Consider the following 60,948-nt stretch of genomic DNA (forward strand, 5'->3'; position numbering starts at 1 on the left):
CCCTCCATATTTCCCCTCCTCCTCCCCTACCGCTCCTTCCCTCTCCCCTCCTAATCCAACAATGGCCGCTCCCCAGACCTAAACTATCCAACACGCTCTGTTCCTCTTCATCTCGCGCCATAGCTTTACCGCCTTAGTCCCGCAATAAACATCATAGAAACCTGCCCCCACCCTACACAAAACGCTGCAACAATACACCACAAATACTGGCACAGTCAACCTCCAAACTCTCAGAAAACGTATTCCTTAATACCAATTTTATACTCTTGTCGAGCTGAATACCGGACCTGTGAAGATTACAAGATTATTTTGTGCATCTACAGAATGGTGGTGTTAATGAAGCTATGTAATATAGAGAGAGACTTTCAAAAGGTGGTTAAATGAAGAAGTTATATCATGTTCAAGATCATGCTTTCACGTCTCTGCACAGTATTTAAAATACAATTTACCGTTGGTCTTTATAGCTATTGTTGAGAGTGAAGGAGAATTTCCTCTTGTGTATGTTTATCAGGAACTCAAGGGAGACTTCATTATTTAGTCGGAACATAGAAAAAATGATGAACTCTTCTCAGAAGAACTCTTAAGGTTTCACCTTACTTTTTCCTGCCTGCTGGCTCTTCAGAAGTGTGTGCGCGTGCGTTTTGTATTCAGGAATCATTCAAGGCAAATATTTTCGCACTGCAAGATGTGTGGTTAAGGTTATTTTTAATATGTATAACTTTTGCTTTCTCAACGATTCATTTGTTTCTATATTCGTCCCTGTTTTTATCTCCTCGTAAGATGTGTATTGTTTAATGTAACGCCTTGTGTAATATAAATGTCTACATGCTAGCCTATTTCCCACATTTTGGCTGAAGATGACGCCAAACAGCGTCGAAACTAGTTCCAAGTGTAAATATATGTTGTAAATAAACTATAACATTTTTGTATTGAAAAGGTGGACCCTTTTAAGTTTCCTATCTTCCATTAGGAAACTTCTCGCAGAGATACTTGAAGCATCGCCCATCTTTGGGTAAGGTTTTCACAAACTGTTTCATTAGGCCTAATTTGATGTGCAGAGGTGGCAGAAGAACGTTTTCCAGATCCACGAGGTTCTTGTGCACAATGTTCTTATCTCCAGTCTTTAAAACGTTTCTTGCAGGCTAGTGTTTTCTGGACCAATGTTGATCTCTTGCCCTACTGTCCCATTCATATAAGAAACACGAGAATTTGGTAAAGCCACTTTGCTGCTCCCTTATTGAAAAAATGGTCAATTCGCTTCCACTGTCAAACCGTAGAAGCTCGTGACCATCACTGTTGAATTTAATCCCCCTGAGGGTGGGGGCGGTAGAATAACATCCACGGTATCCCCTGCCTGTCGTAAGAGGCGACTAAAAGGGGCTCTGGAGCGTGGGTTGGTGACCACTGGGCCCCTAGCTGAGTCCTGGCATTGCTTCCACTTACTTGTGCCAGGCTCCTCACTTTCATCTATCCTATCCGACCTCTCTTGGTCAGCTCTTGTTCTTTTCCGACCCCGACGCTATTAGGTTTACGAGGGCTAGGGAGTCTTTCATTTTCACGCCCTTCGTGGCCCTCGACTTTCTTTGACCGATACCTTCATTTTTCGAAGTGTCGGATCCCTTCCAGTTTTCCCCTCTGATTAGTGTTATATAGAGGATGGTTGCTTAGTTGTACTTCCTCTTAAAACAATAATCACCACCTGATCCCTAGGCTATTAGGGGATTCGAGGACTATTGAGTCTCTCACTTCCATGACCTTTGTGGCCCTTGCCTTTCTTTGGCTGATACCTCCTTTCTTCAAAGTGTTGGATCCCTTCCATTTTTTCTCTGTGATTAGTGTTATACAGAGGATGGTTGCCTAACTGCACTTCCTCTTAAAACAATAATCACCAGCATCACCATTAACATCTGCTTACCTATGTTTGGTGTATAAGAATCTTTTGTAAAGTTTTGGTAGTAGTCAGCCTTGGTCTGTCCATTTACAGATACTCATAATTTGATAGTTCTTAAACTCTGAATTTATAAACCTATTGATTTGTATCACTATAGCAATGAAAATTCGCCTGTGGGTGCGGCGATTTAATAACACCCACGGTACCCGGCCTCAGGGGCTCTGAACTTCGGAGCGTGGATTGGCGACCACGGGGCCCATAGCTGAGTCTTGGCATTGTTTCCACTTACTTGTGCCAGGCTCCTCACTTTCATCTATCCTATCCGACCTCCCTTGGTCAACTCTTGTTCTTTTCCGACCCCGACGCTATTAGGTTTGCGAGGGCTAGGGAGTCTTTGATTTTCACGCCCTTCGTGGCCCTTCTCTTCCTTTGGCCGATATCTTCATTTTTTGAAGTGTCGGATCCCTTCCATTTTTCTCTCTGATTAGTGTTATATAGAGGATGGTTGCCTAGTTGTACTTCCTCTTAAAACAATAATCACCACCACCACCACCACCACGGTACCCCCTGTCTGTTGTAAGAGGCAACTAAAATGGGCCCCAGGGGCTCCCAACTTGGGAGCGACCATGGGGCCCTTAGCTGAGTCCTGGAATTACTTCCAATTACTTGTGTCAGGTTCCTCAATTTTATCTATCCTATCCCACCTCCCGAGGTCAACTCTTGTTCTTTTCAACCCCGATGGTATTAGGTTGCGAATCCTACAGAGTGTTTCATTTTCATGCCCTTCGTGGCCCTTGTCTTTCCCCCCCTGTGGGTGGGGACGGTAGAATAACACCCACGGTATCCTCTGCCTGTCGTAAGAGGCGACTAAAGGGGCCCCGGGGACTCTGTTCTTTGGAGCGTGGTTTGGCGACTACGCGGCCCTTAACTGAGTCCTGGCATTGCTTCCACTTACTTGTGCCAGGCTCCTCACTTTCATCTATCCTATCCGACCTCTCTTGGTCAACTCTTGTTCTTTTCCGACCCCGACGCTATTAGGTTTGCGAGGGCTAGGGAGTCTTTCATTTTCACGCTCTTTGTGGCCCTTGTCTTCCTTTGGCCGATAACTTCATCCCTTCCATTTTTTCCCTCTGATTAGTGTTATATAGAGGATGGTTGCCTAGTTGTACTTCCTCTTAAAACAATAATCTCCACCACCACCAAAGTGTTTCACTTTGTTTTGTGGGTCAAACATTAATTGAGTATGAAAACTGTGACAAAATATTTTCTGGTATGAAAGGGATGTGGGATGGAAAGAGCCGATACCCACAAGCAAACCAAGTGAGCTGAAATCTGTGATATCAATTCTCTAGTCTGACAATGGCAGGAAAAATACTCAGAATGGAAAGATAAATGCTACGTTGCGAAAAAACCGTATTGGCGAATCTGTACATATACTTTGGCATTAGTGGAGGGATCACGTGAGGCGAAGAGAGGATAGGTTACCTTGGAAAATAATAGTCTCGGCTAATGTACGCGCAGACAAAGATGGTGATGGTTAGACTCAATTTTCTAAATTACTTAATGATACGAGGCAAGGCCACAGAGTTAGCTGCAAGTAAAGGATTGTGGAAGCATGTATTTAATTCACAGAGGCTTGCAGACTGAATACTGAAGGCATAATGGTCTTTAATATAGATGTCTGTATACACGTTTTGTATATTTTGAGACTTAGGCCTACTAAAGGTATGGATGGCAATGATGTGTACATAAAGCGGGTCTGTTAACATTGATTCCAAGAGTTCATTCCTGGCTTTTTAGTCACACGAGAGAAACCTCCCAGTAGGGTGTATTTGCATGCGATATTGTTATACATCCGGGTGTCTCCTGGGCAACGGACTAGGACTCTTCCTAGACGGCTGATTCTCTCACACCAGAAGTAACAGAGCTATTTAATATGAGATCCAACAAACGGTTCTTTTCAGAACCAACCTTAACAGTCATTTCTGTTAACATTGAAGGCATAACATCTTGTAAAGAACAACTTTTGTATGAACTTTGTCGCGACAAGCAGTGTGATGTTCTATGTGTTCAGGAAATACACAGAGATATGAAGCAGAAACGCCCATTTGTTCCTGGCATGAAACTGATCGCTGAAAGACCACACGCTCTGTATGGAAGTGCCGTTTTTGTGAAGCCGAACTTAGAAGTCAGAAGTGCCTGCCAGTCAGATGAAAACAATATTGAAATTATCACCGTTGAACTAAGTAACTGTGTAATCACCTCAGTTTATAAACCACCTGCAGCAGAATTTTCCTTCATTCCACCCCACAATTTTGATAAAAGTAAAGCCTCCATTGTTATAGGTGATTTCAACAGTCACAGTCATGTATGGGGTTATGCACATGAGGACAAGAATGGTGAGACAGTTCTGTCGTGGGCTGAACATTTTCAACTCGCCCTCATCCATGATAGCAAACTCTCTCCTTCTTTTAACAGTGGAAGATGGGGACGAGGCTATAATCCAGACCTCCTTTTTGTTAGTGAAAGCATTATGCATACATGCACAAAAGCAGTATGTCCACCAATTCCAAACACACAACATAGGCCCATCATGTGCCAAATTTTGCCACCAATAAGACCTCAAGAAGTCCGTTTTAGGCGAAGATACAACTTTAAGAAGGCTGACTGGGCAAGATTTTCCAGCATATTGGATGAGAAGATTCTGAGCATCGCTCCTGTTCCTGAAGAGTACGACAAGTTTGTTGACATCGTCCAATTTTCTTCAAGGGCATCAATTCCAAGAGGTTGCAGAACCAGTTTTATCAAAGGCATTAAACCTGAAACGGCCACTTTGCTAGAAGAATATTACAAGAAATATGAACTTGATCCTTTTAGCGAAGAAACATCAATCCTTGCACAAAGCGTTCTTTCCTCAGTATCACTGGCTAAAAGGGATGAGTGGATAAAATTAATGACAGATTGTGACATGAGCAGGAGCAGTCAGAAGGCCTGGAGACTTTTACGTCGTCTCAATAATGACAATACCCAAGCCAGCACATATGCTAATATAAAGGCAGATCAAATTGCCCATCAGTTGCTAGTAAATGGAAAATCAACCCGATCTAGAAAGCTAGATAAGAAACCAATAACACGGAAGCCAAACCAAGAGAACAACATACTATCTCCACCATTTACTGAAGCTGAACTGGAATCAGCACTGAGGAAGTGCAAATTGGGAAAAGCAGCTGGACTAGACGACATTCGAGTAGAGCAGATCAAAAATTTTGGTCCTGTTACGAGGCGATGGCTACTGGAATTAATGAATATCTGTGTCCAAGAATGCAAGATTCCCAAAATCTGGCGGAAGGCTCGAGTCATTGCTATTCCTAAACCAGGCAAAGATCGGCTGGATCCCAAAAGCTATAGGCCTATTTCCTTGCTCTGTCACCTGTACAAGGTCCTGGAGAGGCTCATTCTTGAGCGACTGATAGGAAGGGTGGAGTCGTCTCTTATTCCACAGCAAGCTGGATTCCGAGAAGGAAAAAGTTGCACATCACAGGTATTAAACTTGACACAGCATATTGAGGATGGCTTTGAGAATCGGCTCATTACAGGCGCTGTCTTCATTGATCTTTCTGCAGCTTATGACACAGTCAACCATCGGCTTCTTCTAACAAAATTGTATGACATCACCAAAGACTTCCATCTAATGTGCAACATTAAAAATATTCTCCAAAACCGAAGATTCTTTGTGGAATTTCAGGGAAAAAGAAGCAGATGGAGAACACAGAAGAATGGGTTACCGCAAGGCAGTGTGCTCGCACCACTGTTATTCAACATCTATACTAACGATCAGCCTCTACCTGAAGGTACCCAGAGTTTTATCTATGCTGATGATTGTGCAGTCACTGCTCAGGCCAACTGTTTTGAAAAGGTAGAACAGACTTTATCCAAAGCTCTGAAAGAATTTACGAACTACTACAATGAAAATGACTTGAAGCCAAATCCTGCCAAAACTCATAGCTGTGTATTTCATCTCAATAACAAAAAAGCAGCTAAAACCTTACAAATCACCTGGGAAGGAATCCCTCTTCAACACTGTTCGACTCCAAAATATCTGGGAGTGATTCTGGACCGTACGCTTACGTATAAGAAACATTGCCTAAACGTGAAACAAAAAGTGTCTGCCAGAAACAACATAGTGCGGAAACTTCGAGGCACCACCTGGGGAGCTCACCCTTGCACTGTGAGAGCAAGCGCGTTAGCACTGTGCTACTCCACTGCTGAGTATGCATGCTCCGTGTGGCATAAGTCCAGCCATGCCAAAAACATAGATGTAGCACTAAATGACACCTGCCGTATTATCACAGGTTGTTTAAGACCTACTCCCATAGATAAACTCCACTGTCTCGCTGGTATAGCACCACCCGAAATCCGACGTGAGATTGCTGCTAGGCATGAGAAAAGCAAGGCTATGACTATGGAAGCCCATCCTTTGTATGCCTGTCAACCAGCACATCCTAGGTTGAAATCAAGAAAAAGCTTCTTGACAACCACTGAAGCTCTTAAAGGAACACCACAACAAGCAAGAATCTCAATGTGGCGGGAAAAATGTCAACATTTGAGAGAATGGATGGTTCCAAAGGAAGAACTTCCTCCTGGACATTCTGAACAGTGGACAACATGGAAGGCTCTCAATCGATTACGCTCCAGCACCACGAGATGCAAGACCAACCTACAGAAATGGGGCCTTCCTGTGGAGACAGTTTACTGCAAGTGTGGTACTAAGCAGACTAACGAGCATCTTCTACTGTGTCCATCTTCTCCAGCCACTTGTACCATTAAAGATCTAATGAGGGCAAGTCCAAATGCGCTTGTCGTGGCCAATTTTTGGTCAACCAATATTTAAAATTACCTTTTTTATTTTTTGTCTCTCTTACTTTGTACTTCTGACACGATAAATAAATAAATAGTCACACTTAAGTCATTCATCAAGCTCAACTGTTTTCACTTGGGCTTCTAAAGATTACAGTTTCCCAACTGTTCCCTCTTCTAAACAAAAATTCTCACACCATCCCCTGTGGACGCGGGCAGTACAATAACATCCACGGTATCCCCTGCCGCTGGGGCTCAACTTGGGAGCGTGGGTTGGTAAGCTCGAGGCCCTTAGCCAAGTCCTGGCATTGCTTCCACTTACTTGTGCCATGCTCCTCACCTTCATCTATCCTACCCGACTTAACTAGATCAACTCTTGTTCTTTTCCAACCCTGACGGTACAATGTTCGCGAATCTTAGAGAGTCTTTTATTTTCATGACCTTCGTGGCCCTTGTCTTTCTTTAGCTGATACCTTTGTTTTTCAAAGTGTCGGACCCATTCCATTTTTCCCCTCTGATTAGTGTCAACAGAGGATGTTTGCCCAGATATACTTCCTCTTAAAACAATAATCACCACCACTGCCACCTTACATGGGGGTAGTGCAAATCTCTCAAGCCTAACTCACCTCATTTCATATCTTGCATAGGTATAGGGTTGCGAGATCTCCTGTATTTCCTAGGTTCTCCCAATTTTATCATAATTTCTCTTCAATTTTCCCACCTCCCAATATTTAAATGAAATCTACTGTAAATTGTTGTGCATTTTTAAAAACAACATGCAGAATAGCCAAACTATTAAAGGAATGAAATATTATACTATGTCAATAATAGCTAGCAAATTCCATACTTCTGATGCCTTCCCATTAAACTTTGATGTTCTACTGTTGTGTTTGCTAACTTCTGATTGCAATTAAGACATTGGTGAGTAGCTTTCTCCGCTTTTACATGCTATTTTAACACAGTAATTAATCTGAAAACATTTTGGGTGGAGAAACTAGCAAAGGTGATAACAAGCAGAATTTTCAATAGAGGATCAAAAATGTATTCCAAAATAAATTATGAATTAAATTAAAATGAATGAGTCACAAAAGAACAGATGCAAGAAATAAGAGTTCTACTGAACTCATAAAAGCAGAGTTACAACTTGCTGTAAATTTCAGTTCTAGTTATTCTTATTAGGATTTTTATTTTTATAGGTATTATTTGGAAATCCAATCCGGACTTTGTTAATGCAGCCACTTCAAGTTCAAAACATGTCTGTCTTTTTAAATCTCCATTACTTTCAGCTTTAAAATCTGGCAACACTCCCCCCTGTGGTTGGAGTGGTAAAATGACACCCACGGTATCCCCTGTCATAAGAGGCGACTAAAAGGGGCCTCAGGGGCTCTGAACTTTCGAGCGAGGGTTGGCGACCACGGGGCCCTCAGCTGAGTCATGGCATTACTTCCACTTACTTGTGCCAGGCTCCTCACTTTCATCTATCCTAGCCAACCTCCCTTGGTCAACTCTTGTTCTTTTCAGACCCCGACGGTTGTTTTCCTAGCCTTTTCTTAAATGACTGCAAAGAATTTGGAAATTTATTGAACCTTGGCCTATCCCTTGGAGTAAATTATTCCAACCCCTAACTTTTCTTCCTATAAACAAACTACATCCTTTCTACAACCCCTAAATTAGTTAAATAATTCACTGAATACTGGTACCAGTACTAATTCCAAATATTCTGCTTATTTTATATGATTACGAAAAGCTTCGGATACAATTCTGTTCTGTGTTGTATCCAGCTACATTCCTATGGGGGGAGGGGGGGGGGGAATATCAAGCTTAACAGAGGGGCAGGAGGAAGGAGGAATGCAAAGGTCATAGGCACTAGGCACAAATAGTTATACTGGTACCGGTACTGATATTTCAAAGTCTTCCCTTACTGTGGATTCATACTAAATCAGAGTTTCCACACTGGCTATTTTCTTCACTACATTGAGGAAAATTAAAAAAAAATCGAGCTGAATTACCAACATTTTGGCACAAATGCATCATCTGAACCAGAGAGGTGGAGGGGGACAGATTATATATTATGTAGCGCTGGCTACTACCATATGCAATGTATTATCACAGCTTTGAAATCCATGAACTGTAAGAGGTTATGGCTGAACTAAGTTATAATAAAATACCCGAAAGGAGAATCTTTATAACTATCGACATGCATAACAGTTGAATGAATGCAATGGTAAATACAAGCATGAATCTGAGATTATCCGAATAATAGCCGTAAAAGTAAATATTTTGTTGCATTACCGTATGCCTACCTCAGGAATACAATACCAACAGAGATTTAGTATCCAAGAACATATTCCAGTTTAAAGAAGGCATGGATTCTCACACTGCCTTCTTGCGTATCTTTGAAGTAATATAATTACATCACATTATGTCTATAACACTCAAAAATCTCAAGACAAGTAGAGCTTATAAACACGTAGTACCTCATAAGAGGACGAAAACCTGCTATCTAGCGGTGAAATGTATGACCCCTTTCCCATTGACCAACGCCATCTCGATTGCTCGTTTCTGACATGGCCGAATTGATGCGTCGCTCTAACTGGAGCACAGCGAGAGATCCAATCGGCCGTGTTTCAGAATACGAACTTCCATGTATATCCACCAGATAGCAGGATGTGCCGCAAATTGTTCTTAATGGCAATCAAAGCACAGTAATCAATACCGTCAACTTTTCGCTGGTTTAGTGTGAATTAAAACACTTAAAATTACACCAAGTCCGCTTCTGTGGTGTAGTGGTTAGTGTGATTAGCTGCCATCCCCGGAGGCCCGGGTTCGATTCCCGGCCCTGCCACGAAATTTGAAAAGTGGATCGAGGGCTGGAACGGGGTCCACTCAGCCTCGGGAGATCAACTGAGTAGAGGGGAATTCGATTCCCTCCTCAGCCATCCTCGAAGTGGTTTTCCGTGGTTTCCCACTTCTCCAGGTAAATGCCGGGATGGTACCTTACTTAAAGCCACGGGCGCTTCCTTGTCTATCCCTTCCAATCTTCCCATCCCCCGACAAGACCCCTGTTCAGCATAGCAGTTGAGGCCGCCTGGGCGAGGTACTGGTCATTTTCCCCAGTTGTATCCCTGACCCAACGTCTCAAGCTCCAGGACACTTCCCTTGAGGCGGCAGAGGTGGGATCCCTCGCTGAGCCCGAGGGAAAACCCAACCATGGAGGGTAAGCAGATTAAGAAGAAGAAGAAAATTACACCGAAAATACTATAGTTTGGCCTACGAGATTTGGAGTCTAACATTTGAGCGGTGAAAGCAGCATCTGGGGCATATCACCATTCCTTACAGGCTGTATTTAATATTTCTCTGTACCTAATGTTTTGAAGTTTCCTCCATAGTTGATGTTTAGTTATAGGGCCAGCGACTGGGTAGACCGCTATCAGCGAATACCATTAAATTATAAATAAGAAAAGAAGGGGAGAGTTTGGCTGGCTAGTTGCTTTACGTCGCGCCGACACAGATAGGTCTTATGGCGACGATGGGACAGGGAAGGGCAGGGAGTGGGAAGGAAGCGGCCGTGGCCTTAATTAAGGTACAGCCCCAGCATTTGCCTGGTGTGAAAATGGGAAACCACGGAAAACCATTTTCAGGGAGAGTGTTTAATAAAACATGCGGGCCTAATGCAGTTCAATAAACTTTGACCCGTTCCTAAGCTCATGCTAATAATTCCAGCATTTACAGGGTGAGTTGGCCGTGCGGTTAGGGGCGCGGAGCTGTTAGCTCGCATCCGGGAGATAGAGGGTTCGAATCCCACTGTCGGCAGCCCTGAAGACGGTTTTCCGTGGTTTCTCATTTTCACACCAGGAAAATGCCGAGGCTGTACCTTAATTAAGGCCACGGAAGCTTCCTTCCCATTCCTAGGCCTTTCCTGTCCCATTGTCGCCATAAGACCTATCTGTGTGGGTGCGACGTAAAGCAAATAGAAAGAAAAATCCAGCATTTAAGACTGAATGCGTCATTGCCGATAAATATGCGATTTCATAATCTGTAACAAATGCACATGTAAAATACGGAATTGAACTGTACAAAGAGTCACTGATTAACTTACAAAAAATAAACAAACAGCGAAAATAATATTCATAAAACATGTAAATACATAAAGCAGCAACAACTAACACAGCTAACACAGTACCATTCCGAATAATATCACAAAAGCGACTGAGGGCAAGCCAAGTACAGGCATAGGCCTACGTCTATGAAGCCAAAGCCAACCCACGTGGCGATATCTTCCTTAAATGTGGCATCGCTGTTATCGTTGCCATAGCAACAGACCATTTTCAAGCAGCGTTAGCCACCTTTTTCTCGCCGGTGGCGCCAAACATCAAACTCCAACTCTCGTTTGCCTTAGCACATATATTTAGAATATTCCATTTGTGAAGACATACCGTAATCAAATCAATCATTTTACCTCATAATTTCAAGTCTTTCCTGGACAGAGGCTTGAACTGTTAGGTTACAACAAACGGAAAACCTTGTGTTTTCTTTAGGGTTAGGAACGGAAAGAAAGCTACCGTAACATGGGGCTACTTGGGACACTTGCCATTTTCATATAAATATTTTTTGTGATAAAGTAACTGTTTGAAGACTTGGTTTTAGAGTTATACTTCCTAAACGTGAGATAACGGTACCATTGCCTTAATTAAGATACATCCCCAGCAATGTCAGTAAGCAAAGGTGTTACGAACATGGTTAGTATAATGTTACTATAGTATTTTTCTACTCTGATGGCGGGCGGCCTTCATGCTGTCAGGGGAAGTGGGGTGCGGGCAGTATGTCACTGCCCAATCAGACAAAAGATCGCCTAGCGGTGGCGCTGAGAACTATTCAGTCGCCCGGAGACTTTGCCGCGCTCACTTCACTCCACGAACTGCTGTGTTGCCGAGTAGTCTTACAGTGTGCGTTGGGTATTACAAAGAGCTTGTTTGACGAGTTTGTTTTATGAGTAATTCTTGCCGCGTCCTTTACTGCATTCTTCGATTAACGTTTTCGTGGCATGTGATATGACGTTAGTTTTTTCTATTGTTTCTATTTGTGTTGCTCTGTGTTGTTTTTTTATATAATAATTGCACTATACGTATATCGTACAATGGCGAAGAGGAAGGAGATAAGGAGCCAGGGTAGAAAACTGATCAGCAATGTTCATGAATATTTTCAAAAGGAAGCAGAAAATAATGGCCCTTTAGTGAGTGTGTATAAAGTGCAGCAGAGAGTGTCGGAAGCTTGTCAAGTTAATACGCGAACCGTTCAGCGTATAGTAAAGGAAGGTAAAGACAGTACCCAGTCATCTGGTTCCATCTCATTTCAATCACCGCGCAAACGAATCAAAAGGAACTGTATAACAAAAGCAATCGACGGATTCCATAAAGATGTAATTAGAAGAACTCTCCTCAGTTATTACGTAGAGGGTGAATACCCGACACTGAACAAATTACGTGATGATTTAGAAAGAGATATCAAATTTAAATGGGGAGTTACTTCATTGTGGAGGATACTAAAGTCTATGGGGTTCAAGTATAAAAAAAGCAACGACGGGAGAAGATTTTTAATGGAGAGAGCTGATATAGTAACAGCCAGAGTAACGTTTTTGAGAAAAATACATCTCGTGAGGAATAAGGACCCATCGCCCCATATATTTTATTTAGATGAGACATACATTCATCAGAATTACGCTCCAACGAAAATCTGGCAAGATAAAGAGGGTACAGGAGGTTTAAAAGTTCCTGTAGGGAAAGGTGGACGAATTATAGTTTGTCACGTAGGTTCCAGTCGCACTGGTTTTCTACAGGAATGTAAATTGGTTTTCAGGCCAAAGGTGAAATCGACCAGTGATGACTACCACACTGATATGAACGCTATGGTTTCTAAAGAGTGGTTTTTGAAGTTTTTAGACACTCTTGACGAAAGGAACATCAAAGACGCAGTGATTGTAATGGACAATGCCAGCTACCATTCAGTACAGCTAGAACGAATTCCTACAACGAACACACGAAAAGCTGATATTATATCGTGGTTATCTGCTAGGAACATTCCTCATGACAGCAATCACACCAGACTCGAACTGTTGTCTCTTGTGAAACAATTCAAGCCAAAGGCAAAAATGTACGAAATTGATACACTTGCTGACAGAAAGGGTCATACCGTTGTTCGCCTGCCACCCTATCACTGTCAATATAACCCCATAGAGCTGGTTTGGGTAAACGTTAAAACTGCTGTAGGGAAAAGGAACAAAACGTTCAAACTAACTGACGTCCAATATTTAATGGAAGAGGAGCTGGATAAAGTAACCGAACAGGAGTGGAAGGCTTGTGTGTCACATGCTGAAAAATTTCAAGAGGACGATTACAAAAGGGACGTGGTATTGGACACAGTCATGGATGATATCATCATAAATTTGCGAGACGACAGCCACAGTGAGGAGTCGAGTGACGAGGATATTTCCGGTGACAGCTCTGGTGACGATGGCGAGTGTCGGGGTGCTGTAACACGGATCCTTCAGCTAGAATAAGGTAAGATAAAGTAAGAAAATGTGTTGTGTAACTCTGTACTTTTGAACGAATTGTTTTTCGGTCTGTTGTCAATGCACTTGTTATATGCATTACTAACTAACTCGTATCATACTACATCGAAGATATAAGAAAATAATAAAAATAAATACATAAATAAATAAAAATAATAAAACTCATCCACGGGCCATAATCGAACTGTAACATACGAAGCTCTGTATTTTATTGTTATGTGGATTTCAACACAACTTTAAAGCGCGCGGGCGTTCCTGGCAACGTTGTAGTAGTGGCCTCTGTCTCTCTCTCCCATAACGGCCTCTCACGTCGTGCTGGATTGGTCGGCCCCATGCTCCCCGCTTCCCCTGACAGCATGTAAGCCGCCCGCCATCAGAGTAGAAAAATACTATAACAGTTTGTTGATGTTCTTGGCTAATAAAACAATACCGTAGTTTATGTTTTCCATCAAATATTTCTCATTCAAAAACACCTAAAACTGCATTTTCATGAGGGTTAACTTTAGGCATTTCAATAAAACACAGTCTGATAGGAAATATTGTGAGAGTCCTAATATTATGTTTATAAGTTTCTAGGACTTCCGACAGTAGGCCTACGGCACAACAGCTTCAACAGTCTCATGGAGATGATTAATTAGAACAACAAAACGAAGTTTTGGATATTTAACTCCTCTATCCCGGTGCATAATAAACAATTAATTAAGGGCCACACTACAAGCTACGCAAGTAACGCAACATATAACGTAGACACGCTTTGACGTCCACGGTTTCCACTGAAAGATATGTTAACCAGCAGATTCCACACTCCACAGTTCGTGCTGGTTACCGGTGGTGAGTGGACGTGTGTTCCGAGGCACTAGCGGTTTACTGTGCGTGTTGTGCAAGTAGTGTTCGGTTTTTGTGTTGTGTATTATTCCTACTCTCTCTTCATTGGGAGTGGTGAGAGAGTCTCGTAATTGTTATGTGTGTTGATTTTCTTCCTCACTCCTGGCCTCGTGGCGGAGTCGAGTGGGGGTAATAGTATGGAGGAGGAGTCTGTTGTAGTTGACAGTCGAGAACTACCTATGGAGGAAAATATTGTGCTTCCTGATACTTCCCTATCTGAACGTAATTCTGCTCTACCTACTAATATCGGTCCTTCTGTTATAAAAACCTAACGTCCAGTCATACGATGCCCACTATAGCGGCCCATATATAGTCTTTGTGGAAGCCCTTGACGAAAGTAAAAAATTGGGTAGTATGCATCCAATGGCCCTTGGAAAAAAAAATATGAACGGAAATTTGTTGGTGTTACCCAAATCTCTCGTACAGGTAGACATCGGCAACAAACTGAATTTCAAACCCGAACCAAGGCCAATCTTTTCCTGTCAAATCCTATTTTACAGGAAAAGCATCTTAAAGCTTTTATTCCTTCAGCTTCTATCTATAAGGTTGGGGTGATCACAGGGGTTGATAGGGATTTGACTGAAGAGGAAATTTGCAAATACGCTGAAACGTCCGTACCTATAGTCGGAGCTCAGCGGATGAAGAGACGTTCCATGCAGGATGGCAAGGTCACATATGTTCCCACAGGAATCATTAAGATAACTTCCCGTAGCCAGACGCTACCTTCATTCGTTTCTATTTATAGGGTTCGAACCCCGGTTGAACCCTTTGTTTTTCAACCTACAATCTGCCGTAAGGGTCAATGTTATGGACATACTAGAAAAAATTTTGAGCTCAAAGCCCTAGATGTGCCAATTGCGCACAAAATCACGAGACCCAAGAGTGTACGGATTCTCGTAGACAATGTATCAACTGTTCTGGAGAACATCCAGTAGGATCCCTTCACTGCCCCGAGCATAAACGCCAACAGGAATTGAAGAAAAAGCTGGTTATGGAAGTTACTACTTCAAATCGTGAGGTTTTTTCCACCCCTGTAGAAAATCCATTCGGCCCACTCATATCTCTCCAACACTTTCCCCCTCTCCCGCGAACTGCTTCTCAAGTTCCACAATCTCCTCCGTTCAGGAAAAGAAAATTCACGGCGGTTGTTACATCGCCTCCGCCTAAACACGATCATTCACCAGGATACTATGTACGGGAACACCATGCAATTCTCCAAATGCCTTCCTCCTCCAGGAGTGTAATTACTCCTATGCCTTCTGTATCTGGGAATCGCATACCGGTTCCTCCTAGGCCGGTTGATATTGCTGATACCACGTCCAAAGAACGCCTCCCGGATTCGTCCCCGGTTACTGCCACAATTACCCCAATTTCCGATAAAATATCTGCCTATGCTCGGGCAGCAGAAAATGATTCTATATGGTCTAAGATGCTTCTAACCATCCAGGAGGAAGTCCTGACACTTCTCAATTCTTTAGGACTGTCTTTCACCAATCATGATTATTCTACAGTGGAATGCATATAGTGTCGTACATAAGAGACACGAACTATTTTCACTGATTGATTCCTATCATCCTCACATTATTTTGATCAGTGAAACTTGGCTGGCTCCAGCCAAACAATTTCATATCCCAAACTATACCTGTATTCGACGTGATAACTGTGGTTATGATGGGGCTTGTATTTTGGTGTCTAACCAACTACAGTTCCATTCGACGCCTTTGCATTACAGAATACCTGGTACACAGATGGTCGCCATACCTGTCGCAAACGTACATTTTATTTCTCTATATTGCCCACCGAAAATCCAAGGCTCATATTCTAATTGGACACATTTTTTCTCGCAACTTCCGCACCCTTTTATCCTCGGGGGCGATCTCAACTGTCACCATCAGAGCTGGGGATGCGAGGTCTCTTGTCCTCTAACCGGCACCACCCTCTAGGATCCCGGTTATATCCTAGTGGTGATGAGGTTAATAACCTTACCCACCAGCTGAGGTAAAAAAAGGAAGAAGAGAGAGAAAGAGAGAGAGAGAGATAGAGAGAGGCACAGCCTGGTGTGAAGGTTGCTATTGTGCCCGCCCCCAATGGGTAGATAAAGCGAACACAAGAGAGATCAAGGGGCAAAAGTAAAACAAGTCACAGTACATCAAAAATAAAGGATAAAAACAACACCAGCCAACAACATGATACTAAAATTACCCAAAAGGAAAAATAGAGACACTTACCCAAAACGTAGAGGAAAAGCGGCTTAAGGCCCGTGGGCACCCAAACAAAGTAATAGTTGCAGTGAAATATGGTAAATGAAAACCAACTTTTAGTGATATGAAAGAAAACTTTAATAGAAATTAAAATGAGAGGTAACAATTCAAAGATAATATCTGGAGGAAACCTAGGTTCATCATTAAGGGAGAAGATTAAAGTCAGATAATAACTTGAACCAGGTGTTAAAGAAAGTAAATACTCGTTTAACAGTAATTGGATTAACTTGCAAGAACTTGATATGTTTTGTTAATAAATAGCCAACAAGGCACCTTTAAATAAGAAAATGTAGACTTCATTTAACAAATAATAAAGGAACTAATCCGTAAATATCAACAAGGAAAAACAACAGTGACCTCCATACTTCAAACAAGATAAGTAAAATATTGATTTAATTGTGATCGATCACGCGTTAAAGAGAAAAACAAATACCATACTTAGTAAACAATCAGTAGTTCCATGACCTTTAGGCCGGTTGCATTTTAACTTTACCACAATTCATTCCAATTTCTACCAAGGGCAATTTCCAAGGTCACACGAAAATAAAGGTAGAAGCTACACATTTCGCCCAGACAAAGTACGAGGCGAAACCACAAAGAGGTTGGCCGAAATTAATAACTTTATATGAAAGAAAAGCCAACGATACCAGGCAACAAAAATATTTCATCCAAGAAGCACACACGAACCAACAACAATCCCCATTAAAAACAAAACCGCCCACAACAATAACCCAAACACACGTTGCCATGGTAACGGAAAAAGGAAGCACAGTCTACAAATAAGAAGGAAAACAAACGGTTTTAAAATAAAAATCACAGAAATCCCAGAAACAACGCAATAAAACAAAGCAAAGAGAAATAAATCTCAGAAGGCAAGGAACCCGAAGGAAAGCTAACCCCGCTACCTTGGAAACAGCGCCTTGGTTCACACCTTAAGGTACAATCAAAGTGCAAAAAAAAAAACTTCTACTTAATTTTAAGATAAACATACTAATTTCTTTCACCGTGCGAACTGCATTCTAAAATGATTAATTGCCGAAACCGTTTCCTATGGTTCACAGACGCACACGATATCCAGCACAAATTTCGAAGAGTAAGTCTTAATCCCAATTATTATTATTATTATTATTATTATTATTATTACTATTATCTTGAAGTGCGTCGAAACACATTAATCTTCTTGCTTTCCCAGAATTACTTTAATCCAAAACAGTTACATACCTTTGAGTCCAGAAAAATTGAGAAGCTCAAACCTGGCCATTGTTATTGAAGAGCGGCCACCACGAGGCCGTGAACTAAAGTTGTTCACCAAGGATCCTGGAGAATTATCGTAGCAAAAACATAGTCCAATTAAACAGTAGGAGGCCAGCAACTAATGCAATAAGGGATTATCCCTCTTAAGTATGTCCTCACGGGGGTTTTAGCACAGTCCTAAAGGGAATAAAACAGCTAAAATTGCTGCATTATATAATTTACGCATTTTGAATGGCGGATCGCAACGACATTAAAAATATAGACTGCTAATCTGATGGCCATCTTTGAATCTACTTGAACCACTGGCAGCCATGACACTTGTAGGCAAAACATATGCTTATTTCCTCTGAATCTGCCATAGAAAGGATCTGCAGAAGTTGTTGTGTGATGGAGTACGGTCTTTGAGAAGGTGTGCAAGGTTAAACTAAATGAATGAATGGATAAATAAATAAATAAATAAATGTAGGCTATGAATTCAGTAGAATGAAGTCAGGCGAGGTTTGACCAAGAGAGGTCCGGTAGAAATATTAAAGTGGTAAAGCTGGTAGGATACCGTATGTGGAAGGAATGCTACACTCAAGCAGGGGTCAGGTGTTCTCAACTTTAGAATCTGGTGTTACCCCATTTAGTGGCCCCTTACGACAGGCAGAGAATGCCGTAGATATATTCTATACGACAACCAACGGACGTATGTGCTGCATGTCGCGCAGCAGTTCTTAGAAAGTAGCCATAAGTAGCAAAAATCATAACACATAACAAACCAGACAAATAAGCAAAATTAAAAAATGATACCAAAATGACACCGAAGGTATGTCATGAAAAGGCAGTGTTATCTTTCTCTACGCATGTGAATTCCTCCATGAACTGCTGTACGTATAACATGTCTTTCTGTAGTGAATTACTTTATTGTTAGTGCATGACGCCGAATTATCCATTCTTCTACATACGTAACTTAATTCTCGTTTTAACCAAGCAAATGCTCACCATATTCACTGCGCTTATTTCATTATAACATCAATGCAACATTAAGCATGTTTGAAAATGTCGTGTTTATTCTTAAATATACCTTTAATTTGCAATAACGTATAATCTCATCAATTCATTGAACTGATAAGGGCTAACCGTCAAGACCAAGAAGTGGCAGCCGCCATGACAGTTGTAGGCAAAAGTTAGTTCGCTGTGCTTCAACCAGGGGCGCTGTAACGAGTATGTTTAGCAGTCTATAATCTTTCATGTCGTTGGCGGATCGCCTACTCGAGTGACGTCACCTTTTGAAAAGAAGAGTGCTGTCGATTTAACAATATGTACTAGCGATCTGGCATATAGGGTCGAATGGGAGGTAGTAAAGGACACTAATCCGAGTGATCATTTCCCCATCTTTATTGTCTTTGCTGACAGTCAACCTGCCGATATGCCCCTGCTTCAAGTGAGTAGGCGCATGTTTCCCTTCAATACAACCCAGTTTCAACAGTTTTTGGTTAACAAGTTACCTGATTTTGACGGTCAACAGATGCCCTATAATTCTTTTACATCAATTCTCACTCAGTATTTAGATCTATACCGTCCTAAAAGGCCACATTTCCGACCCAAAACTATACAATGTGCACGCTGGTGGGATGCCGAGTGTGCTGCTTTAATTTCACAACGGGGGGCAGCACTTCGCTCCTTTCGACGTTTTGGAACTTTCCAAGTATACTTACATTATAAAGTACTGGTCGCCCAAATTAAAAAGGTATTTAACGAAAAACGCCGTCTGGCCTGGAAAGCCTCTATTTCCTCTCTTAATAAGACAATCATCGTCAAAATATATATGGCGAACGATTGCCGGCCTGTCCAATCGCTTTATTCGTACTCTATCTACAGTCCACTTCAATATGGAGGATCTTTTACGTTTCTTTCATCAACTAACCCCGGATTTTGTATCCCCACACTATAGTTTCCATATTCCTCCTATCTCAAATAAATTTTCTTCTTTCTTTAGTCCAGATCCCCCTGTGGGTGGGGGTGGTAGAATGACACCCACGTTATCCCCAGTCGTAAGAGGCGACTAAAAGGGGCCTCAGGGGCTCTGAACTTTGGAGCGTGGGTTGGCGACCACGGGGCCCTCAGCTGAGTCCTGGCATTGCTTCCACTTACTTGTGCCAGGCTCCTCGCTTTCATCTATCCTATCCGACCTCCCTTGGTCAACTTTTCAGACCCCGACGGTATTACGTATGGAGGCCTAGGGGGTCTTTCATTTTCACGCCCTTCGTGGCCCTTGTCTTCCTTTGGCCGATACTTTCATTTTTCGAAGTGTCGGAACCCTTCATTTCTTTCTCTCTGATTAGTGTTATATAGAGAATGATTGCCTAGTTGTACTTCCTCTTAAGACAATAATCACCACCACCATCATTCCTTAGTCCATTTGATATCAACGAATTAAATCTGGCTGTCCAAACATCACATACTTCGGCCCCTGGACGAGATGATATATCATATTCAGTATTAAAACAACTTCCACCCTTGGCGCGCCAAACCTTACTGCAGATTTTCAATCGTTGCCTCGAGTCTGCTCAGGTTCCTTCAACCTGGAACGAATTTTATTTGGTTCCCATCTTGAAACCAGGGAAAAACCCTTTACTTCCCGACAGTTATAGGGACATATACTGTACCAGGAAAAGTTGTGGGCAAAGGGCATGAGTAGGACCTCAGGGAGTGGAACTGGGTTTTGGAGCCGATACAGAGAAGGATAGTCTCGCAGAGCGAATAATAGATGGTAAATAAATTCTTTTTTTAAAACAATTTATTAATTTCTCACCCTGCGGTATGATTGTTGACTCAAAATTTATATTGAAATTAAATGTTGAAAATAATCTTCTTGAAAAAAAAAAGGCATAAATATCATTGGTTTCAAAGTCTTTCATATGTGTGAATTTCCACCTAAAGTCTTTTTAAACCTAAGCACACTTTTATAATGGTAAATGGATATGAGAAATTATTAAAAGTTTTCAGTTCTCAGTTCGTCAATCTCGTTATACAGCACACTTGAAATCCTACAGTCTTTCTACGAGAAATGAAATTGAAATTAAATTTATCACTTTTGAGAAATTATGGAAATTGTTCACACGCGACACTGAAGTTTCACTGTTCAAAATAAATGAAAAAGTTTAGTCAGTTTGTTACTCACTTATGACAAGAACTGTTGTTACCAAATGTCGAAAGATGGACATCTGGAATGTTCCATGTAGAATCAGGATCGGCGATGTTGACGTTCCCGATGAGGTGATGACAGCAGGAATTGTTGAGTTTCGCACACGAAAATTCATTTAGTGCGACTGGTTATCACTTACACTGTTGAACACTATTTATGGCGTATGAAGAATCACAGTCCTTTCTGTACTAAATACTATTTACAGTCGTTATTGAAACGTTCTTAATCACACAGTTCACACTTGAAGAAAAAAAAAAAAAAAGAAAGCAAGTCGATAAGCACAGTCTGTGAACACAGTCATTAAGTTAGATTTTCTGCTAATCCTGTTATATTAACTCAGAAAAGTTCTTACTTTTTCATTCAAAATATTGATGTGACGTGAATAAAGAAATATAATGCAATACTCGAGAAAAAAAAATAAGTTCTGGTGATTCTTAAGTATTAGGCTCTGTAGAAGTTTAATGTTACTTGACGTTGCCTAAGTCCACACGTAATGAAATAGTTAATATTTGTACTCCAATAAGTTCACTCGTGTTACAGTCTTAAATGTCTTTTTAGGATTATATTGTAATCGCGACGCGACATACTAACTGCAGTACGACGTCCTTTATCGGCGATAGAATTTCGCGTTCTGGAGATACGACGAAAGTACTTCTACGTGACTGCGCGAACATACTGTACGCGGGCCGGTCTCTTCACTATCTCACTCACACAGTTGTCTGCTTGTCCTTGTACGGTACTGTACTGTACTGCACTGGTTTGCGGGCTATCTGGCCTTGACATATATAGATACCAGCGCAGGGAGGGGTGGCAGCTCTCTCTCGGCCATGTGACCGTAATTACGTAATTTCGTTGAGACTTTAAATTGTTATAACTCAACAACCGTTTGATGAATTAATTTGAAATTTACAGGGATTAACTTTTATGATGTTTGCTATAATTCAGCGTTTGTCCCGTTGAAATTGGTTAAGGTGTTAAAAAGCTGTTAAAAGAAAAATTCTTTCGAGAAATATCTCTAGGGGAGGTGAGCTTCGAGCGACAGGTGACGTCACTTGACTCCGCCTAGCGTACTCGTAGGGTCTGGCACATACTGGAACATTCTTTACATGGATGTTCGTACGTCGGTCGGATCTTTAATGCTGGAAATAACATTTCTTTCAATTAATATGGACCAGGACCTAGGCCTTCCTGGTACAATACCTTGGACAATGCCTTCGGAAAATATTCCAAAAAATCTTCTTGAACGCCTCAAACGGTCTCTAGACTATTACAATTTACTTTCCAAATACCAATTTGCCTTTCTACCAGGTCGTTCTGTCACTGATGATATTTACCTTTTGTTAATCGATATTAGCCTACTCTAGCACGCGGTCGGAAAGAACCCTTGATGGCTATATTTGTTTTTACTTACGTGGGGCTTATGATAATGTTGACCTCCAAGTGTTACTTCAAATATTGTTCCTTTATAACTTCCCGCCCCTCTTTGCTAATATTCTCTTGAACATGCTTTCGCACAGAATTCTTCAATTAAAACATTTTCCTCCTATCCAGGCACGCATGACGTCTACAGGGCTTCCTCAAGGTGACATTCTCAGTCCTATTTTATTTACGCTGTATTCGATGTCCCTAGAGAAAATTATAACACGCAGTGCTCGTATGTTACAGTTTGCTGATGACCTGGTTATATATCTCAGTCTTCCGTCCCTCGAAACTATTTACAATTCCTTACATACGACTCTTCTGGATTTTGCTACTTGGCTTCACGATCATCAATTAGAAGTGGCCTACGATAAATTTAGAGCGGTCATTTTCTCTTGGTCCCAGCGTACTGTTCACCCGCCTGTCCTCTTTCAAGGTTTCTCGATCCTGATTGTCCAGTCGACTAAATATTTATGTATTTACCTCGACAGGAAATTATTATGGCACTCTCACGTTCAATACCTTGTGGGAAAGTCCTTTCCGAAAAAAAACAATGCTTTTTTGTCTTACGGGAGAGATCTTGGGGATCGGATCCCAGTGCAATGCTGCTGTTGTATCGAAACATCATTCGTTCGACCTTTGATTATGGCTCGGGTTTCGTAGACAAGGCGGTCAATCAAAAGCTTGCTAAATTGAACTCGATTCATGTACAATTTATTAATCTCTGTATTGGGGCTCTGCAATCTTCCCCCAATAATGCAACCTTGGTCGAGGCTGCGGAATTCCCATTTCATTTGAGGAGAAAATTGCTTGCCTCCAAGTTTATTCTCAGGACTCTCTTTCTTACCTCACACCCACTCCTTCCTAAATTATCATTACTCGTACGCTACTATCAGAAACGAGGTACTCTCTTACGCCGTTACCCAGCCCTTGCCTGGTCATATAATTACTTTAACTCTCTTCGCACTTCTATTATTCGTACCCCGTCCACATCTAATTATCTTCCGTTTCAAGCAAAGTATTATGTCCCTTCCCTTATTTTACCATTATTCGGTGGTTATCTACCCTTTGGTCCTTTCTGTACACACAGTGCTAGGAAGTACGTACGTCTAGCTTTGTCCCAGGATGTTCATTATCTTTCACCAATATTCTATACTGATGGGTCCAAACTTCACAACCCTCCAGGTGTAGGGGCTGCTGTTTTCTCACCCGATTTACACATTTCAAACAATATTCACTCCCGTCGGAGACAGCTATTTTTACGGCGGAGGCTTTTGCAATCCGTCAATGCTTACTATGCATAAAGTATTCGCCACTAGACAGTGCCTACATTGCATCTGATTCCCTGAGTGTGCTCCAAGCCTTAAATAATCCCAGTTTCCGGAAAGATGGGTATATTCAAAATCTTCGCAAACTCTGTTTCGATTTACACAAATTAGGTAAAAGGGTTACCTTAATTTGGATTCCGGGTCATTCAAATATTAAAGGTAATGAACAGGCTGATGCCTTGGCTCAGGTGGTAGCTCAAGGTCAGGGCGTTGCGTACCATTTGGCGTTACCCTTCACTGATTATTGGAGTGGTTGTCGAGATATGATCAGACAATTATGTCGGAGTCACCCCTCGTGTCAAACAGGTCGTAGTTTGTTTACGCTTCTTCCGAATATTCCGAAATCTCCGTGGTTTACTCAACATTATTATACTAGACGTCACATCACTAATATTATTCGTTTGCGGCTAAATCGTATGTGCACGCCTAATCAGTTATTTCGTATGAAATTGGTCGAGTCTAACCTCTGTAAATGTCGTACTTCGGTTGCTACAGTTAACCATATCTTGTTTCAATGTCCGTTGCTCGATGTTAGTAGAGTAAAATGGTTACAGCCGTTCTTTAGGCAACAATTCGCGTTACCCACTCAATTGTCATGTTGGATACTCAATCCCACGCCCACTACGGTGGTAGCTCTATCGAATTTCCTTTCTGACACCAACACTTTACTTGCATCTCTGTTCCCCCTGTGTGTGGGGGCGGTAGAATAACACCCACGGTATCCCCTGCGTGTCGTAAGAGGCGACTAAAAGGGGCCCCAGGGGTTCTGAACTTGGGAGCGTGGGTTGCGACCACGGGGCCCTTAGCTGAGTTCTGGCATTGCTTCCAATTACTTTTGACAGGCTCCTCACTTTCATCTGTCCTATCCGACCTCTCTTGGTCAACTCTTATTCTTTTCCGACCCCGACGGTATTACGTATGGAGGCCTAGGGAGTCTTCATTTTCCCGTCCTTCGTGGCCCTTGTCTTTCTTTGGCCAATAGCTTCATTTTTCGAAGTGTCGGATCCCTTCCATGTTTTCTCTCTGATTAGTGTTATATAGAGGATGGTTGCCTAGTTGTACTTCCTCTTAAAACAATAATCACCACCACCAACACCTTTAATCTCTGTCCCTTTGTCTCTGCCTTTTATGTTGACCCGATCATGTTCGTGTGGTAGCAAGTCGCCGAGAAAGGTCACACTGACGTGACGCTTTGTACCGCGTGACCTTGTGGTACTTCTGTGTGTTGTAGATTAACTTAGTCGTATAATTCATAACCTCCTTTTCTTTAAACTTTACCTGTTGCGTTTTCGCCTCCTCCATACTTTGATTTTCATTATAGGGTCAGTGACTGGGTACACCGCTATCACACGAAGCCCATTAAATTATCAAGACAGGACAAGACAAGGCAAGATTCCACACTCCAGGGGAGGAAGCCTAATAAACTGTGTCAACAGAACGCAACCGCTCAGTAGGCTAGGGCAAGGCTGCATTATTGCCAAAGATCGTTGAAAACATTTCTTTTGTGTAGCGGTACCTGATGGTTTATGTATTCACATTGTCCTTAATTATACTAACTAATTCCATGAGTGGTGTCGAAACTTCAGGCACTGATCTGTTGCTAACGCAATATCACACGCCATCCTTCTTCCAATTTATATCTTTCACAATTCAAAGTACAATACCCATGTATGGCGTCTTCTTTTGTGATACCACATTATATTTCCCAGGTAGTATCCCGTTAGTTTGCACATAGGCAGTAGGTTGCTCAGCCTCAATCAGCTGCTCATATTGAGCGTCCCCCTTATTTATCCCTAGTTGTTCAGAATAACAGTTAATCTGCAAAAGAAAACCTATGCCACCATCATTGTAATCATGATGACACGAAAAATACCAGGCATACACATAACCACGCATAGCACAGTCCACGTGCGATTTTAAAGTACTTCTTTACACTATAATGCCAAACCACCACAGAAAACCATAAAATTCTAATTTTCCAAAGTGGGCTACAGCGTATATAAATTATGAAACTCTCGGTCGAAAATACTATAAAGGTAGGGCACCTCGAAAAGACCTCGGCTAACGTCAACACTTCACGAATCGAAAATAGAACCTTCAAACTTCAAAGTTCCTTAAAACCATTGATTAACACAAAATACTGTTGAAAATCACTGTCCTGAGGACTCCCATAGAAAATTAATAATTACCGTACAGTAAGTAAACAGTGTAAACAAATTTCACAAGCACTTATTGAAAAATTTCGCAATAGATGACCAAAAACATGTAAAATGGCACTCAGGAACAAAAAGAAATTTTGAAAACACAAGCTGAGCTATAAAACACCCATATACTGTTTATGTGCCTGAAGTAACCAAACAAATAATTGAATATCGGGACGATAAAATCTTCTGTCTTGTTTGTTCACCGCCTTCTGATCTGGTCGTGTAAAAATCCCTTTATGTAGATGTTGGAGATAGTGCGCTTTGATCTACCGCGCAGGCTCAACACCATGCCCAAATCACGTGACTCGCGGATAGCATTTACAAGTGTATCAAGCCATAACCTGCAAACCAAAACATGTAAATGAGTTATGATTTAAACAAGTGTGCAATTTAATTTTTTTGCTTAAACGAGAGAAGGAAACCCATTATTTGGAATAAAAGTAGTCCACTGCCTACTGCTTATTTCGACGTGCACTGTGAGAACTCTTCCTTCATGGTCAGTTCATAGCGAATCCTTGTGATATGTCGCGAAGATTGTATTACATTATCGCTCTTGTTTGTGTGTACCCTCCCCTCTTTCTTATATACCAATGTAAAGGGGATGGAGGGTCTTGCCGTGAAAGAAATCGGATGATTGGAACTGATAAAGCTGACTTGTACAAACTTGTGAATGTGCAATATGGCCAAAAAATTATGCTGACTTGTCACTATTGGTAAGTAACACTTGAACTAGGAATACTGTGACAATACAGCCTGTTAGTTAATTATAAACACAATACTTTATATGTTATTATTTTACAACATACCGGTACGTCTAATAGGTTTAATTAATTATCGAGTATGGATGTTATTTCTGTAGCCTATTGTTATTGTCAGGGGTAGCTTATTTTTATGGCTCGTTTGTATAAATGACAGTTAAAATTTAGGCATAGGAAGAGGCTATGAGAAAATAATAGAAAACTACAATAGTGCAACAACAGCTTATTGCATTTCTCCGACTAGTTTGAATTACATGTTTGGCTTATATAAAGAAAATGTGGGTATTTATTTATCTCTCATAGTGAAATTAACTGAACTGTAACGTCATTGCAAAACGCAGTTATCTTGGCAGGGATGAAAGCTACCCTTTGTTGTTACCATAAGAAGATGCGTACCATCTTCTTGTGGATGACGGTAGTATAATACATCCATGGTATCCCTTGTCTGTCATAAAAGGCGACTTAAAGTGGGGACCAGGGGCTCTCAGTCTCGGAGCGTGGACTGGTGGCTACAGTTCTCCTACCTGAGTCTGGCCTTGCTTCTACTTACTTGTGTCAGGCTCCTCACTTTCATTTTTCCTGTTCGGCCTTACTTGGTCAATTCATGTTATCTCCTTACCCCTACGTTATCAAGTTTGCGAGGCCTAAGGAGTCTTTCATTTTCACGCTTTTCGTGGCCCTTGTCATCCTTTGGCCGATGCCTTCATTTTTCGAAGTATCGGATCCCTTCCATTTTTTCTCTTTGATTAGTGTTATACAGAAGATGGTTGCCTAGTTGTACTTCCTCTTAAAACAATAATCACCACCACCACCTCTTTGGATGAGGGCATAAAATGTATCCTCGGTCCTCTGCCAGACGTAAGAGTGATCCCCCTGTGGGTGGGAGCGGTAGAATAACACCCACGGTATCCCCTGCCTGGCGTAAGAGGCGACTAAAAGGGGCCTCAGGGGCTCTGAACTTTGGAGCATGGGTTAGTGACCATGGGGCCCTCAGCTGAGTCCTGGCATTGCTTCTACTTACTTGTGCCAGGCTCCCCAACTTCCATCTATCCTATCCGACCTCCCTTGGACAACTCTTGTTCTTTTCAGACCCCGACGGTATTACGTATGGAGGCCTAGGGAATCTTTCATTTTCACGCCCTTCGTGGTGCTTGTCTTCCTTCGGCCGATACCTTCATTTTTAGAAGTGTCGCACCCCTGCCACTTTTTCTATCTCATTCGTGTTATACAGAGGATGATTGCCTGGTTGTACTTTCTCTTAAAACAATAATCACCACCACCACCACCACCACCGTAAGAGGTGACTGTGGGGAATCTGACAATTTGACCATACCTTCTAGGTGTTTTGTGTTCACTTTATAATAATTTTGTATGTTACTGTTAGTAGCTCGTAAATTCACCGGTACAACGTTTGTCTTTAGCAATGAGAGAGACAATGGCGCCCCCAAGGTGTGGTATCGGCGAGACTATCTACTGCGGGAGGAAGCCACTGAGGTCCAGCTGGATATGGGGACGAACATTTCTCTGAACAGAGTGCATGTCCAGCCAGATCATACTCTAGTCATACAGAACATCACCAAGAACGATACAGCAATCTACTTCTGCCATGGGATATTTGGCCAAGAGATGCAGTTCAAATACAACTACCTCATTGACCGTATGTATGGAAACACATTTCAAATAATAATAATAATAATAATAATAATAATAATAATAATAATAATAATAATAATAATAATAATAATAATGATAATAATAATAATAATAATAATAATAATGCTATTGATTTTTACGTCCTACAAACTATTTCTACGGTTTTCTGAGATGGCGAGGTGCCGGAATTGAGTCCCGCAGGAGTTAGCCTATTTTATATGCCAGTAAATCTACCGACACGAGGCTGGGCTCAGAAGGCCAGCGCTCTGCTATCAGAGCTACTCAACCTGGCACATTTAAAACAGTATTACTATCAAATACAAGTCATTCAGTAAATGATGCTGGTCCGCTTTCTTCGGGATAGTACTGAATTAAATCCTGAGGACGATCTCAAGCAATTGAAATCTCAGGGCCTCCCTCGCAAATGATCTCTAAGTACATTTGTTAAATTTTACGACAAACAATTTTAATACCGTAAATCTGTTTTATTACAAAAGCTAATAAAAACAAATTATTACTATTATTAAACCAATTTTTTAAAATTACACAGTTTACGCTCCAGGGTTGGTTTCTTCCTCGGACTCAGCGAGGAGCCCACTTCTACCGCCTCAAGGGCAGTGTCCTGGAGTGTGAGACATTTGGTCGGGGATACAACACCGGTGAAGGAGCATTACCTCTCTCAGGCAGACTCCCTGTGGGTGGCGGTGGTAGAAAGACACCCACGGTATCCTCTGCCTGTCGTAGGAGGCGACTAAACGGGGCCCCAGGGGCTCTCAACCTGGGAGCGGGGGTTGGCGATCGCGCCCTTAGCTGAGTCCTGGCATTGCTTCCACTTATTTGTGTCCGGTTCCTCACTTTCATCTATCCTTATCGACCTCCCTTGGTCAACTATTGTTCTTTTCCGACCCCGACGGTATTACGTATGGATGCCTAGGGAGTCTTACATTTTCACGCCCTTTCGTGGCCCTTGTCTTTCTTTGGCCGATATCTTCATTTTTCGAAGTGTCGGATTCCTTCCAGTTTTTCTCTCTGATTAGTGTTATATAGAGGATGGTTGCCTAATTATACTTCCTCTTAAAACAATAATCACCACCACCACCACCACCACCGCTCACTGCTCCCGTGTGGTCTTCATTCTATGAACTTCTTTCCTATGCATGTCATCCAGCTTTCAGATTTAGGTTTCTCCTTCGCATCAAGTTTCGATGTCCCCCTGTTGGTGGGGTCGGTAGAATAACACCCACGGTATACCCTGCCTGTCGTAAGAGGCGACTAAAGGAGCCTCAGTGGTATGAACTTTGGAGCGTGGGTTGGCGACCACGGGGCCCTTAGCTGAGTACTGGCATTGCTTCCACATACTTGTGGCAGGCTCCTCTGTTTCATCTATCCTATCCGACCTCTCTTGGTCAACTCTTGTTCTTTTCCGACCCCGATGCTATTAGGTTTGCGAGGGCTAGGGAGTCTTTCATTTTCACGCCCTTGGTGGCACTTGTCTTTCTTTGGCCGATACCTTCATTTTTCGAAGTGTCGGACCCCTTCCATTTTTTCTTTCTGATTAGTGTTATATAGAGGATGGTTCCCTAGTTGTACTTCCTCTTAAAACAATAATCACCACTACCACTAAGATGAAGCAGAGTGGGAGGAAACGACATTAACATATGACTTCATCAGCTGCAGCAATCGTAGCATATCTGAACTGGTGCGTGTTGCTGGCCGTAATCGACCACAACGACTTCTGCCCAAAGTCACTTCTATTTCTCACATTAACTTGAACATGATTGCTGAACCCTGTTTTTGTTACGAAGACACGGTGAACTGAAGAATATGTTTGGCATGGTAGGTGTGCGGTACCCATCTGCCACTTCCGCCTATTCTTCTTTTCATCCTGTTTTTTTAAATTTTTTATTTTTTTATCCGGCATCTGCAGGCGCTCCTTTTATGGTTTCCTAGTTGTACTTCCTCTTAAAACAACAATCACCACCACCACTCCAGCCGTTCTTCTCCCGTCGCTCAAGGTGCTCTTAACCACTTCATTTTTCGAAGTGTCGGACCCCTTCCATTTCTTCCTTCTGATTAGTGTTCAGTCCTACAGTTACCTAGTTGTACTTCCTCTTAAAGCAATAATCACCACCAGCAACACCATCACTTGTACTTGTCTCAACGAAGGGTCTCGGCGGCAGTCCGAGTGTGTAGTCGTACGGTGTATTAGTTATTTTTATTTTTATATTGTAAATAGTGTTAGAATAAACTTGCGTGTTTTAAACCAGTGTGAATTAATTTAGTTTGTGAACTAGCTGACAGGTCTTGCTTTGACCAGCAAAATCAATCAATCAATCAATCAATCAATCAATCAATCAATCAATCAATCAATCAATCAATCAATCAATCAATCAATCAATCAATCAATCAATCAATCAATCAATCAATCAATCAATCAATCAATCAATCAATCAATTTGATATGCACATATTTGTCATGTACAGAAAGATTTGTAGAATCATATGGTGGCACTTAGCTTTCATGCATTGAAACATGAAGTTTCTTTTTCCGGAAGTTGATGGATGTGATTGTTAGTTCGAGAATGAATCAAGATAATGAAGTTCTGACTTGTATTTCCTGCTGTTTTGAAGTCTATTGTACTTGTTTGTCCATAGTGATTCCTGGTGCCTAATTATAGCCTACTTTGATATACTTACTTGGATCCCTTCTTCTAGCTGTTATGAATACATCGGTATCGCCTCTGGTGGGCAATTTGAACGACTGGAAGGAGTACCATGAGAATTACTTGATGCCACTTAATGGGCTCATTCAAGTTCTGATGAGTCCAACATTTGCGGTCTTATACAATCCCATCCGAGTCCAGCTCAAGGCCCGCACCGAGTGGGAAATCTGGGGTCCGTGTGTCGCCTGCAACCGACCACAAGGAGAGCGACGTCGAGTGGGAAAATGTCGTCTCAAGGTCTCCGCTCCAAAATTTGTACGTATACTTTGTCAGTTGTTCTTTACACGAGTCCTAATAATGTAAGTGGAGTAAATATTTTGTTTTACCAAAACTTCATTTTAATCGGAGTAGTCTCCGTGGCTCAAGCGGCACCACGCCGGCCTCTCACCGCTGGGTTCCGTGGTTTAGATCCCGGTCACTCTGTGTGAGGTTTGTGCTGACCAAAGCAGAGGTGGGACAGGTTCCGGTTTTCCCTGTCATCTTTCATTCCAGCAACACTCTCTAATATAATTTCATCTTTCAGTCATCAATCATTGCCCAAGAGGAGTGCGACAGGTTTCGGCAGCCGGCGCAATTCAGATCCTCGCCGTTACATGAGGGATTTATTCATTCCATTCCTGACCCGGTCAATGACTGGAAACAGGTTGTGGATTTTCATTTCATTAATCGGAGAGGAAACACGTGACCAAACTGACAAATTCTAAGAGATATGCAACAAGTCTCCCTTGGTGGTTGATGGCACAGAATACATCCATGGTTATCCCTTGCATGCCATAAGAGGTAATTAAAAGAGAATGACTCTCCCAGGAGGTCTGAATTTGGAAGAGTGAGTTGGTGACCACGGAAACTCTAGCTGAGTCCAGCATTCCTTCATCTTACTCGTCCAGACTCCTCACTCCGTAACCTCGCCCCCTTCCCGCCAGTGTGAACGGGGGCGGTAGAATAACACCCATGGTACCCCTGCCTGTCGTAAGAGGCGACTAAACGGTGGCAAGGGACTCTCAACTTGGGAGTGTGGGTTGGTGACCACGGGGCCCTTACCTGAGTCCTGGCATTATTTGCACGTATTTGTGCTAGGGTCCTTATTTTCACCTACACTATCTGATCTCTCTTGACCAGCACTCGTTCTTTTCCGACTCCAACGGTATTAGGTTTACGAGGCCTAGAGACTACCCCCTGTGAGTAGGGGTTGTAGAATAACAACCACGGTATTCCCTGCCGGTCGTAAGAGATGAATAAAAAGGGCCTCAGGGGCTCCTAAATTGGGAGAGTGGGTTGGTGACCGCAGAGACCTTAGCTGGGTCTTGGCATTGCTTCCACTTACTTGTGTCAGGCGCCTCACTTTTCATCTATCCTATCCGACGTCTCTGGGTAAACTCTTGTTCTTTTCCGACCCCGACGGTATTAGAGCATTCGGGGCCTAGGGAGTCTTTCATTTTCACGCCCTTCGTGGTCGTTGTCTTTCTTTTGCCGATACCTTCATTTTTCGAAGTGTCGGATCCCGTCCATTTTTTTCTCTGTGATTAGTGTTATACAGAGGATGGTTGCCTAGTTGTTCTTCCTCTTAAAACAATAATTACTACCACTTTCTATGACCGATACCTTCATTTTTCGGAGTGGTGAACCCCTTTCATTTCTTCCCTCTGAATAGTGTTAATAGATGATTGTTGCCCTGCTGTACTTCTTCTCAAAACAGTCTTGAGACGTATACCTGTTACCTATTTAATGTGCTTTAATTGATTTCAGAAAAATGTGAGCATCTACAAGAGCGATAAACATACACAGGAGATACTGAGGGGGATTTCTCAGTTGTCTTGTCAGTCCTATTTAGTGGCTGAGCTGTTTCCGAAGATCAGTATGGTGACCAGGATGGTTCCTCAATTCATACATGTCGAATACTGTGTTGGATTCTGTAAACCAGGTAGGTTTATTGTAATCATATTAAAAAAAAAATCTTTTAAGCCTGACTGAGGAGTGCGGTTGAACTCATTTAGCTGATGTTTTTGCTTCTTCTCTCACTGAGTTTTTCTGCCCAGGTGTTAGTGGTTTTTATGTTGGGTTTGTGTCCAAATTGGTGATTTTTTTTCTCGGTCATTGGATTCTGGGAGACTCAGAACATCATGCGGGAATATATCGAAGCTTCCCGAATCTCTTCGCCCCAAGTGCAAACATTTCATTAGTACTCTGAGCATCAACACTCTTCTAAAAATTGGAAAGCTAAAGCAATTGTAGTTATTATTATTATTATTATTATTATTATTATTATTATTATTATTATTATTATTATTATTATTATTATTATTATTATTATTATTATTATTTATCCTTATCTTTATTTTCCTCCAGATCTACAGTATTGCTACCTTATTGATCCGTTAATGGAGAAAAATAATAATGCCCAACCTAGACAAACTTTTATACAGACAAACAAAAACATAAAATACATTCTCATAAAATAAATAAAATAACATGAAATAATCGGCAACTGCTACCAAATGGCCCACGGACAACTCCCTATTCTTCTTCTTCTTCTTCTTATTCTTCTTCTTCTTATTATTATTATTATTATCGAGCAAGGGGCCTCGCAGTTTGAGTCACGTAGTTATCAGCTTGAATTCGGGAGATAGTGGGTTCGAACCACACTGTGTGCAGCCGAGAAGACCGTTTTCCGTGATTTCCCATTTTCATACCAGGAAAATTAATTAAGGCCACGGTCGCTTCCTTCCCACTCCTAGCCCTTTCTTATCCCATCGTCACCATAAGACCTATCCGTGTTGGTGCGACTTAAAGCAAGATTGTAAGAAATAGTATGATTATTATTATTATTATTATTATTATTATTATTATTATTATTATTATTTTACTTTACATTTTATGGCCAAAATAGCACCGCTCCAGTCAATTATACAAAGAATTCGCTTTTCTATGCTTCTAAAAATTTCTTCCTCTCAGATGCCGACATCCTTTCTTCAGATTTTTATCCTTTTATTAATTCTGGTTTGTAGTCTCACATGTGAGTCGTTGAGAATCTTAATTTTGTATGTTTTGTTCTTGAGACAATTTAGTGATATTAGGAGTTAATTAATATCATCTTTAATTTATATGATCCATTTAATCCTGGTATTGCTATTCCATAATTTTTCTAGCAATGTTAGTTTCCGGTGTTCTAATAAGATGTCCAAAAAATGAGATGAGCTTCTTTCTAATTGTGCTCAATACTGGTTCGATTTCCTTATAAACTGTGTTATTTGAAGCTATTTTCCATGAACTTGTTATTACTTTTTTATACTTTCTTTCTTTCTTTCTTTCTTAATCCGTTTACCGTCCAGGGTTGGTTTTCCCTCGGTCTCAGAGAGGGATCCCACCTTTACCGCCTCAAGGGCAGTGTCCTGGAGCGTGAGATTTTGGGTTGTGGGATACAACTATGAAGGAGGACCAGTACATCACCCAGGGGGGCCTCACCTGCTATGCTGAAAAAGGGCCTTGTGAAGGGATGGGAAGATGGGAAGGGATATACAAGGAAGAGGGAAGGAAGCGGCCGTGGCATTAAGTTAGGTACAATCCCAGCACTTGCCTGGAGGAGAAGTGGGAAACCACGGAAAACCACTTCGAGGATGGCTGAGGTGGGAATCGAACCCCTCTCTGTTCAGTTGACCTCCCGATGCTGAGTGGACCCCGTTCCAGCTCTCGTACCACTTTTCAAATTTTTGTGGTAGAGCCGGGAATCAAACCCGGGCCTCCGCGGGTGGCAGCTAATCACGCTAACCACTACACTATAGAGACGGACTGTTTATACACGTTTTAATTCTTCTTTTTTATCTTAATAATTTTATCTATTTCAACTGTATTAGCAGTTCTGAAAATAGTTCTACTTTCATAAGTTATTATTATTATTTTTATTATTACTATTATTATTAAATAAAATAATACCACCGTGGTATAATAACGTAACCAAACTCACTTTCAATTAATAAATAAACAAATTTAGACGAATAATCTCACCGGCGGTTCACACATGATGAGACAGGCAGCGATTGCGGGACTTGAGCTAAATCTGGTGTTACCTTTTCTTACTTGTGCTAGACTCGTCTTTGCATCATTCCTTCCATCGTGCATAGGTCATCCTTCTGTTGTTCTTTTCCGATCCCGACGATGGTAGGTTTCTGGGGGACTTTAGAGTCTTTAGTTTTTATCCAGAGGGGCTTTCGACTTGCGACACTAGCGCCCTGTAGTATAGTTGTGCGATACATGTTAATTATGACATTGCTTCTGTTTTCTTATGTTGGAAAGTTTCTTTCCTTTTGTGGATGTGGGTGATAGAATACGGGCGATAGAATACATCCGAGCGAGTTGACCGTGCGGTTAGGGTCACACAGCTGTGAGCTGCATTCGGTAGATAGTTGGTTCGAAACCCTTTGTCGGTAGCTCTGAAGATGGTTTTCCGTGGTTTCCCATTTTCACACCAGGCAAATGCTGGGGCTGTACCTTAATTAAGACCACGGCCGCTTTCTTCTCACTCCTAACCCTTTCCTATTCCATCGTCATCATAAGATATGTATGTGTTGATACGATGTTTACAAAGCCTTCTTTTTGAGGGTTTGCAGTCTTGATTGAATTTACTTGAATTTAATGCAAAGCCCATAAAATAACTTAGTGTACATTTGTTTTAGATTGAGCATTAATGTAAAACCGGTCTAGAAAGCCAACAATAACGGCCGAGAGGATTCGTCGTGCTGACCACACCTCACCTCGTAATCTGCAGGCCTTCGGGCTGAGCAGCGGTCGCTTGGTAGGCTAAGGCCCTTCAAGGGCTGTAGTGCCATGGGGTTTGGTTTGGTTTGGATTGACGTAAAACACATCAACTGCGAACGATGAAACGTCAACAATTCACTGATATTCAAAAGGCTGAAGCCCAGGTCCATTTTCCTGTTTATGGTGTACTATGCGTGATAATATGGACAAGAACAAATGTACTGCCTCCACATCACAATAATCTTTGTCAGTCTGAAAGTGACTGATGTCATTTCTTATCTTCCTATGTGCGAGGGTGGTATCGCCTGTGTTTGTCAACTCTTGTTCTTTTCCGACCCCGACGGTATTACGTATAAACGCCTAGAGAGTCTTTCATTTTCATGCCTTCCGTGGCCCCTGTCTTACTTTGGCCGATACCTTCATTTTTCGAAGTGTCGCATCTCTTCCATTTTTTCCGTTTGACTAGTGTTAATAGAGAATGATTGCCCAGTTGTACCTTCTCTTAAATCAATAAACATCACCACCACTTTCCTAATAATAATAATAATAATAATAATAATAATAATAATAATAATAATAATAATAATAATAATAATAATAATAATAATAATGTTATTGGCTTTACGTCCCACTAAGAACTTTTTCGGTTTTCTGAGACGCCGAGCTGCCGGAATTTTGTCCCGCAGGAGTTTTTTACGTGCCCGTAAATCTACCGACACGAGGCTGACATATTTGAGCACCTTCAAATACCACCGGACTACCCCTTGTGGGTGGGGGCCGTAGAATAACACGCACGGTATCCCCTGCCTGTCGTAAGAGGCGACTAAAAGGGGCCCCAGGGGCTCTGAACTTTGGAGTGTGGGTTGGCGACCACGGGGCCCTCCGCTGAGTCCTGGCATTGCTTCCACTTACTTGTGCCAGGCTCCTCACTTTCATCTATCCTATCCGACCTCCCTTGGTCAACTCTTGTTCTTTTCTGACCCCGACGCTATTAGGTTTGCGAGGGCTAGGGAGTCTTTCATTTTCACGCCCTTCGTGGCCCTTGTCTTTCTTTGACCGTCATCTTCATTTTTCGAAGGTTCGGATCCCTTCCATTTTTCCCTCTGATTAGTGTTATATAGAGGATGGTTGCCCAGTTGTACTTCCTCTTAAAACAATAATCACCACCACCACCACTACCACCGGACTGAGCCAGGATCGAACCTGCCATGTTCCTTTTTTTCTTGGCCAGTAATTGTTCATTTCTGATTCCGTTCACGCTAGCTTGTGGTTTCGTTCGTCTTCTTATTCTCCTTCTGTTTTTACAGTCTCATTTTACCACTTCAGTCGATCATTTTCTTCGATAAGTTTTCTTTCCGAATTGTCCAGTAATTTTTCATTCGTTCTGATCTTTTCTGTCGTTCCTCGTTTGTAAATACACTTTTCATTGTATGTCGTTTGTCAATTTTTGGTTTAAATCTTATTTATTTTTATGTTCTTTAGTTTCTTTTCATTTTCTGTTTTATTTTTGCAAATCGTCCAGTTATTTCCTACTTGTCACTTCAGATTCCAGAGTTTCTCTGTAATTTTCCTTGGTAATCTAGTTTTTGGTGTCTTCATAATGTGACCAAAGAAAAAAGATCCTCTTCTTCCGTATAACATCTGTAAATAATGATAATAACATTATTGGCTTTACGTTCCACTAACTACTTTTTCGGTTTTCGGAGACGCCGAGGTGCCGGGATTTTTGTCCCGCAGAAGTTCTTGTACGTGTCAGTAAATCTACCGACACGAGGTTGATGTATTTGAGCACCTTCAAATACCACCGGACTGAGCCAGTATCGAACCTGCCAAATTGGAGTCAGAAGGCCAGTGTCTCAACCGCCTGAGCCAGTCATCCTGCCAAAAGTATCTGTGATGGGCTCCAATTCTCTGTACACCACTTCATTTGGCACTATCGACCATTGTCCACCTTTTTGTTATTTTTTATTTATGTTCTAGCTATTCTTCTCTCTATTTTTTTTTTAGGATTTTGTTCGATTCTGTTTCTCTGAGGACTTTAAAAACAGCTCCGCTTCCGTATGTCACCTCTGCTTGAACCATCTGTCATTTCGGTTATTTCTCGTCCAGGTTGGATGTTATAATTTCTCGTAGGTATTTAAATTGTTTCACTGTTTTCACATTTCTGTTATTTACTGGTATGTATTTATTACTAGTGGATCTGTTACCGTTATCTCGTCTTTTCAAATTATATCTGGAGTCCTTTTTTTGTGGTATATTTTGTAGATTTGTTATTTGATTTCTGGCTTCTTGAATGTTATTTCTTAGTAAACCGGGTGAGTTGGCCGTGCGGTCAGGGGCACGCAGCTGTGAGCTCGCATCCCGGAGATAGTTGATTCGAACTCCACTGTCGGCAGCCCTGAAGATAGTTTTCCGTGGTTTCCCATTTTCACACCAGGTAAATGCCGGGGCTGTACCTTAATTAAGACCACGGCCACTTCCTTCCCATTCCTAGGCCCTTCCTGTCCCATCGTCGCCATAAGACCTATCTGTGCCGGTGCGACGTAAAGCAAAATAGCAAAATAGCAAAAAAAAAAAAAAAAAAAAATTCTTAGTAACATTAAGTCGTCCGCGAATCCCAAGCAATTTAAGTTTATTTGAGCTTTCTTGTTTCATTTTGTTATGTTCTTGAGATTTTCCTCGTACCATTCCCTCATCACGTATTCTAGAGCACTGTTGAAAAGTAATGGCGATAAACCCTGTCTTAATAGTAAACGGCTCACATATTTCTCCTCTGAATTTTACTTTAGATTTAATATTCATTTGGTTTTGTTAATTTTCATATTTCTTCTTTTTCTTTATTTGCATTCGAGATTTTGGAACTATTTCTCTTTCTCCTTTGATTAATGTTGTAAGGGCAATTAATATTGTAGATTTTAATGCTTAAGATAAAATTCACCACTACTACCAGTGTTCTTTTTCAGGTGCACTACATGATACTTCAGAAGAAGTACTACCGCTGATGAAAAGAGAGAACTTGGTGTTGATCAAAGGCTCTCAGACAACCCTCGTCTGTCCAAAGTAAGGTATTATATCATTTTACTCTTTTCTCCCTCACCACTATCATTACATACCTCCTAGAACTATGATGTATCCAATTAGATAACCATAAATGTATTAAAATATACTTCATTCGTGTGTGTCTATTATTATAACTTCTTATCATTATAAACATACTGACACACGTAATAATAAAAATATTTTTTATATTTATTTATTTATTTATTTATTTATTTATGGCCTACAATGGACCACCGTAGTCAATTATACAAAAGGATTTTTTTTTAATTTCTTACCTACCAAATATTTCTTCATTCTGACAGATGCTGCCTTCCTCTCTTCAATTGAAAATACCCTCCAATTAGATCTTTTATTGATCTTGTCTGTAGCTTGCTGTGTGTGTCTTGAAGTATTTTAATGTTATCTGTTCTATTTTTTAAGCTCATCTCTTGTTATTTGTAGTTTTTTAATATCATCCTTAATTTCCGTAATCCATTTAACTTTGGTCTTGCTATTCCATAATTGTGCAATTCTTCTTTTTCGTCTTCTTCTTCTTCTAATAATAATAATAAGAAGAAGAAGAAGAAAAAGAAGAAGAAGAAGAAGAAGAAGAAGAAGAAAAAGAATGACGTGTGGCCTACGGAGAGGCCTGATGCAGGTCTTTGGAGTGACGTGTGGCCTACGGAGAGGCCTGGTGCAGGTCTTTGGTGTTGACGCCGTATAGGCTACCTGCGTGACTGTGTGGATGGGGCCCTACCTGAGATGAACTGTAATGCCGAAAACGGCACACATACCCAGCCCACGAGCCATTGGAATTCCAATGAAGGTTAAAATCTCCGACCCGGCCGGGAATCGAACCCGGGCCTTTCTGGACCAAAGGCCAGCACGTTAACCATTTAGGCATGGAACCGGACACTGGCGTCTCCCTGTGGGTGGGGGCTGTAGAATAATACCCACGGTATTCCCTGCCTGTTGTAATAGGAGACTAAAGGGGGGCCGAGGGGTTCTCAAGTAGGGAACTTGGGTTGGCGACCACGGGGCCCTGAGCCGAGTCCTGGCATTGCTTCCACTTACTTATGCCAGGCTCCTAACTTTCATCTATTTTATCCGACCTCCCTTAGTCAGCTCTTGTTCTCGAGGCCTATGGACTCCTCCATTTTCACGCCCTTCGTGCCCCTTCCTTTTCTTTTGCCGATACCTTAATTTTTAGACGTGTCCGACCCCTTTCACTGTTTCCCTCTGACTAGTGTTAATACATGGTTATCCAGCTGCACTTCCTCTTAAAACAATAATCACTACCACCACCACATCTATAGACATTATATATATATTTATTTATTTATTTATTTATTTATTTATTTATTTATTTATTTATTTATTTATTTATTTATTTATTTATTTATTTATTTATTTATTTGTATTTCATGGCCTTCATTGAACCATTTAGTCAATTTTATAAAAAGGGCTCTTCAGGTTTCTGTCAGCCCAGCACTTCTTTATTCTCTCATTCTTAACTTTCTTTCTCTCTCTGAAATAACCCGTCGCATTGTCCGACTTTTGATCTTGGTTGATAGTCTGGTTTGTTTGTCTGTGAATTTCTTGATTTTGTCTATTTTATTATTTAAATATTCTATTCTAATTTGTAGTTCCCTCAAATCTTCCTTGATTTCTGTAATCCACCTAATATTGCTCCTATTGTTCTCTTATTTCTCAATAATTCTCCTGATGATCCAATTTTCTGGTGTCCTGAGTAGATGTCCAAAAAATGAGATTCTTTTCTTCCTGTTTGTGCTCAGTTTTGGTTCCATTTCCTTCAAGACGTGCCCATTTTCTTGATAGTTTTTTTTAATGCACGTTCCGATTCTTCTTTCAGTTTGGAGTAATATGTCTATTTGGGCAGTGTTCGTTGTTTTGAAAATGGTTTGACTTGTGTATGTTATTTCCGGTTGTGTAACTGTTTTATAGTGTTTTAAATTCGTGGCTATTTAGAGGCCCTTTTTTAAAACTGTATGTATTCTTAGTGATATGTTGTGCTCTGGTCAGTTTATTCTATTATGCTGTGCCTGCTTTCCGTTGAGGTTATGTGCTATTACTTTTGCTAAATATTTCTTCTTCTTCGCTTAGGCCTACGATGGACCACGTGGTTCTTAACTCTAGTGAGCTCTTTTCTTCCTCTTAGCCCAGTATTCCTTCATTCTAGCGCTATGGATGTCTTTTCTTTCTTGAGTCCATTTCACTCCCACTCCTGGACGCAGTGATTTACTTGTTAGTGACTGGAGAGAGTCAGATGTCTTGACTAACTTTCTGAATTTATCTCGGTTGTAAATGTCAATGTGATCAATGTTTAGGTATTGTAGGTCTTTCCGTACTAAATTCGTCCATTTGGCATTTGTTGCTTTCCCTCTAGATACAGTGTTGAAGATTCTTGAAGTGAGCCTCTGGCTGTCCATCCTGACTACGTGACAATAGAAGATTAGTCTTCTCTTTCTCATAGCTGTTGTAATGCTCTCTATTTTACTGTACAGTTCCTTGTTGTGCCTGATTCTGTAGCCATCTCCTTCTTTAATGGGACCCATAATCCTTCTGAGGATCTTTCGCTCTTTCAGTTCTAGTTTTCTGAGTTGTCCTTTCCGGGTCATGTTTAGGCATTCTGAGGCGTACAGTACAGATGGTCTTACTACGGTATTGTAGTGTCTAAGTTTAAGATTCAAGGAGAGGGATTTAGACTTGTATATGTTCTTACAAAGATGATAAGCTCTTTCTAATTTAGTGCATCTACTCTTCATTGCAAGATCCTCATTAACATTGCTAAATATTTCAATTTATCAACTAATTTATTTTCCTGTTCGTCCATTGCGATTTTATTTTCGAGTGGTGTAACACGATTTCTGTCTTTTGGAAGGATGTTCTGTGTCCGATTTTCTGCGCTATTTCCTGTAGTGATTTCACTTGTTGTCGGGCTTCCCGAACGTTGTTAGGCAGGGGGGCAAGGTTATTAGGGAATCCCAGGCAGTTTAAACTTATGTTGTCTTTGGATCGTTCAGTTCTGATGTTCTTCGGGTTACCCTTGTACCCCTCTCTTTTTATACGTATTCCAAGGCACAGCAGGAGGTGACAGGCCAATCTGCCTGTCGTAAACCTGTTTTTATGAAGAATGGCTCAGAAAATTCCCCTCCGAAATTGACTTTAGATTTTGTGTTGGTTAAGGTGAAGTCTTAATATCATAAAACGTTCATTATATCCAGTGGGAAGCTCTGAAAGTTCCTTGAGAAGATTGTTCTTGATAGCAAAGCCTATTCTGTGTATTCGGTGCTCATTGGTAGCTTTCCCCTTCCAGAAGAAGCTGTAACCTGCACCTTGTTCATTCAACTGACCTTCATCAGCAAGATGGGTTTCCTGGAGTGTTGTTAGGTCGATGTTGTATCTTCTTAATTTTCTACCCATCATGGCTGTTCTCCTTTCGAGTCTCTCAGTTGCGGGTTCATCATTGAGAATGTTCTTATATTCCACGTTGCAAAAGATAGTTTCTTATTTGTTCGCCGCGTAAAGATGATACCATCGGACGCGGCTATCCGATCGGAAATATTAGTGGATGACTATGTTTAGGGCACCTTTTCTAGCCTCTTCCCCATGTGAGGTGGGCACAGTGGACCCTAAATAGGACTGCTCAGACGTAGATGTAGCGAACGAAGTGCTCTACAGCTACAACGATAAGTAAGATGACCGATCGCACATCTACCGCCAAGTTATCACTAGAGGCTTCCACACATCACAATCCTGTCCTCGTCGCAACTTCTTGATCGCTGCAGGACTGTTGAAAGAAGTCATAAGTTGTTGGAAGACTGCTGTCTGTCAATTCTTCTAAAGCGAGAGTGTTGCTGCACATCAACAAACTCACCTTACTTGATTACTAGGAAATATGTTCAATTGCAAGTAGATGCAAGACGATTCCGCCACTCCAGCCGAATAGTGACACCCTTTCCGCATGACTTGAGGACTTTCTATGCCGTTTGACCACATGTGGTTCATCCACCTTTAGGGGAAGTTTCCCGCCCCAAGGGCAAGTGAGGGTCTTAACCACTAACCGCTACTTTTTGAAGAAAATCGTAGGCGAATAGCGAACGATAAGAGGCGGCGTTGAAAAGAAAACGAGCGAAATAGGAGAACAGTGGCTGCTCCACCCGGGACTCTACGGATTCGAAGAGGAGTTTTGCTTGGAATACTCGTTTTCGAGTGGTTGCTATTGTATTATATTGGTTAAGGTGAGTTCTATTAATTTGATTAATTTTGGATGGAGTCCGAAATTCATTAGATTTATTATTATTATTATTATTATTATTATTATTATTATTATTATTATTATTATTATTATTATTATTATTATTATTATTATTATTATTATTATTATTATTTGCCGTTTGGGCCTACTGAGGACCACGGAGCTCATATCTTTTCGTCACTTGGGCCTTTTGTTTTCTCCTCTTCCAGTAGTCTTATATTTTCTGGTTGTTAGCCAGTTTTCTTTCCTCCGTTCACATAGGTCTGCTGGTTCCTGTGTTCTTCCTACTCGTAACTGACGTTGGAAAAATTCCCCGCTGGATAGCTTGTCGAAACTGTGGGAGGTCATGCATGGACTCATGCGGGATTCCTAGTTGTTTCGTATCCGACTTGACTGAAGAGATCCAGTTGTTCCTGGATGCCTTCGCTCTACCTGCCACAGCGAATATCCTGTTGGTAAGTCTTCAGGGGTTCATGCGGGTTAGGTACCGTTGATGATCGGGCGCCTTTTTCTTATACACGTTACGATGTCTTTCTGATGTTTGTATAACTCTTCGTTGTGCCGAATTGTGTAGGTGCCTCCCTCTTCTCTTACGGGTCCCAGATTCTCCCCAGGATCTTCCTTTCTTTGAGTTCTAATTTCCTGAGAGGGCATTTCCTGGTCACCACGAGACACACTCAGAGGCGTAGAAAACATACGATTTTACTACCGCAATATAGTGCTTGAGTTTTAGGTTCTTTTTTTTTTTTTTTTTTTTTTTTTTTGCAAGTTGCTTTACGTCGCACCGACACAGATAGGTCTTATGGCGACGATGGGATAGGAAGGGACTAGGAGTGGGAAGGAAGCGGCCGTGGGCTTAATTAAGGTACAGCCCCAGCATTTGCCTGGTGTGAAAATGGGAAACCACGGAAAACCATCTTCAGGGCTGCCGACAGTGGGGTTCGAACCTACTATCTCCCGAATACTGGATACTGACCGCACTTAAGCGACTGCAGCTATCGAGCTCGGTTTTTAGGTTCTTGGAGAGGTACTTTGATGCGTAGATGCTTCTGCATGAGTGATAGCAAACTTGGTGCACCTGGTGTCTATGGCTGCTTCTCGCTCTGGTTTTATTATTATTATTACTATTATTATTATTATTATTATTATTATTATTATTACTATTATTATTATTATTATTATTATTATTATTATTATTATTATTATTATTATTATTATTATTATTATTATTATTATTATTATTATTATTACGGGGTTACCCGTGGAACGCAGAGGTGAAAGAATCAACCATACTCCACTCAATTAAACCATCGTCAAGATTCTTGGAAAACCGTTTCTCCACCGTTTTCAAGAATTCCATCGGATTAAACTGCCGGCCATTAAATTTGGGTAATTCAGAGTCCTTCGTACAAGATACGTACCTATTACATATACTGATACCTACTTGGATTTGACTGATCTCCTGCCTTAATTTCACATGACACGTTTTAATTCCTTCTTCCACTACCATTCTGGTATTAACTTCTACTGACTTGAGGTCATCTTTTACCGACTTAAGGTCTTTCTCCAATTTATTCTTCTCATCTATTCGCTTCGCTAAAACATTCTGATTGGTTTTAATTCTATCTATTTCTTCGACTTTATCTTCCACTATTTTTATTCTCTTATCACATTCCTTGCTGTTTTCAACAAATTCTTTCCTAACTACATTAAATCGGCATTCAATTTTCTCAGTCAATTCCAAGCGTTGAGCTTCTACCTTATTGTTGACTTCCTGAATTTCCCTGCTTTGATGGTCAAATTTCTGGTTCAATTCATCTCTTCTACCATTCACAGCACTGCTTAAACTATCAATTTTACTAGACAATTCAACACTCACTGAATTTAACTTCTTACTCTGATTCTCAATCTTACTGGACAGTTCCGTACTAACTGAATTTATTTCACTATTAATACTGGATATTTCATTACTTAGAAAACTCAATTCACTCTTCAACTCTTTACTCTGACTATCAATCGTACTGGACAGTTCACCCTTTAACTCTTCATTCTTACTGTTTAATTCATTACTTAAAAAATTCAATTCACTCTTCAACTCTTTACTCTGACTATCAAGTAGTGATTTAAGCATAATGAGCATTGAAGCCTCGCCTTGATCCCCTACATTCTGAGTTTGAGACGGGTTACTCGGTTCCTCACCTATCGTTGCCGATTGATCTTTCCTACTATCAGCCATTTCGCTATTCTCACTTGAATTAGATAAACTCGATGTGGTGGAATTCTTTTGACTTCTCTTATCCTGATTCATAGTACTAGCAACTTTAACAATCTCTCTAGTTCTCAGTCTTATAATACTCGACATGCTACAACATTTCTTCATACTCCAAAATATACATGAAACATATGAAACTCTTCACTGACATAGTTTGTAGAATTCCATCCACATCTGACAAGTGCACCTACGCTTATAAGCCTAACAGATGTACCAATCATTCAGCCACAAGTTGGGAAGCCAATTGTAATTTTGATAGAACATGATAAACTTTATATCCCAGGGCGTGTACATAATGCTGCGTACTGGTACATCTGCTGCAGGCCTTACCTAACCTCCTGAAACGACTAAATAGGTAGGAACTGCACCTAGGTTTATCAATAACTCCACTGATTCTAAAATAGCTAACTATATTCTTAACAAAATCCGTGCATGAGCACCTCATCAACACACAAAATTATACATATAATACACACATAAAATATTGCTGGAAGGCTCCATATTTACAACAACAACAATAATGAAAACCGTGGGAAAACGAAAGCGAGAACTAAGCTACCATGTGTAGATAGTCCGATGAACAATGTACATGTATGAAGATAAATACCTTTCACTATCTCTATATCAAATCGACTTACCGATTCTCATAATTGGCAGTTATCACATCACACAGATACTGTAGCTTGTAATACTGTGTTCACATATTTTAACACTTGTTGTAAAGATATATACACAAGTCTGAGATAGCTTTCACCAACATATAAGGCCAGACCTCCACAAGTACTACAACACTTAATGCATGCGCCCTCCACAATTTGTTGATCAGCCACTTTCCACGAACATAACAAGACTACGCTCCACGTACGTTTGACGTCCAGTCCATTGCAGCCGTGTCACTCGAGTACCGTGTATCAGCACCACTTCCTTCCCGTACAGTTTGTCAGTTGTCGTTCCTTCATACAGTGTTACTGCTTGTAGTTGTAGTAGTTCCCTTCCGCTGTGATGTCGGAGTATATAAAGACTTCGGCATTCCCCTTCCTCTCAGATGATACGCCTGGATTGGTCCTTGCCCGCCAATCATGAGTGATCTCTAGTCAAAACCAAGCCCTGAACTCATATTTGGTCTCAAGGCAATAACAAACGCTGGGGTATATCACATGAGTCATACAAATTTTCCTAGTATCACAACAAGCTCATCTCATCAGGCTGGGATATATACATGACTCATGGAATTTCCCGACACAAGTACATCACAACAAACACTGGGGTAGCCACATGACTCATCCAAATTACCAGAGTTATTAAAGCAATGTTTTCCCACTCGTGCAAAACAAATTACTCATACCTACATATGTGGATATCTTCCAGCTTACAAATATAAATGGCAAAATATACAAATGAAATACTGATAATAATAATAATGATAATAATAATTGTAACTAATAAATCGAATACTGACAATAATATCTCTAACCTCTACATATAATTCGGGGGTGTGATATATGTACTATCACAAACTATTGGGCCGTTGCGGAAAAGAACAGGTTAAGAAAATGGCCCGAAACACGAATTGAATGGAGGCGAGTACTTGCACTCCTAAATATGCATTCTTAAAACCTAAGGGGCACTAGACCGATGAAACAGCGGCTATTCCCAAACTATGGAGGTGACTCGTATAAGAATAAATTAAGACTTTACGGGAAGGAAGAAAACCAGTTACAAAACGTAGTCACCTCAAACCAATATGAAGCGGAGATCAAGAGGGTACATAGCACTCTATCCCAAATTTACAGTTAAAGATCTTATGCAGTTTTTACATTAGCCGGCAGAAATTACATTTTCAGAAAAGTAGGTTACATAGTTAAAGTTTCGGACCTCTCCCTCGGGTTAAACTGCAGAGCTAGCAAGAAATACAGATGTTAATTGGCCATTACCTTGCTGAAGAACTGCTGCCTGATGAAAGAGGCGCCTCCCGCCTCCTGCTTGACACACACACTAAGTTAGATGACGATCAAATGGCCAAGAGACGTGAAAATCCGCAGTTTATAAACCCTCGGGGAGAGTTCGAGACCTTTCATGAATAATCAAGGCACACCCACAGGGTTTTATTGGTCAAATTTAAAAGTGACACTCAGAATCGAGGAAGAAGCCTGTGATAGGCGGAAAATTAATTACAGAAATTCGTGATTGGCTAAATTCAAAACTGGCGGAAAGAAAAGATCAATATTGCCAACCAAAAATGAATGAACATAATTTAGTAAAAAAACTTACGAATACAAAACTTCTTCAAATCAAAAGTTCTTCCACTTCGCACCAGGCGGCATGATCATAGTTTATTAGCAGTGACATCAGTTGAAGAAAGTCCAAACTTCTTGATGAAGGGCAAACAAAACAAGCAGAAATTCACACAGTACAGGAAATTTCAAGATAACGAAATTTCATTAGATTTCTGACATCTTCTGAGTAAAGGTTTAAGTAGGTCTAGTTTGAAGTTCACGATTTCTCTAGAAGAGGAGTTCTTTTAGGCGCAAGATTTAAATGTACGGCTTAGAGGTGTACTTCACGGTACAATTATTATTATTATTATTATTATTATTATTATTATTATTATTATTATTATTATTATTATTATTATTATTATTTCTGACGTCAATCACATGTACAGAGTAACTTTCAAACGGTCCTTACCTCCTTGTATGTTCCAGAGCTCGAGCGCAGACTGTAGTCACGTGGCTCAAAAATGGAGTGATGATCAATCCAGAGATAGGGCAACACGACTCAGACAGTGCCAGAGTGGTGGTCGATGTGTTCGGCTCCCTCATCCTCCGAAGAGTGACTCATAAGGAAGAAGGGAACTACACGTGTTATATCAACAATGTTAAGATCAAGGAGACCATCGTGTGGGTGTTCTCCCAGTCACAACTCATAAGTGCAGGTCTGTATATACAACACTACTTGAGGTACGAATAAAATAACTTCCTTCGCTTCGTTTTCCACTTCAAAAATCATCTACAGTTTGCTTTACGTCTCACTAACACAGATAGGTCTTACGGCGACGAGGGGATGGGAAAGGGCTGTGAGCGGGAAGGAAGGAGCCGTGGCCTTAATTAAGGTACATCCCCAGCATTTACTTGCCTGGTGTGAAAACGGGAAACCACAGTAAACCATCTTCATGTCTGGCGACAGTCTTCCGAATGGAAGCTCAGAGCTGTGCGACACAAACCACTTTCCACTGTGCGTGGGGGATGGTAATTCTTTTCTGACCCTGACGGTATTACGTATGGAGACCTAGGGAGTCCTTCATTTTCACGCCCTTCGTGGCCGTTGTCATTCTTTGGCCGATACCTCAATTTTTCGAAGTGGCGGATCCCTTCCATTTTTCTCTGTGATTAGTGTTAATAAAGGATGATTGCCTAGTTGTACTTCCTCTTAAAACAATGATCACCACCACCACCACCACCACCACCACCACCACCACCACCACCACCACCACCACCACCCCCAGGGGCTCTGAACTTGGGAGCGTGGGTTGGCGACCACTGGGTCCTTAGCTGAATCTTGGCATTTATTATACTTATTTGCGCCAAACTCCTCACTTGCATCTATCCTATCCGACCTCTCTTGGTCAACTTTTGTTGTTTTCCGACCCGACGATATTTGAGTATTCGATGCCTAAGAGTTTTTCATTTTCACGTCCTTCGTGGTCTTTGGCTTTCTTTGGCCGGTACCTTCATTTTTCAAAGTGTCGGGCCCTGCCATTTCGTCCCCTCTGATTAGTGTTAATAGAGGATGGTTGCCCAGTTGTACTTCCTCTTAAAACAATAATTACCACCACCATCACCACCACCACCACCTGAAGTGTCTTCTTCTTCTCCTCTTTCTTCTTCTTCCTGGCTGGTTGCATCAGACGGTGCTGGCGCTTTAGTGCGGTCCCTGGAGCGTTTGCATCGTGCAGGTGGTACCTGCAGGCCATGAGCCCTGGGTAGCAGCCTCAGGAAACCAGGGAGCGTTGCCTCACCTCTGTGCTACCGTCCGCTGTTGGGAGCGCCGTCCTGGCTTGCGCCTGGGTGGTAGTGCCGTGCAGTTGGTGGGCGTTCCTGGCAGGCGAACTTGGGCGTCTGCGTCCACTTCGCTAATCAGAGCTGGCGGACCTGGGTAGCGCCTTCGCGACACCGGAAATCGTCTCCGTCCACGCCGGTGCTCGCGTCCTCGGACCTAAGTAAGTCATGGGGCACGAGTCCATGGCCATCTGCTTCTACCTCTGCCTCTTGGCAGTTTGTGTGGCGGTCGTTGTCGTATTTGGCCCGATAACAGCTGGCGTCAATGGTTCACCACTCGCGCCGGACAGTTGGTCTATCTGCAAGATGCTGTCGTTTCTGAAGCAGAGAATCTTACCTCTGTCTGCAATTCTGATGGTCTGAGACTGTCGCTTGAAGTGGCTTTGGTAGTATTCGGTGCTGGCGAGATCCTCGGAGCGAATGGTTACGCTCCAGGGCAATAAAGCCTCGATGTCCCGGAAGGCTCGGCGTCTGCATCATAATAGTAGCGCTCAATCAACATATTACTGATCATGTTTTCCTTCAGGCTTTCCTCATTCGTCGGTGTCTTCTTGTGGTAGTAGTCTAACAAACAGCGCCAGCTTGTCCGGGTCAACGTGACCGGTTGGAGCTAAGTCCTTCGTTCATCGCCCAGAATATCTCCACAATTTTTCTTCGGTGTAGGGCTTCCTATCGTCTGCCATCTTTCCTGAAATGAATACCTGAAGAAAACAATAGTACTTGCAAGTAATATACTAATTATTCCTGATGAGTGCTGAGAAGTACTGGACAAATGCTCCTGATAGTACGTAAAATTGCACAGACAAATACCTGGCCAGAGAGAAGTGAAAGTTTAGATAACGATACGACAAACAAGCTTCTGGAGTGGGGAGAGACTAAGCGAGGGGCACTTACGTCCTTCCACTTTCACACTCAGCTTGCTTCTCGGTGATATGAGTATTAACACCAAGTTGTTTGAACTTGGCATAGTATGGGGATGGCATTAAGCGAGATGTCACTCCTTGTAGCGAACTATTTGTTACCACTGAGCAATTTGGTTGTGACTCAGTCACAGAGTCACAGTGTTATAAAATAAAGTCCCTGGTAGGTGTCTGTCTGTATCTGTGTGGGCTAATCACAAGAACCACGGAATGTATTTTGATGTGCTTTTTATCGCTGTATAGAATATTTATCGAGGTAGGTTTACGTATATGAAACATTAATCTACAACAAAAGGAAGCCGAACAGCGGAGATTTTGGTGAATGATACCAACGGAAAACCATTTTCAGGGTTGTCGATGGTGGGATTCGAACCCACCGTCTCCCGAATGCAAGCTCACAGTTACGTGAACCTAACAGCTCGGCCAACGTGATTGGTAAATTGAGAGACTTCGCTGGCCTCACAATGTCATCGCCAGTGTCGGGAAAGAACAAGAATTTAATAAGGGAGATCGGTTAGGAAAATTGAAATTGAGGAGTGGTGGTGGTGATTATTGTTTAAAGGAAGTTTTCCATATTCACACCAGGCAAATGCTTAGGGTGTACCTTAATTAATGTCACGACTGCTACCTTCCCAACACCTCCATCACCGAAAACCTTCGGTGTGTTAATGAGACGTTAAAACACTAACAGACTTGTGTACGTTCTCGTTCCAGAAAGTCTGCGGCACATGGCCTACCTGGGTCTGATATTTGCTCTTCTCTTCGTCTGCTACTGCGGAGGAGTCGCCATCGCATGCAGCAAACGACATACATTTGTTTTACATTGAACTTGAAGTCCTTTCCCCTACGCTGGCGAATGTCCTAGGACGTGAAGATAGTGACCGCTGGGCTCCGTTGTGGGCCTGAAATAGCTTCTTGTGACAAACTCGTAATTATATTTTACAATATCGAACATTAATGGTACTACTTCGTTTGCATACGTCGAACCTGCTTCTATTCACGCATACATTGTTCTTCGGATACTTCGCTTTTTTGTATCATATCTCTGTAACTCTCACATCTTGAACTGGTAGTGAGTTATTTTCTTTCATGTTTTTTTAACACTAGAAACAAGAACAGTACATTATTGAAGTTTTATTATGTTAGATTTAATTTGAGTATATAAAGACATGATGTTATTAAAACATTTTTAATGTGTATAAATTTTGGCACAGTCTCAAAATATCCGAGAAGTGTACTGTAAGTAGCTGCGTAGATGACAGAGACTAAACAAACAATTCGTAAGTTCACTAGCTGGGTGTCCGTACTTCACTACATTGAGAGTGATATCTTCTTCTTCTTCTTCTTCTTCTTCTTCTTCTTCTTCTTCTTCTTCTTCTTCTTCTTCTTCTTGGTTCGAATGGGCCTACTTTCGACCACGCTTGTTCAACTGTTGGGCTTTGATCTTTGCCCAGTATTCTCGCATTTTCTGCTGCTATAACTCATTTCTTTCATCTGTCCAGGGAGTACTTTTCCTCCGGCTTTATTCCTGAAATCCATGAACTTCTTTCCGGGTATGTCATACAGACATGTCCGACTCGTTGGCTGAATGGCCAGCGTACTGGCTCGGGTTCGATTCCCACCCGGGTCGGGAATTTTAACCTTCGTTGGTTAATTCCAATGACCCGGGGGCTGGGTGTTTGTGCTGTCCCCAATATCCATGCAACTCATACACCACACATAACACTATCCTCCATCACAATAACACGCAGTTACCTACACATGGCAATGTCGCGCACCCTCATCGGAGGGTCTGCCTTATAATTGCAGCCCTTTCAAGGACTGCACTCGGCTATAAATAGCGACACGAAATTGTATATAGTACTTCAATGTCCTCAGTTTCTGACAGCCAATTGGTACGAATCTTCTTGTTCTGGCAGAAAATGAACAGGCGGTTGGTCAGTCTTTTGGAAGGCAGTCTTACTATATAGCCCTAGAAAGCTACTTTCCTTTTCCTAGCACAATCAGAGAGCCTCTCTATATGTAGAGCTCGGAATTGTGCTGTTTACAGAATTCCTGATCTTTCTGTACCGGACCTAAGATCTTCCTGAGAATTCTCCTCTCGCTGACTTCCATTTTCTCCATCAGACATCTTCGGTTCAATGAGAGACACTCTGTGGCAAACAGAGCTTCTGGTCGTATGACTGACGTGTGGTGCTTCGTTTTCAGGTTGTATGACGTTTTTTTTATAAGTGTTCTTTGTCAGTCTGTTATAAGTGTTCTTTGTCAGTCGATAGGCCAGTTCTAACTTATTGACTCTCATGGATAATGATGCTCTTTCTGATAGGCTGGGTTCAGTCCATTCACCGAGATAAATAAATTTCTTTGTCATTTGATTTTCTCCCGTTCTAGTAGTATCTCTCTGCTAGCTTCTTTGGTGTTGGTGAAAAACTCTGTTTTTCAACGACACTTGAAGACTTCCCCTGTGGGTGGGGGCGGTAGAATAACACCCACGGTATCCCCTGCCTGTCTTAAGAGACGACTAAGAGGGGCCCCAGGGACTCTGAACTTTGGAGCGTGGGTTGGTGGCCACGAGGCCCTTAGCTGAGTCCTGACATTGCTTCCACTTACTTGTGCCAGGCTACTCACTTTTATCTATTCTATCCGACCTTCCTTGGTCAACTCTTGTTCTTTTCCGGCCCCGACGCTATTAGGTTTGCGAGGGCTAGGGAGTCTTTCATTTTCACGCCCTTCGTGGCGCTTGTCTTTCTTTGGCTGATATCTTCATTTTTCGAAGTGTCGGATCCGTTCCATTTTTCTCTCTGATTAGTGTTATATAGAGGATGGTCGCCTAGTTGTACTTTCTCTTAAAACAGTAATCACCACCACCATCACCTGGTTGTTCCTCCTCATAAAACAATAATCATCAACCGCCACTACTACCACTTTGGCTGCCTGTCTTCTGATGCAATTGACTTGCATTGTTGCTGTATCCAGCGAATCCGTAATTAGTACCATGTCGTCAACAAAGACCAGGCAATCTACAACCAGCCCTTCCTTCTTATGACCCAGGCATATCCCACTCTGGACACCCAAGTTGGTCAGTTCTTTGTGCCATTCTCTCACAACCTTTTCAAGGACACAGTTGAAGAGAAGAGTCTCACCCCTGTTTTTATCTCGAAGCTTTCCGAGACCTCGCCTATAAATATATCCTTCAATTCCTGGAGAATTTTATTTTCTCTATCAAAGAAGTTGTAGGCCTTCTGAAAATCAACAAAGGTGACGACATCTTGCGGTTTCTGATTTTGGAGTATGCATGAACAGGTTGAAGGTTAAGGATCTGTTCAGCACAGGATCGGCTCTTCTTGAAGTCTCCTTGATATTCTCCGAGTTGAACTGTCCAGTTGACTTTCTGCCCGTGTTAGTAACGCCTTGGAAAAAATCTTATATGTTACCGGGACGAGAGAATCCCGCGGTAGTTGATTAGGTCAGTTAAGTCTCCTTTCTTATGAAGGGAATGAATCAGAGCTGAGGTCCAATCAGGTGGTAATTTCTCAGTTTCCCAGATATTCTGTGTGATCTTGGTGAGCTTGCCCACGGCATTGCTTCCAGCACATTTCCAGAGTTCACCAACAATGGAGTCCTCTCCAGATGCCTTATTATTATTATTCTTAAGAAGTTGAATGGTTTCACAAACTTCTTTGTATGAAGGAGGTAGTAAGGCCGGATATGGTGTGGTTTGTTTGTAATCAAAATCTTCGCTGGGTGGATCACAATTGAGTAAGTTCTTAACGTACTGGGCTAAGAGGTGTCCGTTGTCCTTATCGTTAAAAGCCAGTTTGCCTTGTGGGTCTCTGAAGTGAAGACTTGGTGGAGTGTATTTTCCAAGTGTCTGCTTGAATTTTTTTTTTTTTTTTTTTTTGCTAGTTGCTTTACGTCGCACCGACACAGATAGGTCTTATGGCGACGATGGGACAGGAAAGGTCTAGGAGTGGGAAGGAAGCGGCCGTGGCCTTAATTTAGGTACAGCCCCAGCATTTGCCTGGTGTGAAAATGGGAAACCACGGAAAACCATCTTCAGGGCTGCCGACAGTGGGGTTCGAACCTACTATCTTCCGAATACTGTATCTGGCCGCACTTAAGCGACTGCAGCTATCGAGCTCGGTGCTTGAAAGTTTTGTAGAAGTCTCTGGATTTACTTTTAACGAAGCTCTTTTCGATTTGGATTAGTTGGTTGTGTGTGAAGGCCCGTTTGCTTCCTCTGATTATCTTGGTTGTTAGTTTCCTTTGTACCGGGCGAGCTGGCCGTGCGGTTAGGGGCGCGCAGCTGTGAGCTTGTGTCCGGGAGATAGTAAGTTCGAGCCCCATTGTCGGCAGCCCTGAAGATGGTTTTCCGTGGTTTCCTATTTTCACACCAGGCAAATGCTGGGCTGTACCTCAATTAAGACCACGGCTCCTTCCTTTCCACTCCTAGGCCTTTCCTATCCCATCGTCGCCATAAGACCTATCTGTGTCGGTGTGACGTAAAACAAATTGTACAGAAAGAAAGAAAAGTTTCCTTTGTTCCAGAAAGTTCACCCAATTGTCCTTGGTCTTTTTAGAGTTCCATTTCACCCAGGCTGCCTGTCTTTGAGCTATTGTGTTGTCACAGTCTTCAGTTCACCGCGGATGTTTCCTTCTTCTAGTAAAAAGGGGAAAGTTGACAAGAGCTTCTTTCAGCTGGTCCCAGTTGTCAAGATCTGCATTTTCAATCTTCGACTTCTTAATTGTTTGTAAGTCGCTCTATATCAAGTTTGACCCTCTTGGAGGTTATGTGTAATTTAGTATTTCTAGGCTGAAATCTCAATTCAATCTTTGAGAAGTAGTGTGGTCTGAGTCCAGATTAGCACTTCTTAATACCTTCACGTTTTGTATTTCCTTTTGGGATTTCTTGAGATGGCCACATGATCTATCTGGAATTCACCCAGGTTGGTGTTAGGAGAGATCCAAGTCTTCTGTTTCCTTAGCAGATGTTTAAAGGCTGTAGATTTCATCACCAATCCGAAAGTCAAGCACAGTTCTACCAATTGTTCTCCGTTGTGATTAGTTCGTTTATGTACCGGAAAGATGCCCAATATTTTTCGGTATTTTTTCTCTCTTCCAAATTGGGCATTGACATCACCAAGCAGTATGATGGTGTATCTCTATGAAATCTTAGAGAGAATTTCTTCTAGGTCTTATCAGAATTTGTCAATTCTGTCTGGGTTGCGCATGTTGTCCTGGTTGATTGGGGCATGTACATTGACTAATGTGTAGCCCTTGTTAGCACATTTGAGAGTGAGGATGGATACACGACTGCTTGGGGAGGTAAAATCAACGACTGAATCCAGTATCTTGTGGCTGATTATAAATCCTGTACCTAAGTGAGGCACGTTCTTCGTTATCCACTGACCCACTTTTCCTTCGAGGATTCTATATCCTTGTGACTCGAAGGCATGTTCATCAGTGAATATGGTTTCCTGTACTGCTGTCAGTACTGTGTTATGCCCTTTTAGTGAGTCGGTCAGATGTTTCAGTTTACCCACTTTCAGCAGTGAATTAGCATTAAATGTTTGCCGTCTTGATCTGAGTTTACGTCCAAGGATTTCAGGATGCTCCAACTCATCCCGGACTCATCCTTTAAAGCATGTTGGTGCCGACTCCCCAGAATCTGAAGGTCCGCGGACGTCGTTATGGACAACGGTGGAATGGTTACCACCTGGGTTAGTGCGTTTAGCGAAATTTTCCTACATGCTCAGTTGAAGATCATTCATCATGGGGCAGTGACGAATCACTGTCCAAGGTACTACCCAAGTTGTTAGCTTGAGAGGCTTATTATTCGGGGTTGTTACCCCTAGGCAGGTTGCCTTCACTCCGGCTAGGGAGTCCTGTTTATCCCACCTTTGCCAGGGGTTAACCTCCAGGCCAGAGGGACGTAATTAATTGGCCTTAGTTGGGAAGGACTGCCTCTTCCGCCAAGGGCTAGGGAGTCTTTCATTTTCACGCCCTTCGTGGCCCTTGTCTTCCTTTGGCCGATATCTTCATTTTTCGAAGTGTCGGATCCCTTCCATTTTTCCCTCTGATTAGTGTTATATAGAGGATGGTTGCCTAGTTGTACTTCCTCTTAAAACAATAATCACCACCACCACCACCTCTTCCGCCAGTTCCGCCGCACCGATGATCATCATCTCCGCCTCCGCTGTCGTTGAGGTTTGTACAGGTAATATTGTGGTAGTATGTAGAAAGAATGTGCTAGATAATAGGATACGGATGGATGCAGATGAAAGCATTAAACAACCATTACGTCCATTGTAATAGCACCGAGAATTATAAACTCCATATCCTAGGCAACGCTGGTGAAAGCAGGTAAAGTGCCGTCTTCTTTATGATTTCCATGGCATTGCTGGTAAATATAACAAGACGGCCGACACTTAAAATAAAGTTGGTAAACAAATACATCGAGTGTCTCTCTACGTAATGTTATCTATGGACTGAATTGAAGGTGAAACAAGATGGCTGAAACTTAAGGCACAAACCATATACAATATTTGTGACAAAAATCAATATTAAACGATCTCATATCCACATACTCACTATACGTTATAGTTTCAGAAACACTGCCAGGAAATCACAAACGATATTTTTATTATTAACTTATTTTGAAAGATTTTTCGACTACCTATGGCGACCAGTGGATGGACAGTCTATAAATGTCACTTGAACTGCAAAATTGTCATGGAAAACGATAAAAAATACCTCATCCCCGCTTCAAGAAATTAGTATCTTGTTTGAAAGATATAGTTGATAGAAATAAAACACATAGGACTTACACAAAAACATGATGACATCATATAAGACACAGGTTAAGGTGATTTATATCCCACCAAAAATATGACAAACATTTTGCAATGTAAGAGTGAGAACAAATAGGCTAATATATAAGTAATAATAATAACAACGTAAACGTTTCCACCTTTTCAATACTAAAATATATTCATAAAATTATAAATTACACGGTACTAGTTTCGACCCATCTAGGGGTCATCATCAGCCGTAATGGAGCAAAGATCACTTTTGGCGAAATCCTAAGAAAATGACTTATATATTATTCTCAGTTCAATACGGACCAAAAAGATGAAATTAATAACCATTAACAAATAGGCTGTTAAAGGATTATAATACAATATGTGCATCATCAAGAAACTGATTTATGCTGTTAACAAGTGATATATGTGTCAGTGTTGAAGTTATTAATCTGGTTTCGTGACTGGACGATAACAAATGAGTCCAACCACACCATTCAAGAAGAAGAAGAAGAAGAAGAAGAAGAAGAAGAAGAAGAAGAAGAAGAAGAAGAAGAAGAAGAAGAAGAATCTTGTTTGAAAATAGAACCTGGAAAATCTGATTTTCACATAATCAGGATGGATATGAATCTCGAAGGTTCGAAGAGAAGAATAACCGATTCCATTTTAGATGAAAGTATCAAAAGGGCTACGGTCGAATACGAGGAAACTGGAAACATCGCGATTATTCAGAATAATCTCTTACGTCATCAAAATGGACTGACACCTGTGGCAACATTCTGACTAAAGTATTGTAAATATTTTCAAAGTAAAATTTGTGAATGATCAAGGTCCTTTATATCTGACAAAGCGATAGCTGCATTTTTAAAAAATGGGACTTTGCGTGGGTTCATGGCGTCCATGGTTCTACTGATCCCTCTCATATCTGTTTGTGCGAGGCTGAACGGCAGGTACACCTCAAAAACCATTTTTAGAAGAGGGCCTGCAGTCCAGCTGGTGCTAACAATGAACCTTTTCGCACCTTTTTGTATTACTTTGTGTTTATAATAATAATAATAATAATAATAATAATAATAATAATAATAATAATAATAATAATAATAATAATAATAATAATAATAATAATCATCATCATCATCATCATCATCATCATCATCAGCTGTTTTACCCTCCAGGGTCGGCTTTTCCCTCGGACACAGCGAGGGATCCCACCTCTACCGCCTCAAGGGCAGTGTCCTGGAGCTTCAGACTCTTGGTCGGGGATACAACTGGAGAGAATGACCAGTACCTCGCCCAGGCGGCCTCACCTGCTATGCTGAACAGGGGCCTTGTGGAGGGATGGGAAGATTGGAAGGGATAGGCAAGGAAGAGGGAAGGAAGCGGCCGTGGCCTTATGTTAGGTACCATCCCGGCATTCGCCTGGAGGAGAAGTGGGAAACCACGGAAAACCACTTCCAGGATGGCTGAGGTGGGAATAGAACCCACTTCTACTCAGTTGACCTCCCGAGGCTGAGTGGACCCCGTTCCAGCTCTCGTACCACATTTCAAATTTCGTGGCAGAGCCGGGAATCGAACCCGGGCCTCCGGGGGTGGCAGCTAATCACGCTAACCACTACACCACAGAGGCGGACAATAATAATAATAATAATAATAATAATAATAATAATAATAATAATAATAATAATAATAATAATAATAATAATAATAATAATGTTTACAAGTTGCTTCACGTCGCACCGACACAGATAGGTCTTATAGCGACGATGGAACAAGAAGGGACTGGGAGTGGAAAGGAAGCGGCCGTGGCCCTAAATTAAGGGACAGTCCCAGCATTTGCTTGGTGTGAAAATAGGAAACCTATTTTCAGGGCTGCCGACAGTGGGGTTCGAACCCACTATCTCCCGAATACTGGATACTGGCCGCACTTAAGCGACTGCAGCTATCGAGCTGTTTGGAACCGGTACCACCGTTGGAAAATCGGATATTTTGATACTCGGATAGTTTGAGACGGCACGCACGATTTTCTACCTGTGTGTCTTTATGTACACTCAATCTGCACAAAAATTCACCGTCGCAGAAGATGACTTTCTTTCAAAATCATCTTGTTTGAAATATGATGGTAGGATTCCAAGAATTACCCTCCAGCCACAGGCTACCTACAGTTTACGAATAACCTCGCGTTTAGAGTATGCATAATATTAAATATTTCTTTGCCAGCCAATTTTTGTGCAGTTGAATGTACTTCCCTCCTTCTAGAGCAATATTCGCAAAATGGGGAATGCGCCCCCCTTCGGGGTGCGCAGAAGGTAAAGCAAGGCTATGATCGAAAATTCACATAATGTTACAAATCTCTTCTCTTTTGTCAAGGGCTGTTGCTATTCTCAGATTCTCAGCACGGTGAATGCAGGTAGGAAGTTCGTTCTCAGCCTGTCGGTCAGTGCAAAGGCAGTAAAAGAACACAGTGCGTACTGAGTGAGAATAGTTAACCCTCCGTAGTGACACATGTAATGTTATAATCATGGATAAATGCTTGATTCACAGTGGAAGAAAAGTCCCACGAAATTGATTCATTGAGTGTCTCTTCTACTTTTTTTCTTTTAACAATTTTGCTTTACGTCGCACTGACACCGATAGGTCTTATGGTGACGATAGGACAGGAAAGGGCTAGGAGTGGGAAGGAAACGTTTGTGGCCTTAATTAAGGTACAGCCCCGCATTTGCCTGGTGTGAAAATGGGAAACTACGGAAAACCATCTTCAGAGCTGCCGACAGTGAGGTTCGTACCCACTATCTCCCGGATGCAAGTTCACAGCTAGCCGATCATAACCGCACGACCAACTCCCTTGGTACCGGCATAATTCATACTTTATTTATTTCAGCCAGATTCCTCTCTTTCATTTGTGTTGATCCGATTTCACTCAGCGAACTCTTGTTTTATGTTTACAAGTTCATGCTGTATGTTAGTTGGTAATGGACAACTCTGTCCATAGGAGAACAATGTAACGGTTAACTTTAGATTGTGCGGAAGGCATCTCCCTCTGAAACGGAAGGTCTACAAGGTGATTCCGTGTTGATGATTCGGATTTTCAGGTACGCTAGAGAAGGGCACATGTATCAGTTTTAGTAACGGTTGGAAAAGACAAGTAGTCACGAATGTACTCCCCCTGTGGGTGGGGCGGTAGAATAACACCCACGGTATCCCCTGCCTGTCGTAAGAGGCGACTAAAAGGACTCCAATGGCTCTAAACTTTGGAGCGTGGGTTGGCGACAATGGGGCCCTTGGCTGAGTCCTGGCATTGCTTCCAATTATTTGTGCCAAGCTCCTCACTTTCATTTATCCTATCCGACCTCCCTTGGTCAATTCTTGTTATTTTCCGATCCCGACGCTATTAGGTTTCCGAGGGCTCGGGAGTCTTTCATTCTCACGCCCTTCGTGGCCCTTGTCTTCCTCTGGCTGATATCTTCATTTTTCGAAGAGTCGGATCCCTTTCATTTTTCTCTCTGATCAGTGTTATATAGAGGATAGCTGCCTAGTTGTACTTCCTCTTAAAACAATAATCACCACCACCACCACCACTCACGAATATACGGTGGGTAGTGCGAGTTGTAAACTTGAGTAATGCAAAGTAGGTGGGGTGGTGTGTGTGGAATGTGGATTGGCCTGATGTACGAGTGTTTAGATCGCTACTTTGATGAATAGCAGTTGTAAACGTCTTCGGAGCATGTGTATTTAGTGTAAGTTTAAAGGTTTTGCCTAATCGTCTTCACACAAAGATTTAGTCCTATGTTCATGGTTAGCCCAAACATATTTTCTTAGCTATGAGTTACTGTGCTAGAAT

General features: G+C 41.7%; 1 protein-coding gene across 1 annotated transcript; it reads left to right on the forward strand.

The window, feature by feature from the left end:
* The first annotated feature begins 28,106 nt into the window (after positions 1 to 28,106).
* On the forward strand, positions 28,107 to 51,137 carry LOC136880844 (uncharacterized). The gene is made up of 6 exons (XM_067153388.2): positions 28,107 to 28,272; positions 30,983 to 31,245; positions 32,737 to 32,911; positions 38,706 to 38,802; positions 48,038 to 48,267; positions 51,025 to 51,137. Exons 1-6 carry the CDS (start codon positions 28,122 to 28,124, stop codon positions 51,135 to 51,137), a joined length of 1,029 nt encoding a protein of 342 aa, XP_067009489.1. The 5' UTR covers positions 28,107 to 28,121.
* Positions 51,138 to 60,948: the final 9,811 nt, after the last annotated feature.

Source organism: Anabrus simplex, chromosome 9 (genome assembly GCF_040414725.1).
Source record: "Anabrus simplex isolate iqAnaSimp1 chromosome 9, ASM4041472v1, whole genome shotgun sequence".
In the NCBI taxonomy this organism is placed as follows: Eukaryota; Metazoa; Arthropoda; class Insecta; order Orthoptera; family Tettigoniidae; genus Anabrus; species Anabrus simplex.

Coding starts and splice junctions, on each gene's coding strand:
- LOC136880844 (XM_067153388.2), top strand. CDS start 28,122: ATGGGGACGAACATTTCTCTGAACAGAGTGCATGTCCAGCCAGATCAT. Junction 28,273..30,982: donor ATACAACTACCTCATTGACC/GTATGTATGGAA, acceptor CCCTTCTTCTAG/CTGTTATGAATACATCGGTA. Junction 31,246..32,736: donor AGGTCTCCGCTCCAAAATTT/GTACGTATACTT, acceptor AATTGATTTCAG/AAAAATGTGAGCATCTACAA.